The sequence below is a fragment of the Myotis myotis genome, unplaced genomic scaffold (assembly GCF_014108235.1).
Source record: "Myotis myotis isolate mMyoMyo1 unplaced genomic scaffold, mMyoMyo1.p scaffold_m19_p_1, whole genome shotgun sequence".
Classification (NCBI taxonomy): Eukaryota; Metazoa; Chordata; class Mammalia; order Chiroptera; family Vespertilionidae; genus Myotis; species Myotis myotis.
Genome location: NW_023416313.1, coordinates 630,240 through 696,011, shown reverse-complemented (window position 1 = coordinate 696,011; position 65,772 = coordinate 630,240). Strand labels below are relative to the sequence as shown.

At 66.7% G+C, this 65,772-nt stretch overlaps 4 protein-coding genes across 16 annotated transcripts in view; 3 read left to right on the top strand and 1 right to left on the bottom strand.

Annotated features, from left to right (window-relative positions):
* Window positions 1–32,247: 32,247 nt before the first annotated feature.
* TACC3 (transforming acidic coiled-coil containing protein 3) lies at window positions 32,248–41,906 on the bottom strand. 3 transcript variants are annotated; one of them, XM_036326722.1, is made up of 15 exons: window positions 40,774–41,449; window positions 40,543–40,685; window positions 38,453–39,340; window positions 37,777–37,852; window positions 37,395–37,548; window positions 35,770–35,822; window positions 35,368–35,471; window positions 35,095–35,182; window positions 34,824–34,907; window positions 34,401–34,477; window positions 34,251–34,294; window positions 33,514–33,674; window positions 32,827–32,933; window positions 32,637–32,757; window positions 32,248–32,450 (listed from the first exon to the last, which is right to left on the bottom strand). In XM_036326722.1, exons 1-15 carry the CDS (start codon window positions 40,933–40,935, stop codon window positions 32,385–32,387), a joined length of 2,328 nt encoding a protein of 775 aa, XP_036182615.1. In that variant the 5' UTR covers window positions 40,936–41,449; the 3' UTR covers window positions 32,248–32,384. The 3 variants fall into 3 exon arrangements, 1 of the variants encoding a protein (XP_036182615.1); XR_004970625.1 differs by lacking the exon at window positions 32,248–32,450 and adding an exon at window positions 41,806–41,906 and having other exon boundaries at window positions 32,715–32,757; window positions 32,827–33,674; window positions 40,774–40,936; XR_004970626.1 differs by lacking the exon at window positions 32,248–32,450 and adding an exon at window positions 41,806–41,871 and having other exon boundaries at window positions 32,715–32,757; window positions 32,827–33,674; window positions 40,774–40,970.
* A 444-nt stretch (window positions 41,907–42,350) lies between these two features.
* TMEM129 (transmembrane protein 129, E3 ubiquitin ligase) lies at window positions 42,351–50,462 on the top strand. Of its 3 annotated transcripts, none has more exons than XR_004970628.1 (5): window positions 42,351–42,674; window positions 44,411–44,885; window positions 45,436–45,595; window positions 45,686–46,019; window positions 50,354–50,462. XR_004970628.1 is itself a non-coding variant. In XM_036326735.1 (4 exons), the coding sequence occupies exons 1-4, from the start codon at window positions 42,470–42,472 to the stop codon at window positions 45,932–45,934; spliced, it is 1,089 nt and encodes a 362-aa protein (XP_036182628.1). In that variant the 5' UTR covers window positions 42,351–42,469; the 3' UTR covers window positions 45,935–47,102. The 3 variants fall into 3 exon arrangements, 1 of the variants encoding a protein (XP_036182628.1); XR_004970627.1 differs by lacking the exon at window positions 50,354–50,462 and adding an exon at window positions 46,550–47,102; XM_036326735.1 differs by lacking the exon at window positions 50,354–50,462 and having other exon boundaries at window positions 45,686–47,102.
* Window positions 48,176–58,508, top strand: LOC118665348 (stem-loop binding protein). 3 transcript variants are annotated; one of them, XM_036326766.1, is made up of 8 exons: window positions 48,176–48,321; window positions 48,409–48,525; window positions 50,354–50,458; window positions 52,746–52,805; window positions 53,088–53,219; window positions 53,730–53,879; window positions 54,725–54,809; window positions 57,617–58,508. In XM_036326766.1, exons 1-8 carry the CDS (start codon window positions 48,263–48,265, stop codon window positions 57,731–57,733), a joined length of 825 nt encoding a protein of 274 aa, XP_036182659.1. In that variant the 5' UTR covers window positions 48,176–48,262; the 3' UTR covers window positions 57,734–58,508. The 3 variants fall into 3 exon arrangements, with proteins under 3 accessions (XP_036182659.1, XP_036182649.1, XP_036182670.1); XM_036326756.1 differs by having other exon boundaries at window positions 53,085–53,219; XM_036326777.1 differs by lacking the exon at window positions 48,409–48,525 and having other exon boundaries at window positions 48,210–48,321; window positions 53,085–53,219.
* Window positions 58,509–64,905: 6,397 nt separating this feature from the next.
* FAM53A (family with sequence similarity 53 member A) overlaps window positions 64,906–65,772 on the top strand; it is a 14,936-nt gene continuing 14,069 nt past the window's right edge. The window contains exons 1-2 of one of the 7 annotated variants that reach the window (XM_036326663.1): window positions 65,002–65,020; window positions 65,468–65,591. The gene's annotated coding sequence lies outside the window, so the exon portion shown is untranslated. The other 6 variants (XM_036326673.1, XM_036326654.1, XM_036326703.1 and 3 more) reach the window with 6 other exon arrangements.

Sequence of the window (65,772 nt, the reverse complement as noted above, 5' to 3'; positions counted from 1 at the left end):
TGGGTCTGACACAGACGCCTCTGGACCGTGGGCTGCGCTGGGCCCATCACCCCTCCTGACACCCCTGTTCTCAGCTCACTCCCCGTTTGAATTGGGAGTCATTCATTCATTCATTCATTCACTTCACAGCTCCCGTGGGGGTGGGGGTGAGCCTCACAGGCCAAGGCCGCCCTGCAGACGCTGACAGGCTGGGGGCCAGGTGCTGGGGCTCTGTCAGCACAGGGAAGCAGCCACCCTGTGTGACCACTGATGCCCCGAGGTGGGGGCTCCAGGTAGAGGGGCCAGCCGGGCAGGGCAGTGGGTGGCAGGATAGTGGGGGGCAGGACAGTGGGGGGGCAGAGCTGTGGGGGGCAGGGCAGTGGGTGGCAGGATAGTCGGGGGGCAGGACAGTGGGGGGCAGAGCTGTGGGGGGCAGGGCAGTGGGTGGCAGGATAGTGGGGGGCAGGACAGTGGGGGGCAGGGCTGTGGGGGGCAGGGCTGTGACCCAGGCGGCCTGCGTGGCTGGCTTCTCAGTGACCGGCCCTGGGGGTCTGGAGCTGGGCAGGGGCTGATCTGATGGGGGTTCGGGGCCAGGGCAGGGGCTGGAGGCCTGAGAGGGTTTCTGGGGTGTGGGCAGTGCAGGTGATGAGGAGGCTGGACTCTAGCCTGTGGGGTGGGGGTGACGTGGTGCGGGGCCCCTGTCTTCAGCTGTGCGGCTCTGGTCAGGCCCCTCCGGGGCGCCCCAGGGTGGTGTCCTTGTCGTCCACGCGGACCCTGTGGCCAGGGCCTGAGGCGTGCCTGTGGGGGCTCCCCTTGCGCGTCCCCAGAGGCCTTACCAGGCCCCATCACCCCTTCTCGTCTGGGCTCCCTGACACCTGTCTGGGCCGCCGTGCTCACTGGGGATGTGCCAGAGCTGGCGGGATGCCACCCCAGCCAGGGCTGCCCGCACCCTCGCCCCCCCAGCTCGCTCCCCCCACCCCGTGCACCCAGGAGACGGCCGGGAGCTCATCTTCCCACGCAGGGCGGAAGGAGGTGTCTGCACAGGGACACCCTGCCCGCGGGCGCCGCGCCAGCCCCCGAGTTCTCTCCCCGGCGGGCCTGGCGGCCAGGGCTTTGTCCCTCCCGGTCACCCACTGTCTCCTGGGACCCCCCTCCCCCTGGGCTCAGGTTCCCGGCATCCTGTCTGATGCCCCCATCCTGGCCTGGGGGTGCTGTGCCCAGCACAGAGGCAGCAGAGCCCCGTCTGTCCGGGTGCCCCTCTGGTGGGAACAGATACTGAAGGGCACACCCAGGCTGCCGGGAGGAGAGGGGCCCGGCTCCTGGCGCACCTGGGGCTGCCTCCGTCGCGGTGTCCTTGCTGGTCCCCATGTGGGGCCAGGATAAGGGCTGCGCCTGCCCCCGGGCCCTCCCAGCAGGGCTGCCACCCGGGAGCAGGGCCAGAGGTCCCGGCCTAGCCGCGCTGTGAGCATCGAAGCTCAATTCCTCTCGCCCCGTGGGCACCCTGGGTGCCAGCTCAGACGGGCAGGACGTGGCCTCGGGCTGCAGGGTGGGGTGAGGGCAGGAAGCGGAACTCAGGCCCGGCCAGCGCGGCTCAGTGGCTGAGCATCGACCTGTGAACCAGGAGGTCAGGGTTCGATTCCCCGTCAGGGCACAGGCCCAGGTTGTGGGCTCGACCCCCAGTGAGGGGCGTGCAGGAGGCGGCCGATCCATGATTCTCTCTCATCACTGATGTTTCTCTCTCTCCCTCCCTCTCCCTTCCTCTGGGAGATCAATAATATGTATGTATATATATATATATATATATATATATATATATATATGAACTTAGGAAAATTCTGGCAGGATGCGAGCAGGTGGGGGCAGTCAGGGAAGGCCTCCTGGGGGCACAGGGCAGGTGAGAGGCGGGGACCAGGGGTGGCCGGAGGCAGCGGTCAGCGCCCGGTGAGGCAGGGGCGTGACATGATCCGATTAAGATGCGGCCAGGAGGGGTGAGGGCGGCGGGCCCTTGGTCAGTCGGTCAGTCCGTCGGGGACCCAGGCCCGCTCAGGGTCCGGGAGGGTGTGAGCAGCTGATGTTGGGAACGCCGGGAGGGGTGGGATGGGGGATCCAGAGTGGAGGGCCTGACGGCTCAATCGCGCCCGTCACCGTTCAATGGGCCCTTGTCCCTGGCCATTGAGCACCACATTCCCGGCCCCCTGGCAACGGGCTGGCCGTGGCCATCTCCGGGGAGGCAGGAATGCGGCAGGCGGGGCTGGGGCTGGGGGTGGGGGCTCCCGTTCTCACGCCCGCTGGCCACTCTGGCCGACTCGATTGGAATTTAAATGCCGACCATTGTTGTCCCCAGAATGGCCAGGAGTCAGGGCTGCCCTGGAGGCTGGACCAGGCCTGGACTAGAGCAGGGGCCAGGGGAGCAGGCCAGCCCCTTCTCCCCTGCCAGCCTTTCCCCCAGCTCCCTTCTCCAGGCAGCCCTCCTGGATCTCCCCAGCCCACTCTATTGGTTGCCTTGCTCTGGTTCTGTCTGTCCTGAGGGGTCCCCGCCAGGGCTGGGCCCGATCACACACCTACTTTCAGGTGGGGAACCTAATGTCTCAGGAGACTGGCTGGACCAGGCCCCTCTGTGCAAAGAAGCCCTGACCGTCCTGGGACCACATTCCAGGGGCGCCAGGGGCCAGGGCAGGAGGCGAAGGGCCAGGGCCATGCTGCTATTTTGTGCACCTGGAGCCCAGAGGCTGGAGTGGGGACCAGGCTGAGCTGGGAGGGGCCTCTGCCAGGCGGGGGGCAGCACAGGGTTGTGGGACGCCTGGCTCCGGTGGAGCGGGCATGAGGGCAGCCCACGGGTCTCCAACAGGCCGGCACCCTGGGCACAGTGTCCCCCGAGCTCCGGGTTCACAGAGGGGGGCCCAGGACCAGGGGCCCGGCTCCAGCCTCCCACCCGGAAGCTGCAGAGGGCACCTCCCAGTCCCGCCGGGCCTGGCCCACCCAGAGGGCCACTCCTCCAGGTTAAGGCGTGTCTCCAGGGCCGAGCGAGGACCCCAGGAGGGGAACCGGGCAAGGGTGGCATCTGGCTTGTGGGAATACACGGGGGACCATCACCCGGGCCCGGGCCTTCCATCCATCCTCCCCAGAGTGCCCGGGGCATCTCCGACACACCGAGCCCCAGCCCGAGCCTTCGTGGGAGCCCACTGTGTGACCCCCGACCCCCAGGCCTCACGCCCCCAATCCCTCCCCAACGCAGCTCAAGGCCCCAGGCTGCTCACAGGGGACACTGGCCGGCCCTGCCCGTCCCACCTCCTCTTCCTCCCCGAGTTCATCCATTCATTTATTTGCTGAACTTCTGACGCTGAAAGGGGCCTTTGTCCAGGCAGACAATCGGTGGCAGGAATGGGCTGGAGTTGTGTTTGAGGAAAGTCGAGTGTGTGTGTTGAGTGTGTGTGTTTGTGGGGGTGGGGACAGTGGTCCAGGCGGAGGTGGGGCGCCCAGCCAGCACCGAGCCCCTGGGGGGCCTCGAACACTCTCACCCCAGGCCCAGGCGCCAGCCCTAGGGAGCAGGGAACATGGGCCATGCCCGGCCCTCTAAGGCCCGAGGGGAGCGATTCACAGCAGAATCCTCGGCGGCCACTGTGCTGGACGGAGCCAGCCAGGCTCCCGGCTTCGCCTTCACAGGCAGAGCGAGGGCGGGGTGGGGACTCTGGGTAAATGACCAGAGGCCTGGACCTTGACCCAGAGCCCGATGACCCTGCTGTGCAGGGAACAGCGCTCAGGCCCAGGGAACAGCCCCTGCGAGGACCCTGAGGCTGGGCCCACAGGCAAGTCTGCAGAGCAGTGAGCAGAGGCTGGCGGTGGAGGAAGGGAGAGGGAAGGGGGTGCCCACTTCTATTTAAGGTTGTCAGAAAGGGTATGGGGAGGAGGGGCTGCGAGGCCCGGGAGAAGGTGAGGGACGGAGTGTGAGATGTGTTAGATTCTGGTTGGCTAACGGCTCGACTGCGGTGCAAGAGAAGTGGGGGCCTGACTAGGGGGCGGTGAGGGATCTGGGTTCAGGCTGGCTGGCCCCTCATGGCTACCTCCCCAACCACCCCATGGCACGGGGTCCCTGGAGGTCAGGGCCGGCCCACCCCACTGTGCCTGCTCCCATTTGGGGCTGGTGTTGAATGAGGCCTTGGAGATCACCCACCGGACAAGCTGGACCCAGAGGGCCTTCTGCCCCGAGGGCTTCCTGGTGGAGGTGTCTGTGCCTGGAGGGAGAAGCACGGCGGATAGGCTGTGTCCCGGCGCGTCCCCTCCTGGACGTGGCCTGGCCCCTGGCCCAGAGGGGGAAGGGCCGGGAGCGCCCGCCTGGCCCGGGGCTGTGAGCAGCGCTGACCCAGCACTGGCCTCCTCGTCCTGGGCGCTGCCCCGCGCCTGCCCCAGACACAACACGACCCGTTCCCGGCAGGAGAGGCCAGGAGTCAGGAGGCATCAGCGTCAGCCGCCGGCCAGTGGAGTGTGAGGCCGCCCGCACGGCCTGGCTGGCTGTCGGTGTCCACTGGTCACTCGGGCCTGCATCAGGCTGGCTGAGCCCCCTGGATCGGGCGGCTGGACCCAGCTGCGGCCTCGGCCACTGGGATGGGAGGGTGCGGGGGGGGGGGGGGGCCTGAGGACAGGGAGAGAGCCGGCTCCCAGACCCCAGGTCCCAGGCAGGGCTGCCCTGTGGAGGGGCTGTCTCTCACGGGCGCTGACACCGGGGCTGGCCTGCTGGTGGCCCGGAGCCCACACCGAGTCCCCAAGGCCTGCGCCCTCTGGGGTGCTGCCTGATGCCGAGGCCGGTCGGCCTGTCCGAGGGCCTCGGGGGGCCCTGGGGCTGGCGTCTCATTGGCCCTCGAGCACCAGTGTCCCCGAACCCGGGCACAGTCGTGTGTGAGCCCCGCGTCTGCCTGGCTCCTGGCGGCCGGCGGTGGGCTGCAGGGCTGGGGAGGTGGGCGCACCCCCACGCTGCGTGACCTCCACCCTCCGCACCCCCAGCCCCCAGGCCCCTCGGGCTGCAGCCTCCTCTGCCTGGGACTTGCCCGGAGGCGCCGTCGTGAGCTAAGCAGTCGAGGTGCTCAGGCGGCAACGGGAACAGGACCCAGACACACGGGGCAAAGGCACGGAGAGGCCCACGGGGCCGTGGCTGCAGGGAGGCGGCGGACACGCCCGTGAGGCTTCCACACAGGCGGGCGGCAGCGGCAGCGTGGGTGCAGCAAAGCCGCGGGGAGGTGGGGGCACAGAGGCAGGGCCTCGGGGAGACGCACGCACCTGCTGGCCAGGTGACGGCCAGGTGGCTGGACTGGGGCCAGGGCAGGGTCGGGACGCAGGGCGAGCTGAGAGCCTCGCTGCCCGGCCCGGGTGGGGGCTGCTCCGAAGGATGGAGAATGGGCCGCCCCCACCCCCCCAGGTTCTAAGGTCCCTCCTCGTGGACCACCTCACCCCTTCACGGTGCCACGGGGGTCAGAACCCAGGCACCCCCTGCAGGGAGCCCCTGGGAACCCGTCAGAGGCAGTGAGGATGGGGGAGGGTGTGGGGCAGGGGCTCAGAAGGGGCCACCATGGGGCTGGGGGCTGGGAACAAGGACCTGTGGCCGGGGAAAGGGCACTGCCTGGGTGGGCAGCAGGGGTGCCCCAGGTGGAGGCCACAGCTGGGCAGAGGCCAGCAGGCCCAGCGTGGTCACCCAGGTCCGCAGGGCCCCGGGGCCCAGGGAGGAGGCGAGAGCAGGAAGCTGCTGCTCCCGCCACATCCTGACCCAGATCTTGCTGCCATCTGAGCAGGAAGGGACCTGAGATTGGGTCCCCTGGTGCCCCCGCCCAGCACTGGGAGTGTGGTCCCCGAGAGCCCCCTCTCCCCCCGCCCCCCCTCCGGCCCAGCTCCCCCAGGCCTGGCCCCTGCTCCTATCTGGGGCAGATCAAACTGGGAGGGGCCGGGACAAGGGTCTGGCTAATCTCTCATCTCCGGGGACGGCTGACCAGGTTTGCAGGGGGTGGGGGTGGGGGTGGGGTTGGGTTTCGGGTTGGCCCCGTCCCAGGCGCCGACACCTGCCCTGGTGCTGCGGCCCATTCTGCGGCTGTCACAGATAGCACCTCCGGCGCTCACCGGCTGTCCCGGGAACAAGGGCTGGCACCGGCTCTGGCCGCTGGGGAGGCGGGTGCAGGGGGCCAGGACCCCAGGGAGGGACAGTGGAAGCGAGAAGCCTGCCCCTTCCCATCCGCTTCTCTCAGGGCTCCAACGGCTCCCGGCTCCCGAGTGGCCCCAGCACCGAAACCCAGGGCCCCGGGGGACCGCAGGGAGGGCGGGCGACTTCCCAGGGGGCATGGCATGGGGGCGGGGGGAGGACTTGGGGGCCCTCCTCCCTAGAACACAGACATGTGCTCTGCATCCAACTGGCCCCAAACCCCCATCAGGTGAGGCGGCCAGAGAAGAGGAGGTGGGGGAAGGCTGGGGTGGCCCAGGCCAGCAGACGGCACCCAGTGGGCGCAGGTCGGCCCTGCCCACAGCCCGGCCTGCTCCTGTCGGCCCTGGAGCCGGGGACCAGGGGCACTCTCCCACAGCCTCCGTGTCCGCCTGCCAGGCGGGCTGGCCTGGCCCAGGGTCCCCAGCCCTCACTGGGTCCGTGCTGAGTCTCATGTCCACGCCTCCAGGGCCTCATGCCCCAGCCCATCGGGCTCTCTGCCTGGCTCTGCCGCCCCAGGAAACTGGGTCATCGTGCGGCTGCAGATCCCTCGCAAGGCTCTCAGCCCCTCCACGCCGCACACCACAAATATCCACTGAGCCCGACCTGCGGCGGGCCGGCCGGGACCCTCCCAGGGCCGTGCGCTCCCCAATGCACCGCATGTCCCTGCGCACGGAGGGGTCAGGCTCCGTAGAGTCCCTGGCCGGGCTTGCTGACCAGGCCTGAGCCCCTGGCCCCTGTGGTCGGCTCGGCCAAGTCAGGGTCCCACAGGCGTGGTCAGACCGGGAAGCCAAGGCCTGCGCTCCCAGCCACCCCCTCCCGGCCGGCGGCTCCCCTCCCGGCCTCTGTCTGCCAAGACCCCTTCACCCGCCTTCAGAGTCTGTGCCCCAGAGCCAGGTCCATGCTGGAGGGGGTGGCAGTGGGGGCCCGGCCCTGAGAGCCCCCATCCGATGGCTGGAGGGGGAGCTCCAAGCCTGCAGTCCCAGCCCCCAGATCCCCACATCCCAGCCCTGCCTCCTCCAAAGTCACAGCACACCAGGCTGGGCAGATGGAATGGGGGCGCTCCCAGGGGTGATACCCCAACCACAGCCACCCAGCCATCCATCCGGGCCCCCAGCACCCAGTCTGGGCGGGACCCTCCAGTCTCTCCCACACGGTGAGTCCTGTGTGCGGTTCCAGCCCCGTCACCCTGGGGGCCCCAGCTCTGAGCCAGGGACCTGCTGGGGGCCATGGCGCCGGAGCCCCGAAGCCCTGGGTTAGGGGCGTGTGCACAACCCTAAGGCCCCCCTCCCCCCGGGACCTCCTAGGGCCGCCCCTCCCGGTCTGAGCTGGCACCCAGGACAGCCTCAGAAGCTTCTGGCAAATCCCCTTGGCCCTGCCATCCGGCCCCTCTAGCTCCCCAGAGCTCCCGAGCCGGGCGCCAGGGGGGTCCCCTCCCTCCGGCCCCTCACCCCTGAGCCCCAGCCCCAAGCTGCTCCTTTGAGTGAAATGCAGAGGACACCCCTCATGTCTGAGCCCCTCAAGGTGTCACACACCAGCCAGACACCATCCACGCACCCCCTTCCCCCCCCCGGGGGCCCAGTCGGGGTGCTGCCCTGGGCGGGACGCTCCCCACAGTCAGGTGGGTCACAGAGCCCCACCCAGCAGCTGGGCACAGATTGGGGGAGTCCCTTGGGCATCCCCTCGGGAGTAGTCCCACGTCATCCCACCCAAGCCAACTCCATCCCCACTCCCCCGCCTGCACCCCCGGCCTGGAGGCCTGGAGCCCAGCCCCGTGAGCTCATTAGCAGCAGCCCGGGAGCTCTCGCTTTAATTGGGGCCTTGGGGACGTGAGAACCTGGGGACCCGGTGCCCGGGCGCGGGGGAGGGGGCGCCCGCCGGAGCCTCCCGCGGTGGCAGCCCCGGATTAGCCGGCTCAATGGGCCCAGCAAGCGGTCATTAAAACTGCCCGCTGCCTGCAGCCAGGAGGGAGGCTCTGGCCCGCCCACCGCCCACCCGCCCGCGGTCACACGGCCCGTCCTGCCCCCACCCCGCCCCCGCGTCCCCGCCGGCCCTGCTGGAGTGACCAGGCCGTGGAGTCAGACACGCGGCCCGCGGGTCACAGGTGTTTCAGGGGAAGCTCACGAGTGGATCTGGCCTGAGTGGGGGGGGCGTGGCCAGCCACTCCAGGACCCTCCCAGACCCCTGCGGCCGCCTCTGCCTCAGGCCCCCCCAGCTCCCCGAGGCCTGGCTGGGCAGCTGGACCGCAGGCCCACGGGGGTCCAGCCTGGATCCCAGACTCTCCCGGAGGCAGCCCAGGGGCTACGGGGCGTGTTCCCGTGTGGGTCCGGGCTGGGAGGGCCGTGGGGCTGGCGGCTGCAGACTGGAGCTCTTGTTTCTCTTGCTTCAGTGAGTTCCCTCCGAGGGCCCTTCCCTCGGGGCTGGGACGGGAGGGGCGGGGGGCAATGCAGGGCCACGGCTTCCCCGCCTGACACCCCTCCTGGGGTTGATTGCAGAAGAGCCTCCCAGAAGCTCCAGAAGGTTCTGGGAGGGGCCCTGGAGTGGGCGGGCGGGCGGGGAGGGGGGGTAGGTGTCCAGGCTGCGTGAGGGGCTGGGGGCTGGCGAGGGAAAAGGCAGCGGGTGGGGGTGGTGAGCAGGCCTCGGCCCAGCAGTTGTGGGGGGGTTCCCACTGCTGAGAGGCCAGCGGGGAGCTCCCTCGCTGGTCGCCCCCACACCAACCCTGTCATTACTCGATCGGGTTTCCCGCTGCAAACCCCAGGCTCCGCGTGGCTTCTCCAGCGTCACAGGATCGGGCCAGGTCTGCCCGGTCCTGCCAGGGGGGCCCGCGGGCTGCCTCTCCCCTGCCTTCCCAAGGTCACAGCCGGTCACCCGACCCCCCCGCAGCGGCAGGGCTCCCAGGCCCAGGGGGCCTCCCCCAGCCAGGTGCCCCCCAAGCCCCATGGGTCCCATGCCGGCCTGCCCGCCCGCAGCTGGACCTGAGCCATCTGGGCACAGGGTGGGGCGCGAGGAGATGCTAGCGGCTGGACAGGGGCAGCCTGGTTTTCTCTCAGGCAAGATCCTAGGAACAGAGGGGCCGCCCTGGGGACCAAACAGGCCTTGGGGTGACTCCTGGAGGGGGTGGGGACTCAGCGGCCACCCCCAGGTGCCTGCTCGGACACCGGCAGCTGCAGGGAGGGCCCGGGGGTCCCCTGGTGTCCGGCCTGGGGTGGCGGTCAGTGTTTCGCCGCTGATGGAGAGGCCGTGGTGACGGAGGGGAGCCCACAGCCGCCTGGGTCTGGTTTGGCCACATTTTTTCTCTCCGGAGACGGCCTGTAGCTTCGTCTGCAGATGTTTACTCTTCTCAAGCCGGGCCCTGGCTGTGGTGCGTGTGCATGTGTGTGCATGTGAGTGGGGACACGTGTGCGCCCCTGTGCCTGGGTCCCAGGCAGCGGGTGGGTTTGAACCCCACCAGCACTGAGTGGGAGGAGGGCTCAGGCCATCAGCTGCCCCCAACAGGCAGGTGGTGGGTGGGGGTGAGAAAGGAGGCCCTGAGGGTGGAAGTTGAGGGCAGATCTCTGCTCCACACCCCCTGGCAGGCTGACCGGGGCTGCCTCCCTGAGCGGCACCTCAGTTTACCCATCAGGTCAATGGGGCAATAGTTAGACCTTCTTGGCTTGGTCCGGGTCAGTGTCGGGGCAGGGACCGTGGGCTCTGAGGCCCACTGGGACAGGACCCTCCCGGCCCCTGGCAGTCCGTGGCCCGGGGCCCAGGAAGTATTTGGAGAGAAGGCGAAGGTGCTCGCCCCTCTCTGGGCGCTGGGGAGGGGTGCTACCCGCCGGGGTGCCCTGAGAGCCAGGGGTTCCGGGAGGAAGAGGGTGATTTCAGGGTCACGGGCCTGGCGCTCCGCTGGGAAGACCCAGACAGGCAGGCTCCGGGGGTTGGTGGGCGAGGCTGGAGGCCGGAGCCTGAGGGTGGGGCAGCCCCTAGGGCTGTGGGACGGGGCCCTGAGCAGCCGGCCGCCCAGCAGCAGCGGGTGCTCGCCCAGCTGAGCCCTGGAGGCGGCGGGGGACACGGGCCTCCCCATCCGCAGGGCCCGCCTGGGGCGCGCACCTTGCACGACGGGCCTCCCGCCTGCCCCCACCCCTTCCCGGCTCCCTGGGCTCCAAACCCGGGCACCGGGCGAGCGGGTCCGGCCGGGGGAGTCCGACACGGCGGAGCGGGCGGCGGGGCCAGTCCCAGGCGGCAGGCGGGGCGGCCGCAGAAGGGGCGCCGGGAGGCTCAAAGGGCCGCTAATGTTCGCTAATCCCAGCCTTTCAGGCGGCCCAGCCGGGCTGTTGGCCCAACAACAGGCTGTGAGAGGAGGCCGGCCGCTGCCCCGCCGCCCGCCCCGCCCGACCCCGCGGCCTCCCGCCCGGACCGCGCTGAGCCGCGAGGGCGCAGGTGCCCGGGCCTGGCTGCTGCCCCTGGGGCGGAGGCGAGCTGAGCGCACGGTCTGTCCGCTCGGGGCGGGGCCGGGGCGGGGGCCGGGTGGTCTGCACCCCTCGGCTGGCTGGCGGCGCTTCCCAGGCCGGAGGGGCGCCGGGCTCACGGTGCAGACGGGCCAGGCCCCTCCGGAGCAGAGTGACCCCCGCCCGCGGCCCCAGCGCCTCGTTAGGCCTTTAATTAGGGAGCCGGGATTTGCATAATCTGCCGGCCGGCAGCGGGGGTGGGGCGGCTCCGCATTGGGGAGGGGTCTCGGGTCCAGGGGCCCTGGAATGGCCCAGCCCAGCGGGGTCCCCCCCCAGCAGCTCAGAGCTGTGGACTCAGCTGGGCCTGGGCCCCCAGGTGTGGGGAGGGCTCCCCAGGAGGGCGGGGCGCCCCCTTGGGCAAACAGTGAGCGCAAACATTCCAGCCCCAAGCCCAGCCGGGAGCCACGGGCCCTGCCCTCCCTGCAGGTCCTCCCGCGGCTGCCCATCCCAGGTGGCAGCAGAGGGCCACGGGGTCCCCACCAGAGCGGAGCGAGGGGCGCCCACCCTCCCCGGGCAGGGCACCGCTCCCCTCACAGGGCCTGGCTTGGGGAGGGCGGGAGGCTCCGGTCCGTGCCGGCTCCGGTTCCGGCTGGAGCTGACCCCCGTGGTGTTGGCGCAGAGGCCTTGGAGTGGAGTGGAGGCTGTGAGAGGCCTGTGGGCTGCTGCTCTGGTCCCAGCGAGACTGGCGCTGGGGGTGGGGCTGGGGGCGGGGAGGCCTGGTCATAGGGCTTGTTCTGTGCAGCGGGTCTGGGAAGGGGGCCCCTCGGGGCAAGGGCGTGGGGGGGGAGGGGGCCCGGCTCCCCTAGGAGGCCCTTTGGGTCAAGTCACAGCAGAGCAGCTCCTCGCATTCCGGGCGCCTGGGGGCAGGGTCTGGCCATGGCCTGGGTGGGGAGCTGGGGCTGGGTGACCCCTGGCCGGCCACCTCCCAGGCTCTTCCCGCAGCAGCCTGGGGGGACCTGGCACCGCGGCCCAGCCTGGCTCTTCCTACCCCACCAGGGAGCCGTGCTGGGCAGGGTAGGAGCCAGCAGTGCCGTGGCCAGGGCCATGTGCGGGGCCTGCACCCCCCACCCCCAGGGGTGACCCAGGCCCCCCCCCCCCCACGCGGCCCTGCCTGGGTCCTGCCCCTCATCCAGGTGCAGCTCTACCTGCAGTGGCTCCTGGGGCCTCGGAGTGGAAGTCTCTGCAGCGGCCAGGAGGCCACAGGGCAGCGGTTCTCACCCTTCCTAACGCCGCGGCCCTTTCATACAGTTCCTCACGTTGTGGTGACCCCCAACCATAAAGTTATTTTCGTTGCTACTTCATAGCTGTAACGTTGCTACTGTTATGAATCGTAACGTAAATATCTGATATGCAGGATGTATTTTCATTGTTACACATTGAACATAATGAAAGCACAGTGATTGATCACAAAAACAATGTGTAATTATATGTGTGTTTTCCGATGGTCTTAGGCGACCCCTGTGAAAAGGGTTGTTCGACCCCCAAAGGAGTCACGACCCACAGGTGGAGAACCGCTGCCATAGGGCCTGTGCCTGCGGCCCCACCACCTCCCTCCACCATCCCAGCCCTCCCTCCCCCATCCCAGCCCTCCCTCCCCCATCCCAGCCCTCCCTCCCCATCCCAGCTCCCCCTGCTCCAGCCCTCCCTCCCCCATCCCAGCTCCCTCTGCTCTGGCCGCCAGGAGTCCCACAGGTCAGGGCCACGCAGGCCTCCTGCCTCCTCCTTACTCAGGGGTCGGCCAGAGTGTCCTCCTCACTCCACCCCCCGCCCAGCTCATCGCCTGAGGCCAGTGGGGTCTTGTTCACAGGCGGTGGGCTGTCCCCCTGGGAGGTGGCCCCCCTCCGCCGGCCTTGATCAGGACACCCACCCCCACCCCAAGTGGGAGGGCAGGTGTGAGTCACTGGTGCCCCTCAGGGTTGGCTCAGCAGATGCCGTGTGACCCCTGGGTGCCCCAGTCTTCACTGGAGCCCGGTTCTGAGTGTCCACAGGGAATAAGTGGGGTTTAGTCCAGCAAGCGGGGCGCCCGGCATGTGCACAGACAGGGCCGGACACCCCACACCATCCAGCCCTGTGCACACACACACCCAGCCCTGTGCAGTGGGGACAGACCCAGGCCCTGTGCACACACACACCCAGCCCTGTGCAGTGGGGACAGACCCAGGCCCTGTGCACACACACACCCAGGCCCTGTGCACACACACACACCCAGGCCCTGTGCAGTGGGGACAGACCCAGGCCCTGTGCACACACACACCCAGGCCCTGTGCACACACACACACCCAGCCCTGTGCAGTGGGGACAGACCCAGGCCCTGTGCACACACACACCCAGGCCCTGTGCACACACACACACCCAGGCCCTGTGCACACACACACGCCCAGGCCTGTGCAGTGGGGACACACCCAGCCCTGTGCACACACACACCAGGGCCTGTGCAGTGGTGACACACCCAGTCCCTGTGCAGTGGGGACAGACCCAGGCCCCCAGTGGGGACACACCCAGCCCTGTGCAGTGGGGACTCACCCAGTCCCTGTGCAGTGGGGACACACCTAGGCCTGTGCAGTGGGGACAGACCCAGGCCCCCAGTGGGGACACACCCAGCCCTGTGCAGTGGGGACAGACCCAGGCCCTGTGCAGTGGGGACAGACCCAGGCCCTGTGCAGTGGGGGCACACCCAGTCCCTGTGCAGTGGGGACACACCCAGGCCCTGTGCAGTGGGGACACATGCAGGCCCCCAGTGGGGACACACCCAGCCCTGTGCAGTGGGGACAGACCCAGCCCTGTGCAGTGGGGACAGACCCAGTCCCTGTGCAGTGGGGACAGACCCAGGCCCTGTGCAGTGGGGACACACCCAGCCCTGTGCAGTGGGGACAGACCCAGTCCCTGTGCAGTGGGGACACACCCAGGCCCTGTGCAGTGGGGACTCACCCAGTCCCTGTGCAGTGGGGACTCACCCAGTCCCTGTGCAGTGGGGACACACCCAGGCCTGTGCAGTGGGGACTCACCCAGTCCCTGTGCAGTGGGGACTCACCCAGTCCCTGTGCAGTGGGGACACACCCAGGCCTGTTCAGTGGGGACACACCTAGGCCTGTGCAGTGGGGACTCACCCAGTCCCTGTGCAGTGGGGACACACCCAGCCCTGTGCAGTGGGGACTCACCCAGTCCCTGTGCAGTGGGGACACACCCAGCCCTGTGCAGTGGGGACTCACCCAGTCCCTGTGCAGTGGGGACAGACCCAGGCCCCCAGTGGGGACACACCCAGTCCCTGTGCAGTGGGGACAGACCCAGGCCCTGTGCAGTGGGGACAGACCCAGGCCTGTGCAGTGGGGACAGACCCAGGCCTCTGCAGTAGGGACACACCCAGCCCTGTGCGATGGGGACTCACCCAGCCCTGTGCGATGGGGACTCACCCAGGCCCTGTGCAGTGGGGACAGGCCCAGGCCCTGTGCAGTGGGTACAGACCCAGGCCTGTGCAGTGGGGACACACCCAGTCCTGTGCAGTGGGGACTCACCCAGCCCTGTGCAGTGGGGACTCACCCAGCCCTGTGCAGTGGGTACAGACCCAAGCCCCTAGTGGGGTTGACCTGCATGGCACCTTCCCTCTGCCATCTCTCAGGACAGGGGCTGGGGTGAGACACAGGGGCTGTGGTTAGCAGGAGCCACACGCCCACGCTGGCCTGGCACATCGGGAAGGAGTGAGGGGTGACCGTGGGGGGTGGCAGCGTGGACGAGGCGAGCAGGCGGGCCTGGGCTTTGGGATTCTCTGTTGTCCCTGGAGCTTGGCCTGGCCCAGGGCCCTGGGGACCAGCTGCTGCCCGGGCACATCCAGTTTGGTCCTGGCAGCCCCTCGGGTCCCTGGGCTGCACTCCGTCCGGCTCTGTGCCCCCGGAACCTGCCCTCACCTGAGACCTGGAGCTGGGGCGCAGGAGGAGCAGGCGAGGGAGCCAGACAGGACCAGGACCAGGACAGCCAGGCCTGGGGGGAGACATGTGGGGGCTCTGAGGTGGGTGTGCTCCAGAGTGAACCCCCACCCTGACTGCCTCACCCTGTTCTCACCTGGGGTGTCTGCAGAGCCCAGAGCGCATGGCCCTCGGACAGACAGGAGCCCGGAACCCGACGCCCCTCTGCCCAGGCCTGGTGTCCCCCGGGCACCCGTCCTTCCAGGCCTGGGGTGTAGGAGGAGCTGGGCCCACTGTGGCTTGCGGGGCTGGGGGTGCTTTGAGGGAGGCTCTGGGGGAGGCAGAGGACCAGGACCAGGAGGGCGCCCACAAGGGCAGGCACATGGGGTCAGGGCTGCAGACCCCAGGGGCCTCCTCCAGGGGGTGACGGGTGGCAGGAGGAGCCCCTATCACAGCCCCTGGGTCCCCAGCACCTGCCGCCCGGGGTCTGAGACCCAGAGCCCTCCCGGCCAGGGAGGAGTGGAGATCGTCTCCTAGTCCCCATTTATTTCCACTAAGTTCCCGAAACATTCCCGCAGGCCTGCCTCCCAGGGCCCGGAGCTGGGACAGCCAGGAGTGGGCAGGAGCCTGCGTGTGGCCCCATGGCCGGCTGGCCCTCCCTCCTTCCTCCCCCGACCCCAGGGCCCGTCCAAGTCCAAGTCCAGCCGCTGAAGGGAGGACAGCTCTTGGCGGCGGAGGTGGCTCACCCAGGGCCCCGCAGCCACTGTGTGCTCAGGCCCCACGATGCCTGGGGACCTGGGGGGCGAGGGTGGGCCTGCCCTGCCGGAGGGAGCGAGCCCAGCCCCCTGGTTGGAGCCGCCTCTCCTGAAGGGGCCTGTTCTCCAGGGCGGCCGGGGGAGGGGGTGCGGGCGCGGGAACCCCTGCCTGCCGGTGCCCAGCCGCTGCTGGCGCCTCCGGCCGGGCGGCCACAACCCTGAAGTTGCTTTAATAAAACAAAGTTTTCCTTTCGTGCACGGCCTCCAGCGGTGAAAGGGCCGATTTACGGAGCCGAGCCCCCGGCCGCCCCGCCCACCCTGCGGTGGCGCTGGCCGCGGCCGGTAATTTATAGCTTCAACTTAGCGCGCACTCGGCTGGGCCAGGAGGATGACTGGGGCCCTTCATCCCTGCCCGGCCACGGCCCGCCTCTCCCGCTCACAGGCGCCATTCACAGCCCGGCCCTCCCGCCCGCCCGGCCGGCCACCTTCCCTATTAAGACGTTGGAACCCGGGGGCGAAAACAAGCCACTGTTTGTGCCTTGGCAGCGCTCGGCCACCCCCAGCCAGGCGCCCGCCCGCCCGCCCGCCCGCCCGCCCGCCCGCCGGCCGCAGGTGAGTGACCTGGCGGCCACTGCTGGGCAGTTTCATTTCTTTTTTTTAAATTTAAATATATTTTTATTGATCTCAGAGAGGAAGGGAGAGGGAGAGAGAGACATCGATGAGGACAGAGAATCGCCGACCGGCTGCCTCCTGCCCGCCCCGCACTGAGGACCCAGCCTATAGCCCGGCGCGGGACCTCCTGGTTCACAGGTGGACGCTCAAGCACTGAGCCACGCCGGCCGCGCTCATCTCCCGTCTGTCCAGCGGACTTCCCTTTGCTCCCAGACTCCATCGCAGCCCCAGTCCCACCAGGAGCCTGTCCCTTTAGGAGCCCGCTGGCGGCCCGCCCGAGGCCAGGAGGCGCTCCATTCACACGGCCAGCGTGCGGGGCCCCATCCCAGCACCCCTCCCCGAGGAGGAAGGGTGGGGTGCCCCGGCCGGGACTGAGGGCCTCAGAGACGGCTGAAGCTCGGGTCCCTGAAGGAGGGGCAGCCCTCAGGGCCCTCAAGGAGGACTGTTGCTGGTGACTCACGCCACATGACGGAGACCCCGATGTCAGCCCTGCCACGCACGCCCACCCAGACGGCAGTGCGGGCCCAGACCAGCTCCGGGTGGGCACACACAGGCTCGTGGGCACGCACAGAGGGACACGCAGACACGTACACGCAAGCACATGCGTGGATGTGGCGAATGTGTCCCCTACGCGGTGTTGGCACTTGGACCAGCGAATGGGCATCGCGAGGGGGCACCCGCTTGAGTCTGACCACCCTCTAAACCCAGGGCACCCGCCAGACCTGGCCCCTCCCCCAGCAGGCCTGGTCCACACTCTCCTGGGCCTGAGGTGATGGGGGTGGGCCACCCTGTCCTTGCAGACAGCTTGGTTCTGGGGTTCTGAGAACGGGGAACCCCCAACCTGAGCCCGCCTCCAGAAGTCAGCCTGCGTCCCCCCAGCGGGGGCAGGGGCCCAGCCCAGGTGGGCTCAGGCCCAGGAAGGGGTTCTGCACGGGGACCTGGCCTCTGGGAGGGGTGTGGTCCACCTTGACCTCGGGCTCCTCCTCTGTGCCGAGCCCAGGGAGCTGCTGGGCCCAGTGCTCCCGAGGGGCCTCCCCCGCCGCTGCCGCAGGAGCAGCCTGGCCTGCCCACCTCAAGGGCTCACTTCCGGCTCCAGGCTTGTCCGCAGTGGCTTGGACTGGAAACTGCCGTTTGTGTGTCACCTTGGCCCTGGGTCCCCGGACACCTACCTTCCCCTCCAGGAAAATGGGGCTCAGGGCACCCAGGTGCCTGCCCAGGGCGCGAGGCCAGTCCACGCCCGGCCGGTGGCGACCCAGGTCCAGGGCTGCCCTCACCGCAGGGGTGGGTGGTGTGGGGGGAGCGCGCGATGGGGGCAGTGCCTCTGAAAAGGACTGGCTGTGGGGGGTGTTGGGAGGCCCCCTGGGTCTCCTTCCACCAGGACCCCCCTGGACCTGGGGTGGACACTCCCATCACTCAGGCAGCCGCCACACCCCGCCTTCTCACCACGGGCCCAGGTTAGAGGCCGGGAGGCAGGTGGGAGGGGCAGGGAGAGCCCTGGACGGGGCGGCCCCTGGACGGGGCACAAGCAGGGAGCTGGTGTCTCCCGTCTCCTTCCCCAGCTCTGTGTCCCCCGGCTCCAGGCCGCCCGGCCTGTGACCAGACTGTGCAGGGGCTGGGGGGGGCAGGCCCTCGGGGGAGGGCAGGCCCCCCGGCGTGGACGACACTGGGCTGGAGCGGGCGGGTCACAGGAGCAGAGGGCACAGTGTCAGCGTCTGGGCCCTCATCGCACTCAGCGCCTGGGGCGGGGACGGGCACGGGCCCTGGTGGGGGCGTCGGGGACTCTGTTAGGAGAGGAGGTTTTCGCTTGGTTCCCACTCCCCCGGGGCCAGGGTTGGGGGCCCGGCCGGCGGGGCCTCCCCGTGCGAGGGCCCGACAGGGTTAAGGAGCCTCCTGGCTGTTACGTTGGAGTTGGGTCATTAAAACCCCATCTCCCCCGCGTCCCGGCCTCCGGGGCCTCCGGCCTTTGTCTCGCTTTCTAAGGCTCTGACAGGATCGCCGGGTGGGGCCCAGGAAGAGAGAGGGGCCGGCACACAAAGCCCCCCGCCCGGCCCCGCACCGCCTCTGCCAGGCTGCCAGCCCGCGCCCCTCCCAGGGTGCCCTCCTCGGGGGGCCAGCCCGGCCCCGCTGGGCAGGCGTCCCCCGAGTCCAGGCTGGGCGGTGCGCCGGCCGCGCCCCACGGCCACCCTGCGGGTTCCCAGGCCCGGTGAGCCGGCCTCCTGATTTGCCCACGCTTGGCTGCCGGTTGCTAGGAGCCGGGGCGGGGGGGTGGGGGTGGGGGGGGGGGCGTGTGGTCGCGGCGGGGCTGGCAGCAGATCTGGCAGGCGGGCGGGGGGACAAAGCCCGCCTGTGATTAAGTCATCTGCCCGCCGGCACCTCGAGAGCCCCCCAGCCAGCCGCGGCCGCTGCGGCGCACGCCCTCAGCCCGGCACCCCGCTCTGGCCGGCACCAGGCCCCACATGCTCGGGGGTCCTCCTCCTCGGCCCCCACTCCGCCCTGTGGCCTCCGCTGCTCAGGTGCCCAGCTCTGACCGGCAGGTGCCCACAGCCCCGCCCTTCCGCGTCCCAGCGGCTGGACGCGGCCTGAGGACCAGGGTCAGGGCCGCCTTGTCCCCGCACACCGGGGTCTGACCCTGACACCAGAGCTCCAGTCTGAGCTGGGGTGCTGAACCGGCCAGGTGGGTGTGGGGGTCACCCTCCCCAACGGGAGGCAGGGGACCCCTGTGCCCCCAGCGGCCTTTCCTGATGTTCCCAGTGCCCCCCCGCCCCCTCCCCTGGGGCCTCTGGGTGCTGGTGCACAGTCCACCTCCCACAGCACCGAGGCCTAGGACAGGACAGGCCCCCCCCACTTCAAAGGAAGAGTCCGCTGGGGGCCCAGGGCGGCGTGTTTGGGCACAAGAAACACACCTTCCTCACTGACCCCTCCCACGGGACCTGCTGGCTCCACTGGGCACGTAGGGGGCCTGGCACAGCAAGACCGGGGTGCCCTCGGCCTCTGGAGAGTGGGTGCCCCTCCGGGCTCAGAGCAGATACCGAAGGGGGGCCGTGGGGGCAGGCCAGCTCACCCTCAGTCTTGCCATCCCTGAGGTGGACGTGCGGCCCTCCCGAGGCCGGGGCGGGAGGGGAGGGGGCGGAGGGGGGCCGGGCTGGCCTGCGGGCGGGCGGGCCGGATCACTGCCCCCTCAGCCTGGCTCCTGGATGGGGTTTCCGGATGGGGCGGGGACTTCCTGGGATTGCGGCAGCTAGGGCTGGAGCCGGGAAGGAGTTTATCTCTGACTCTCCCACTTATCTCCGCCTGGGGAAGGAGAGGGGCCTGGCTGGGGCTGGGGGAGGGGACCCAGGAGCCTCTGGGGGGCAGGTAGCCAGGATCCCAGCGCCCCCTCCGGGACTGCTCTGATGGCGGGGGGCAAACGGCAGGACGAGCTGCCCTCGGCGTGCAGGTGGGCGGCCCCTCCTGGCCTCTGTGTGCTCATTCCCTCCAAGGGGTGGAGGGTGGGACTCGGACCCCAGCCTCTCGACAGGACCCCACGCCCCCTCCCCGGGACCTGGGCCATGCCCCAGTCTGTACTCCCTCCACCTCCCACCTCCCCGCACCAATCATTTCCCAGCCACCATGGGCGCATCTGGGCTCTAGCCAGCCAACACCCAGTCACCCCTCAGCCCTGCTCAGGGCCCCTGATTCGGGGGCCCCTCCTTCACCTGGGCTCCCCCCACGCCGGGGGCAGCTCTGAGGGTGGCTGTGGGTCAGGGCCATTGGCCCCAGGACGGAGCGGGTGGAGGCCTGGCCTTTGTGTTCTTACACCCACCTGCGTGGCCAGGCACCGTGCAGCCTGGGGGACGTGGAAGGGACGCGGCAGACCACCGCGGGCCTGGCTAGGGCCACAGCGACCCCACCCCCCATCAGCGGAGTGGGGCTGTCCTCAGGCGCGGCGGCCACAGGCCCTGCCCGCCACCCTGGTCCAGGAGGCCGGCTGGCGGCGGATGGGCCCAGTGGACACAGACTCTGCGGCCAGCTTGGCCTCTGCTGACCCTGCAGCCTCGTGGACTGGTCCCACTAGGCCTGGGCCAGGGCCTGGGAGGACCCCACAGGCAGGCTGACGCCAAGGGGTGTGGGTCTCCCGCAAACAGTCTCTCCGGCACCCCAGGCGCGAAAGGCAGCTCTGGGGTGGGTGCGGCTGGGCTGGAGGGGACCCTCTGGCCACGCCCTGAGGCTGGATTCTGGTCGGGCAGTGAGGCGGAGCGGGCAGAGGAGGGAGGCACGCGGTCACCGGCAGGGGAGCAGCAAGGGTGCCCATGCACATGTCAGCTCCGGCCCTGTCCCCGGGGCAGAGCAGGCGGGGAGCTTCGCCCGTCCGGGGGGTCGTCGGCCTGCCTGCTCCCCACCGGCCCAGGCCTGGCCGCGGGCTGAGGGGGGAGGGGCTCGCCTCCTGGCATCACACCCACTGGCATCTGTCAGAGTCGTGGCCTTGCCCCTCAGTCACGCAGCCTGGCCAGGGCGGGAGCTGGGAGAGAATGGCCTTGCCCAGCACCACCGGGCCACTCGCACCGGTCAGTCCTCGCGGGGGACTGAGGGATGGGGCGTGGTCCAGGGGAGGGGGAGGGTGCAGTGCAGAGAGGTGGGCAGAGGAGTGGACAGCGGTGCCTGGTGAGTCAGTAGGTCTGTCGATGGCCGAGTGACCGCTGCAGGGTGAGAGGTGGGGACGGCCGATGGCACATGGGGCTCACACAGTGGGGGGTGGTGGAGGGCTGAGTCCATGGAGGACTGGAGGTGGGGTGGGGAGGAGGGAGTCTGGAGGAGGGACAGCAGATGGAAGTCGCAGCCCCGTGTCCTGGGAGTGGCGCGCAGTGGGTGCTTTGAGATGCCAGGAAGGCGGTGAAAGTCCCAAGGGAAAGTGGGCGTGGCCTGTCCCAGCTCTGGTGTCAGGGTGGCCTCGGGCCGGGAGGCGCTGCTGGCTGAACAGTGTGGGCCCCGGGAGCACCCGGAGGCCGCTGTGGGTCTGGCCTGGGCGGCCGGCCCTGCCTCCCACCTGGAGTGGAGCTGGGGGCCCAGGTGGGCGGGGAGAGGGTGAGTCACCGGCTGGGGTGCCCGACGGGAACCAGCACCCACACCTGCCTCGGTGGGCCCCGTGGATGACGTCACGTCTGCTGTGGGTGCCCTGGGGCCTGGCACAGAGCCCGGGGGTTCTTGGGGCCGGGTGCCCTGCCCAGGCTGGGCCAGGCCCCGCTTGACCCCGCAGCCTCAGCTCACCCAGGGTCACCCTGGGGTCACCAGGTGGGCGGGCCTCCACCACCTCCTTGCACTGCTTGCCTCTGCGCTGACCGCCTGGTGGCCCCACAGGCCCCTGATTGGTGCTTTTGAGGTGTCAGGCCAGGCCAGGCGGGGGCCAGGGCGGGGCCTCCCCCAGGAGCAGGGCCAGGAGGGGCGAGCACCCGCCCTGGGTGCCTGGGTCCCACAGGGCACGGCCAGTGCCATTTAAAAATACACGTTTTTATTGATTCAGAGAAAGGGAGAGGGAGAGGGAGAGAACTATCCATGAGGAGAGGGAATCATGGACCAGCTGCTTCCTGCACGCCTCACGCTGGGGATCGAGCCTGCAACCCAGGCACGTGCCCTGACTGGGAATCGACCCCTGACCTCCTGGTTCATAGGTCGACCTCAACCACTGAGCCACGCCGGGGGGGCCCCCTGTGCCATTTTACAGGTGGGACACTGAGGCCAAGTAGCGGGGAGGGGAGGCCCAGCCAACCACGGTCCCCCTGGAGGGTGAGGGGTTCCTCCATCAGACCTTCGCAGCTGCCCCCACACCTCCTGCCATCACGTCCACCCACCTCCCGCGGCCGTGGGGGGAGGGTGCCCGGCCAGTGCACCCACAGAAATGGAGCTCAGCCCTCGAAGTCCCTGCCACCCCTCCCCGCCTCCGGATCCCCGAGCAGAGAGCCGGGGCCTGTCTGCCCTGCACTGGCTGAGCTGGGGCGGGGGGCGCAGTGGGCAGCGGAGAGGGCTGGGCCTGGCAGACGCCAGGGCCAGGGAAGCTGACGGGCAAATCTCATTAGCTGGCCGACTTCCGAAGCCCCGTCGCTGACCGCCTGGCGACCTTCTCACCGCCCGCCTGTGCGTGCAGCCCCGGGGCTGGGGCTTCCCAGCAGGGAGCACCCTGGCCTCCGGCTCCCGGTGGGGGGTGCAGCCACCCTCGTCTTCAGGGGCCCCCAGCTCTCACTTGGGGGCGGGAGGCTGGGGGTCTCCGGAGCTCCCCTGCCTGGAGGGAGCCAAGGGCCTGCAGGAGGCGGTCCCTCTGGGTCCCCTGCAGCGGCCTGGACGCCTCTGGACCAGCCCTGACCGAGCCAGGGAGCGGGCACTCGGCAGCCAGCGCTGGCCGGGCTCTTCCTGAAGGAGACACTTTCGGGTGCACGGGGTGCAGCCCTTTCCCAACCTGGGGCCGGGATGCGGGGCCCCATGCCCGACTCGCTGGGCCCCGCTGGCCCTGGCTCCGGGCTCCACCCCCTGTGCTTCAGGCTTCACAGACCCGCAGGACTGACCCTGTCTCCTGTCTGTAAAATGGGAATGAGGGCCAATCACAGCCACTCTGGTCCCGGCACGAGCTGGGCCGTGAGCTCTGGGCCCGAGGTCCCGACACCCTCCCGGGGGCCTGGCCCCTGCCCCCTCCCCAGGCCCAGCACAGAGCGGCCGTCAACAGGGTCCCATCTGGAAACGATTGTGCTTGTGGCCCTCAAAGATATAATTAAAATATATTGGGTTTTATGCTCCTTCCTCAGCTGGGCGGGACCCAGGCTGGTTATGAAACCGGATCGCGCTGACGTTGGCATGGGGAGCATCCGACCCCCACCGCCTGCTTCACGCTGCAGCGGGGGCCCCGGGGTCCAGCGGGACTGGACGGCCTCCTGTGCCCGCTGCCTGCTCCCCACGACCTGCTCACGAGGGGGGCCTGCTTGGCCCCAGCTGCTCCCAGGCCTCGGGCACTGTCTGTCCTCCTCCCTGCCGGCGTCCCTGCCTGAGGGGTGGGCATGAGCCGTCCCGGCCTCGGCTGCCCTCCCCCCTCCCCCCTCCCGGGGGCACCCTTTCCTCCCCTGGCCTCCCCTCCCCCAGGAAACCTCCGTTACCAGATGGGGTCTCGCCCCCAGAGGCCCCAATGGTGAGATCTGGGGTCTTCCTGGGCCCCTAAGCAGTGTGTGGGCCCAGGACAGACTTGGGGTGTGAGGGCCTCAGAGGGGTGGCTGCCTGGCTAGGCCAGCCCCTCCCCCAGCCCAGGAGCCTTCGCCAAACCGCGGGCTCTGGGCCCGGAGCTAGAGGCCCAAGGCGAAGGCATGGGGTGGGCTCTGGGCTGCTGCCTCCTCCTCCAGGGAGCCCTCCTGCCCCTTGCTCAGCCTGCAGTGCTGGGCCCCTCATCCCACCTGAGTTCAAGGTCCCCTGAGGGGCTTCAGGGAGCCACAAGCCCTGCCCCCACCCTCCAGCCTCCAGCAGCCGCCACGGCCCCCAGCAGGGACCGCAGGCTCTCCCGTGGGGAAGAGGCCAGCACGTTCCACTGTCGCCCAGGGAGAGCCGGCTGGACACGGCCTGGACACCAGGTTCCTGGGGGGCAGCACGCCCAGCCCCTTGGCCAAACCTCCTGCCCCCGCTCAGTGGGTGGGGGCTCAGGTCCCTTAGTCACTGTGATCACCACACCCAGGGTCCTGGTCCCTGGGCCCTGGGGCTCCCACCATGGCCCCAGCCCGGCTCTGGTGCCCACACCCCAGGCCCAGTGCCCCAGACCCGGGCAGCACTCTCCAGATCGGCCCTCCTCACCCCACTGTCCGCCTCCCTGAGGCCTCCTGGGTCCCAGGCCTGGTTCCCACCCAGGATGTGCTGCCTCCCCTCCCGGCCTCCCGTGAGTCCCAGCTGCAGGGCCATCCCGAGCCTTGGTCCTTGGTCTGGACAGTGGGATGGGCGGCCCAGGAGGAGGAGGGCAGGAACAGGGGTCCCATGGCCTGGCCCGCAGGTGGGCTGCCCCATCGTTGCAGTCCTATCACCTCTGTCCCATCACGACGGTCCCATCACCTCGGTCCCATCACCTCTGTCCCATCGCGACGGTCCCATCACCTCTGTCCCATCACGACTGTCCCATCACCTCTGTCCCATCGCGACGGTCCCATCACCTCTGTCCCATCACGACTGTCCCATCACCTCTGTCCCATCGCGACGGTCCCATCACCTCTGTCCCATCACGACTGTCCCATCACCTCTGTCCCATCGCGACTGTCCCATCACCTCGGTCCCATCACCTCTGTCCCATCACGACTGTCCCATCGCGACGGTCCCATCACCTCTGTCCCATCACGACTGTCCCATCACCTCTGTCCCATCACGACTGTCCCATCGCGACGGTCCCATCACGACTGTCCCATCACCTCTGTCCCATCACGACTGTCCCATCGCGACGGTCCCATCACCTCTGTCCATCGTGGCTCTGGTGGAGTTTAGGATCTTGTCTGGGGGTCGGGGATGTCAGCGTGAAGACGGGCCTTGCCCTGGCTGTTGCCTCATTTGGTTGGAGCATCAGCCCTTGGACCAGAAAGGTTGTGTGTTCGATCCCCGGTCAGGGCTCATGCAGGAGGCAGCCAATTAGTGTCTCTCTCACATTGATGTCTCCCCCCCCCCCCTTCCTCTCTCTAAAATCAATAAACATATCCTTGCGAGAGGATTAAAAAAAAAAAGATGGGGTCCAGAGTCTGGCCATGAGGGGGAGCAGCTGGAGAGAGGCCCGGCTTGGGGTCCAGAGTCCTGGCGTCGCCCCCGTCTCCCTCCACCCCCTCCGCTGCCTGAAGGAAGCCCCTGCTCAGGGTCCTGGCCCACCAGCCCGCCCCCCTTTCTGCTCGGGCCTCCTGGAGGCCCAGGCACCTCCTCCGGGAAGTCAGCCTCGCCCGCTGTGGGGGGAGGGGTGCGTCAGGCGGGGCTGGTGGGGCACCTGGGGCCAGGCAAGCCTGGGCTGGGGCACAGGCACATTCCTGCTTCCTTAGCAGGTGGGGAGGGGGTTCCCAGAAGCCGAGGAGGCTGGCTGGCCAGCTGCCCGCAGGGACAGCCCCGCACTTCCTGCTCGGAGAGGAGGCTCTGAGTGCAGGACACGGTCCTGACCACACCAGGCCCGGCCCGCCCCCCGCCCCTGGCACAGCTGCACCATCAGCACCTGCTCCCCTCGGGGCCCCCAGCCTGCGCGGGGCCCTTCCCACCAGGCCTGCCACCTTGATGCCCCTGCTCCCAGCCACCCCGGCTGCCACATCCAGGCCAGGACGGCAGGTTGGGAGCCCGGCTGTTCCAGGAAGCAGAGGGAGGCGGTGAGGAGGCCGAGGCCGGGTGGGGAGCCGCAGAGATGCTTCGGGACCTCGAGTCACATCGCCTTGGGCCGGGGTGTCACCACGACCCCCCTGCGGTGGGGGAATGAGATCACGCTGCTGGCAGGCGAGCTGGCACCTGGAGCAGGGAGCGCCCGAGGGGAGTGGCACGGGGCACGTCGGGGCGGCAAGGATCTGGCCCACACTCGCCTGGCCCGCGGCCTCCGCAGGGCGGGGCCTTCCCCCGGGGCCCGGCCAGCCCTGGGACGCTCCAGCACCCACAGCCTTTCAGCCCCCTGAGAGAGAGGCCCTGGCCTGCCGACCCCCTCAGGGAAGCCCCTCAAAGCTGGGCTGGCGGCAGGGTGTCCTCCACTGAGCGCAGGGGAGCCGCGGGGCCTGGGCTGGCGGCCTGGGCTCGGCAGCCGCGTGGGCCACCAGGGTCTGGCGCTGGGTGTTCTCAGAGGGAACGGAAGCCGGGCCGGGCGCCCCCGGCTGGAGCGCAGCCAAGCTGGTGACGAGAGGCCAGGAGAGGCTGGGCTCCCAGGGGCTGGGGGGCTGGGGGGCTGCGTGTCTTTGATTCATTCCCTGGACGCTGGAGGCCAGGTCCCCCGGGTGCCAGGTCCCGGAGCAGGAGGAGCAGCCCTGTGAGCAGCCCTGACCCCGGCCTGAGGCCGCCCTCACCGGCATGGCCGGGCCTGGGGCGTCATGAGCCTCCCGGGGGAGGAAGCAGGCCGGCCCTCGGGGAGGAGGGGCTGAGCCAGATGGCGCGTCCCTGGAGGACAGGTGCGTGGGGGCGGGAAGACCGTGGACGCGCACTGGCCCACCCCGGCTCTGCTCTGGGAGCTGCCTGAGGTGAGGGCTGGGCGCTGGGACGCGGGAACACAGGGACGCGGGTGGCCTGCCATGTGTTTCTGATTCCTCGAGGCCTCCAGGCGGCACTTGTGCAAGAGGCCCCCTGCCTCGGGCCCGCCCTCTGTCCAGCGGCCCAGGCTGCCTGGCCTGGGGCAGGAGGCCCTGCCTGAGCCCTGGCCCCTGCTGTCTGCGGGTGTGTGTGTGCATGCGCGTGTGTGCATGTGTGCGCGCGTGTGTGTACGTGTGTGCGCGCGTGCACATGTGTGTGTGCCAGGCTCTGGTGGGAGGCCGCCTTCTAGGTCCAGAGGTGCCTGAGGTCGGCAGCCCCCAACCTCTGCGCGGCACAGACAGGATGAGGCCTCCTGGGTCCCAGCGCCGGGCGGAGCCGGTCAGCTGGGCGGGGGCTGCCTGCACCCCCTGCCAGGGGCGGGGTCTGGCCTCTCCCTGGGTGGGGGTGAGACCACCCTGGGCCAAACCCTGTGCTCCCTGCAGCTCTAGCCCTGGACACGTCAGGCTCCCGGGGCCTCGCCTGGCTGGCACGGGTGGGGGGTGACCCTCCCTCTGTGGTGGGGGGCTGGGCAGGGGATGCTGGAGGTGCCCGGAGCCTCCCCAAGATGCACCTACACCAACTTCCTCCCCACTTCCTGCCCCCGAAGGTCGCCTCCCCATGTGCTCTGTTCGCTCCCCAGCAGGGGCGGGCTGGCTGTGCCCGGCTGGGACAGCGCGACTCCCGCACATGTGCGTGTGCGTGCGTGCGTGTGTGCGTGCGCGTGCATATATGTGTGTGTGCGTGTGTGCGCATGTGCGTGTGCGTGTGTGCACATGTGTGTGTGCGCGCGTGTGTGTGTCCGTGTGCGTGCGCGTGTGTGTGCGAGTGAACAGGCGCAGGACCAAGCGAGAAGCAGTGTCAGTCTCAGGGCCCCCCCGGCTGCCTGATGGGCTGGAGGCGGCCAGGTGGGGTCTGCCCAGAGCCAAAGCCCCTCCCAGCCACCCCTGCACCACCACCGACTTCTGGAGCTGGCCCCACTGATGAGACAGCCGGGGGCAAGCCCGGCCCAGGAGGCTCCCCTCAGCCTCTTTGCAGGCCCAGGGGAGAACCCCCCCCGCTTGTGGGGTGCTCCTGGACTGGCGTGCACCCTCCTTGGCTGGCTCCACGCACCGCCCTGGAGCCCCCTGCCCGCAGGGCACACGGGGAACCAGTGCCCCCTGGTGGCCCTCGGCTGGCTGTGACCTCCACCCCCCACTGCACAGGCCCCACGTCCATCCCACAGAGCGCCCTGGGGTTCAGGCCGCACAGCAGCTCCTGCCAGGACAGCCTGCCTGGCCCTGGAGGGACACCCCATGTCTTTGGAGACCTGGCAGGCAGGCCCAGGGAGGGTCACCCCCCCCCGCCCCGCCCGCCCATCAGTGCCCGGGCAGCCCTCTGCCCACACGGGAGCCTTTCTGCCGAGGCTCTGCTGCCGTCTCGCACGCTCTCCTATCAGAAACACACAGGAGCCTCTCCAGGCCGCCCGCCCCCCTGCCCCCCGCCCCCCTGCCCCCTGCCCCCTGCCCCCCTGCCCCCTGCCCCCTGCCCCCTGCCCCCCTGCTCCCCTGCCCCCTGCCTCCCGTCCCCCTGCCCCCCGCCCCCCGCCCCCCTTCCCTCCTGCCCCCCTGCCCCCCTGCCCCCCGAGTGTGCCTGGCCCCGGGGAGCCCAGCCCAGGGCCGCCCCGCCCAGCCTGCGGGGCTAAGGAGGGTGCGGGGGACAAGGAAGGGGACACGGGAGAGGGGACGTGGCCACCCCTCGCTGGGCACAGCCTCGCTCGCACGTCCCGAACGCACCGCTGTCTGCGTTCCCAGAGCCGCACCTCTGTTCCTCGTTCAGCCGCTCGGTGGACACCTGTGGTCCGCCCAGCGCTGCGCCCGGGGCCAGGCTGGGGCAGGGTGTTCTCTGGGGCCTCCCACTCCTGAGGAACTAGGAGGGGCGCCCTGAGCCCTCACACCTGAGCCTCGTTGGAGCTTCAAGGATGTGGTGTCCACTCATGGGGGGCCCAGGACATTGCTGGACAGGACTGGGCCTGGGCGGGAGAGGCCCGGACCTGGCCATAGACCTTCTGTGGGCGATGGGGTGCTGCTGGGGCCTGGGAACCCCAGAAGCACCCCCTCCTCCGCCCCAGGAGCCTGGCTGGACCTCTGGCCAGCTTATTGGTGCCCCCTGCAGGCCTCCCAGCTCAAGGAAGCCAGCTGGGCCCCAGCCGCTGGGCTCAGAATTTGGGGGTGGGCATGTGGGTGGGTAGAGCTAGGGCCAGGGGGGCACAGAATTCCTGGGGTCTGGGGACAGGAGGCCGTGAGGAGCCAATGCATGCCTGTCCCCAGCCAGCCCAGCTGCTCTGCGGATGGCAGCTGCTCCTCCACCGCTCGCTTCCGCGTGCCCGGCGGCCTGCTGGGCCCGCCCTCCGGGACATCCGGCACAGGGACACGGGGACACGCGCCCGTGCTCCAGGGCACACCCGGCACCTGCCACCCGCGGGTCAGCCACGTGGCTGGCAGCCCCTGGCCACGGAGGGCCTGGCTGAGGGGCAGAAGGAGGTGCCCGCGGGCACTCAGCCCCGGACGGACCCACTCAGAGGGGTGGCGATGGCCGTGATGCCCACACCTGGCGTCTCCACGGGGCTGGAGGCCTCCTGGGCCAGCGCTCAGGGAGCACAGACGGGCAATGGGTGGCCTCGGGCTTGGCGGCCACTGTCATTGGGGCTTAGCCAGCACCTGCCGCTGTGACAAACACGACAGCAGGCGCTGATCCTCCGTCCTGGAGGCTGGGCGTCTGCGACCAGGTGGCGGTCAAGTCGTCTCGCTGGCCGCAGCCTGTCACCGTCCTCACAGCGGAGAGCGGGCGCTGGTCTCTGCCCACCAGGGCCCCGAGCCCATCACGGCCCCATCGCGGCCTCATCCAGCCCCACTCCCCTCTCCCCACCTGTCGGCCCAGGGCTTCCACACACGAATTGGGGGTCACACAGTCAATCAAGGCTGACGGAGTCTGGGCCCAGGACCCCCGCCCCAGGGGCAGGGGCAGCCACCCTCCCCTCCCGTGCCAGGGGAAGGGGCGGCCCGGGCCTGGGGTCTCGCTGCCCAGTGCTGGACCCAGAAGGGCCGCCTGGGACAGCTCAGCTTCCCCTCCGGTCTCCCACGTTCCCATCCTGGCGGGAGGCCCGTGACGCCAGGGTGTCGAGGCGCAGGAAACGCCGGGGGCGGGAGGCCAGGCCGCGCTGATTGCCGGCTCTGGTCATGTTTACCTGCGGAGCCCGCGCCAGGCCCCCGCCCGCCTCGCGCCCGAGCTCACACGGCTCCAGGATAAACACCCATTCAGCGCACAAGGCCCCTTTGTCCCAGAGCGGCTCCCGGCCCAGGACGCTGCCCCCCGGCCTGCGACCGTAGCGCGGCCAGCCACCCCGCATGCCTTCTCCAGGCCGAGGCCGGGCCTGGCTCAGAGGCGCCGGGACAGGGACCGGGCAGTTCTCAGAGTGGCCGGAGGGACCCTCCGCAGCAGCCCTGCCTCTGCAACAGGAGGCCGCCTGCCCCTCAGCCAGGAGCCGGGGCAGCTGCGAGCCCCCCAGCCCCTCACCCACCCACCCCAGCCCCAGGCACCCGCCTCTCCCCACCACAGTCGCTGACCCTTGTTGTGAGGGGGCCTCACAGGCTCTGAAGGCTCCTCAGCGTCTCAGCTCCATCCCTGTCTAGGGGTGGGTGAGATCAGGGGTCCCTGTGCAGAGGGGGTAGGTTGGGGGGTACTTGTCCAGGGGCCTATGGGAGGGTGCCAGGGGTGCAGTGGGCTGGGAATGGGTTACCACCTTATGGTGGGTGGGGGCTGCATGTTGAGGGCAGGAGCCTGGGTCATTCCAGGGAAGGGGCCCAGGGCGCTGCTTTGAGTAGCAGGACTTTCGGGGGTGCTGGCCTGGCTTGGAGGGCCCCACGCCCACCACCCACACCCCTGCAGCCCGCACCCTGGGGTTTGGTCAGGTTGAAGACACACAAACCCTGACATCACATCTGCTCTTGGGGTGCCTCCCAGGGTCTGAGTCCCCCTAAACCAGCCACTCCGCACAGAACGGGACAGAGCCCTGAGCAAGGCCCGGAGGGGGGCGCTCTGCATGGGAGGAACACGTGCTTGGGCCCCAGGTCCAGCCACAGCGGGTGTGGTTTGGGGGTGTCAGGGAGGCCTCCTGAGAAGCGGCTGCTGAGCACAGAGGTGACAGCTTCGGGCCGGCCGGCCGGCCCCGCCCAAGGGCTGGGAGCACTGCAGGCTGGCCCTCGGCCTCAGGAGGGACATGTGTGACTGTTTACAAAAGGACCTCCGGCCCCGGCCGGTGTTGCTCAGTGGGTAGAGCGTCGGCCTGAGGACTGAAGGGTCCCGGGTTCGATTCCAGTCAGGACACAAGCCTGGGTTGCGGGCTCGATCCCCAGTAGGGGGCGTGCAGGAGGCAGCCGATCAATGGTTCTCTCATCACTGAAGTGTCTCTCTCTCCCTCTCCCTCTCTGAAATCAATACAAAATGAAAAACCAAAAAGCACCTCCTGTGCGGCAGTGGAGCAGGAGGGCCCAGGAGGGGGCCTGGGATGCCACGGGGTGAGGGGAGGACAGGGCTGCGCACGGGGCCATGGGGAGCGGGGGGCAGAGTGGCCTCGGTCCCTGCCCCGGTGTCCCTGTACCAGACAGTCTCCCCCAAGCCCTCCACCGGTGGGGTCCTGACGCCCCAGCCAGCCAGAGCCCCAAGTGCAGGTCCCCAGCCAGGACGTCACCTCCAGGCCCTGACCCTGCACCTTGGCCCACGGCCGGCAGCGCCCCCTGGTGGCAGCCAGGCACATCGCCGCCGCCCACCCTCCGGCCAGTCACAGCCAGGCTGTGGCCCTCACAGGTCTGACGGCTCTTCTTGGTCCCCATCCATGATGACGAGGGGGGAAAATACCCCTTCTGTGGTTTCCCCCAGGCCTGAGCGTGGGCACCGCCTTAGCCGGGCCAGGTGGCGGCCGCTCCCCTGCACTGGGCCTGTTCCTGGGACCCAGCGGGCTCCAGGCCCAGCAGCACCAGCTCACCTGGGAGCCGTCACACACACAGACCGGGGCCTGCCCTGCCACTGGTCAGCACCCAGGAGCCCATGCCTCCCGCTGGCTCTGGGGGCTCCGGCGGGGACATGGCTCCCGGGCACAGGGCGTCTCAGTCCGTGACAAGTGTCCGGCCAGCTTCGTGCCATGTGTCTCGGGACTGGGCCGTGATGCCCTGCAGGCTGAGCGTCTGCCTGGGCCTGCCCCCCTCCCGCCGGGGCCTCTCCAGGGCCTCACCTGCCTGCAGTGCACCCTCCGGGCCCCCACACCTCACTCGGCCAGAGAGAAAGGGGCCCAGGGCCCAGGGTCAGCGAGCTGACAGGCTCCGTGGAGCAGGTGTCCACGTGCTGAGCCACGGCCGGGAGCTGGAGGTCTGTGCTGGCTGGGGTGCCCCCAGACCTCACCTCAGCTGCTGGAAGGCCTGGCTCAGCAGGTGGGGGCCCAGCTGGGAGCCTGAGGTCTGGGGCACAGACCTGCTTCCTCCGGGTGTTCCCCTTGTCAGCCCACGGGGCTGGACGAGGCCACCGCAGCCAGGACACCGGTGCCACGTGTGAGTCAGCCTCAGGCGCCAATCCCGCAGCCCCTCCTCAGTGCGGGCTCATTCACAGGCCCACCACCCCCTTGCCCGTTTGTTTTTACATTAAAATTGCAGTGGCCCCAGCCGGTTTGAGTCAATGGATAGAGCGCTGGCCTGCAGACTGAAGGGTCCCAGGTTCGATTCTGGTCAGGGCACAGCCTGGGTTGCGGGCTCGATCCCCAGTAGGGGGCCTGCAGGAGGCAGCTGATCAATGGTTCTCTCTCATCATTGATGCTTCTCTCTCTCTTCCTTCCTCTCTGAAATCAATAAAAATATCTTAAAAAATAAATAAACTTTGGTCCATTGGACTCTGACCTGTGGTTGGAGGCAGACCCAGCAGGCTGTGTGCCCGCCTGGCAGCCTGAGGTGCGAGCAGAGGGGCCGGAGGCACAGGGGCCGTGGAGGGTCCGGCCAAAGCTGGAAACCTTGCTTTAATCAAGATAGAGCAACTTCAGTGCTAAACTCACATTTTATTTAGTCTTGCTCCTAAAATAGTCATAGTTTAAACACGAGCTGAGGTTAGGAGAGGAGAAAGAACATGAAACCTGACAGACAGACAGGCAGGCAGGAGGGCGGGGACCCCCAGGTCAGATCTTCTCCATCTTGGAAATGAGGTCGTCACAGATCCTGGTCAGCTCGTCGTTCTCTTTCGTCTGAAAGAGGAAGGCCAAGCCCTCCATCTCCCAGTGCTCAGAGGTGGCAGCGGGGCCCACCAGGCGAAGAGGAGTTCGGGAAGAGGACAATGGCCCAGCGTGGGAGCCAGCAGGCCACGGGGCGGGAGGGCAGGTCCCAACCACGGGGCTCGTCCCTCCCGCTCCCGGGCCGCAGGCCTGGCCCACCTTCTGCTCCACGGCCTTCTCCAGCGACTGGACTCGCATCTGCTCCTTCCTCAGGCTCGCCTGGAAGGCCAGCGCCTCCGCCTGGGCCTTGCTCCGGACCTGGGCGATCTCCTCGCTGGCCCTGCACATGGAGAGCGGGCTCAGCCTCCCGCCTCCCCCATCACCCACGGCCCGGGCGTCCCGGACTCACAGCCGGAGCTTCTCCTCCGCGTGGGCCTTCAGCGCCTGGTACCGCTGGCCTTCCTTCTGGACCCGGACGATGTAGTCCTCCACGCACTTCTTCAGCGACTCCTCATTCTGTGAGGGGGAGGGGCGTTGCTGCTGCCCGTTGGCTGCTCTGGGTCAGGTGTACGAGGCCCCGGCCAGGCCCCCGGAAGTCCACCTGGCGGCAGCTCGGACGAGAAAGGGCGTGGAGCCGCGCCAGGCCCCCTCTCCCTGGACGCCAGGCCTGTGCTGACCCCTGTGGCCGTCGTTGCCTCCCGGCCCCGAGCCTGTCCAGCACCAGCGCTTCCCTCGCCCGCAGCTCTGTGCCCCCGACTCCTGCACGTGCCCAGCTGGGGGCCGAGGTGGACCTGGCCAGGCCTCCTCCGAAGGCAGTGCTGGCTCCTTGGTGCCCAGTCACCAGGGCATCCGCTGGCCCGCATGGTCCTGCCCAGGCTGTGCCTCCAGCTCCTCTGCTCACCTGCCCAGGCCCCCCAGGCCGACAGCACCCCCACCCTAGCCCGACCCACTGGTGAGACTGGCCGCACCGCCCAGCGCACAGCAAGGCTGAGCCAGGTGCCGCGTTCAAGGGACCAGGACGCGTGGGCGGCAGCTCCTGCCCGACGGGCTGGGGACCGAGCAGGACAAGGCGGCTCACAGGGCAGAGCCCACCTACCGTCCGGTAGCCCTCGATCACCTCCTTCTGCTTCTCAAACCGCTTGAAGAGGTCGGAGAAGGACTTCTCCATGGAGCTCAGATCTGAGCTCAGCTGCTCCTTTTCTTTCAGAACCTTCTGGATCTCGGCTTTGGCAAGTTCCTGCTGTTTCTGAGCCTCCTCTTGGAAAGGGAAAAGCACACGGGGTGGGGGGGAGTCTCCACATGAGCGACAGAACAGGGATGGTGGGACGGAGGCGAGGGGCAGCGTCAGCCGCAGCACGCGGAGGTCCTGCCGGAGGAAGGTGACCAGCCCCCCCACCCCCCGGACCTGGGGCCCAAGTGCCCCGAGCACAGCACTTCTCAATACCAGTCCCGGAACCCAAGGGGCGGACAGGAACCCAGGGCCCGACAGCAGAGCCGCGGTGACACCTGTCCCCACAGTTGGGGCCTCTGGAACCTGAGTCCCTGGCCTGGGGAGAGGCAGGGTGCTCCCACCCCCAGCCCAGACACACCCAGAGCCGATGCCCAGAGAGTGAAGCTGGACACGCCGTGGGAGGACCCTACCCGTTCCCTGTGGTCCCAGCTGCTGGCTCGGGTTCTGGCCAATTTGGGAACCGTGAGCACCAGCGCTACAGCCTGACCCGGTCGCCTGGACCCCAGCTGCTTCCGCACTGGCCTTGGCTGCTCTCCGCTGGGGCTGCGGCACCGAGGGGGGAACTGCTGCTAGAAAGGGGAGCTTGGGGGCCGCACACTTACCCATCGCCTGGTACATGAAGCTCTCGTACCCGTCCATGACCTTCCTGTGGGAGGAGCAGATGCATGAGTGCCGTGGCGGGCCACGCCCCCACTCCAGCTTCGCCAGCCCCGCAGGCCTCACCCCACCCCAGGTCCCCCCGCAGGCCTCACCCCATCTCCAGGTTTTTCTGGCGCAGCTCCTCACACTGGCTCCTCAGCTGCAGGACCTCCTTCTGCGCCGCCTCCACCTGCACAGGAGGCGGGAACATCACCAGGTGGCCAGCAGGTGCCCACTGAGAGCCCAGGTCCCCCTGGGGTGTGAGCCCATCAAGCTCCCCTTCGTGGGCAGGTGTGTTCCGGGGGTCCCACGCCTGTGTGTGGGGTGTGGGCTGGGGACGCCTCTTGCTAAAGGCCAGGCTGGGGAGCAGCTTGGGAGGGGGAGGGGTGGTGGCAGACAACACCACACTAGAGGCAGCTCAGAGCAGGGCAGGGGCTGTGGGCAGTGAGGCGCAGCCTGGAGCGTGTGCCAGCTGGGCGGTGGCCGGCTGAGTGAGTGGACACCTGGGGTCCCACCCTCCCAGGCCTCGCCCTCACCGCTGCGTCCAGGTCCCTCTGGCTGTACTGCAGCACGTCCACCAGGGGGCCGCCGGGCCTGAGCACACAGGGAGGTGGGGGCACCTGTGGGCGACAGAGACCGGCTGGGCCCAAGCTCCTCTCCCATCCAGCTGCCCTGTGGTCAGGAGGCTCCAGGACCGCAGAGACCAGAGACAAGCAGGGGCCCGTGGCCCCCCTGCCCACTGACCTCTGACCCTTCAGATCCCCGACCTAAACGCACCCTTTACACGACCAAGAGAGAAGCACTCACAGGCAGGGCCGGCGCTGCCGGGAAGTCCAGGTCCACCAGCGGGGCCTCGGGTGGGGCCCCCGGGGAAGGTGCCTCGGCGCCCTGCACACTGAAAGCAGAGGCACACGCGGGTCACACCTCCCGACGCTGCCTTTCAAAGCCACTCTCGGGGGGCACCGCCCTCCTGCAGCCGGGGGCGCCAGCTCAGAGCCAGACGCTCAGGAGCCGAGTCGTGAAGCCTCCGCCTGAGGTCTCTGATCACCGCGCACTGAGCCCCCGCAGAGGCCGGCCTACCTGCTGGGCTCGGGGGCCGCAGGCGCAGGCCGCTCAGGGCTGCCCTTCAGGAGCGGGTCGAACTTGAGGTACAAGGACTGCTTCCTCAGGGCGGACTCCTTAAACTGAAGGGGGGGGCGTCAACAGGGCCCCCTCATCCTGACAGACAGCAACCCCCAGGGTGAGGCGACCAAAGGGCCCGAGTGCTCTCTGCACAGACGCCTCCTGGGGGCTGACCCCCGTGCGTGGTCTTGAGCGGCTCTGGGGACCGGGATAGGACTCAGCGGGGACCACGGGCGTGGCTAAGAAAAGCGCTGCAGGAAGAGGCCCAGACAGCACCGTCCAGGCGGCCGAGGGGTGGCAGCTGCTCTAGGGAAGCCCCCCCTGAGCCTCACCCTCAGGAAAGGCAGGTGCGGGGCTCACCTGGGATGTCCCGAACTGCTCCAGGTAGTCCACGTCGACCCCCATGCCTAGAACTGAGGGAGCAGTCAGTGCCGCCGCTGCCAGCGCCCCGCACGGCGGACTGTGCTTCCCCCTCCAAGCAAAGCCAGCCGGCAGCTCCCGCACTGCAGGGGCGTCCCCGGAGCCCCCACTCACACTGCCAGCACCCAGCTGCACCGCCCCCCCCCCCCCGTCCCCCAGCCAGACTGCCGGTGGGGCCGTGCTGTGCATACTGGGTGTTGGGAAGCGACCCCAGGGGTGACAACCAAAAGGTCCCCCGGGCGAAACGGTCCAGCTGAGAACCACGGTTTAAACTACCCCAGACGAGTCCTCTGGTCCCTAATAACATAACATTTGCTTAAAAAACGAAGGGTGCCTCATGCCACACATACAAGTAACTGGAAACGAGGCAGAGACCTACATACACGAGCTAAACTATAAAACCCCCAGAAGGAAGCGTGAGGGTCCGTCTTCACGACCGGCTTTGGCAATGAGTTCGTCGGCCGGACACCAACGACACAAGAGCAAAAGGAAACACGGAAACGGACTCAAAGTTCCTGCCGGTGCGTCCACGCGCCGTCCAGACGTGGGAAGAGCCCCAGGAGGGCATTTCTGCACGCCAGTGTCTGGCCGGGACCCTCTCAGAAAACCCCAGAACCTCAGAGCCAGGCACTGAGCAGGCGGAGGGTCTGACCAGCACCAGGGGAAGGCGCGCACCATCGTCACCAGGAGCGCAGGCCCCACCCCCAGACCTGCTGCCCGCCCCCCCCGCCGGGAGGCGAGACCACGCAGCCAGACAGGGGGACCCGCCGCCCCTGGGGAGGAGACGGTTCAGACCCTGTGGGAAAGCCCAGTCCCTCAGGGCGTTAGACAGGTACGTGGGAGCAGTACTTACACCTGAAAGACAGGGAACCCGGACGCACACCCCCACGCGTGCACGCACTCACGCAGCTGAAGGGGAACCACACGGAAGCCCACCCACCGGGAGCGAATAACGAGCTCTGTCCACACGCAGGTCATTCACGCTGCAACACAGCCAACCTGACGACGTGCTCAGCGAGAAGCTAAACTCACCCCCCCCCCCCAGACGGGCTGGGCTCCCCTGGGGTGGCGGGCCTGCCCCAGCAGTCCCTCCCAGGCTCCCGGCGCCCCTGCAGAGCACGCATGCTCGTCCCCCCACTTCCTATCTCCTTTGCGCCTACGGTTTTTAAGGAGCTGGAAGGGGTCGAGCAGCCTCACGTCTTTTAAAGCAACTCAGTGGTGCGGTCTCGCTGGGGCACCTCCGCTCAGACCACCCACCCCTGTGGGACGGGCAGCTTAGCCGCACGCGCACCACGTCCGAGGCTTGGGCTCTTCCTCTCATCCCCGTGGGGTCTCGGGCCCAACCGTTTCTCCAGGGGCCTCGAGGCCCAGGTGTCCACACTGGGACGGTCACGGCGCGTGCGCACCTGTGCTGCTGCGCTCAGTGAGGCTGCAGCCCATCTCCTGCCTCAAGGAACCTCCCGGGAGGCCCTGAGGACCTGGCTCAGCGAGGGACCAGCTGCCTGCAAACGCCTCTCCACACGCGCTCAGAGGCAAACCCACAGTGATGCCCGGGGACTACGCACCCTCAGCTGCGTCCTGGAAGTGCTCCTCCCTCGGGTCCCAGGCAGGCTCGGGCCGCTGCAGAGCGGGGGCCGCTGGGTCGGCAGCAGAGGCTGTGGGCTCAGGGCCCGGACGGCTGGGGGCAGCCACCGGCTCTGGAGGAGGCGCGGTTCCCTCCTGGACGGAAGAGCAAGGTCACCTGGGGGCTCAGTTCGAGCACCTCGAGAAGTCGCGGGTCCTGGGTGGGGCCTCGCCTCCCCCGTCTTGTCAAGAAGAGGGGGTGGGGGTAGGGGCGGGGCAGTGGTGTGTCCGCCTGGTCCCCACGGGCTCCCTCTGCTCTGCGAGGACGTGGGAACACCGGTGACCGTGGGAAGGCGTGCTCCCGCCTGGGCACACCCTCCGTACCTCGCCCACTGGTCCCGAGGTCCCCGCTGTGGTCTGCATCACAGGCGTGCCATCTGTGGGGGCCGGAGGCACCTGCCTGGAGAGACGGGTCAACAGGGCCTGCACCCCTCACCCCCGGTCCTGCCCTGCGCACCCTCACCCAGAAAGCCAGGCCCAGGGCTAAGGTGGCGGCCGACGGGGCCCACCCACCCTCCCGAGAGAACTGAGCTTCGCAGGAGGACTGGGAAGCAGGTGGGAGCTCCGAGGGCTTCTCGACTCAGTGGCGGTGACCCCGAGATTCATTCGTCCCTTTTACCAGAAAACCGGTCAAGAGGCTGAGCGGCAGGAGGGCGGCCTCACGGGGAAGTACCAGGACTGGGGCAGCGGGGGTGGTCAGGGCTCTGCGTGCATGTGAGCACCGGGCCCAGCTAAGCTAGGACCTGACACTGGGGGCCACTGAGCAGCCCCCCCAGAGCAGCCCGCAGCATGAGGACCCACAGGCACAGGGGCCGGGGGACCGCATCTTCTCTAGCATCTTCCACGGAGGGGAGCTCACATGGCCTGGCCCTGCCCTTCCAGCTCCTCCACACCAGCCCCCTGCCAAGGCCCCTCTTTGGGCAAGCAAGTGCCTTTCTGGCCCCAGGTCCTCCCGCACGTATCACTGAGCAGCCACCCCGACTCCACCACCCTCACTTACTGGCTCAGGGGTGAGTCCCCTGCAGCCCCCGGCCCCGCTGGCCTGCCCTGGGGGCGTTCTGGCGGACAGGGCTCTCCCTGGCCTGCGAACGGGTTGAAGTTGGGGTCTTCCAGCTTGTCCCAGTCCAGGCTGTAAGACCCCCGGGGAGGAGGAACAGGACCCTCGCCTGCCTCCTCAGAGGGCGCTTCCGGCCTCGCCGCGGGTCTCCTCCCCAGTTTCCTTGGTGGGCGTGGCCTTTTGCTGGGAGCCTCATCCGAAAAGTCAAACTCTAGCCTGACAGGCCCCTTGCCCCCAGAGCCGGCCATGTGGCCACTGGTCTCCTCGTCCTGAGGACCAGGGGCCGTTGCCCCTCCAGTCTCCGGAGGACGGGCCGGAGCCGTGCTCTCAGGACCAGCAGTGTCCTCAGGGCTGGCCCGGGCCCCAGGCAGGTCTGTGGCAGGGTCTTCTCCGAGGGCGACTGGGGGGTGAGCAGCAGAGGGCGAGGGGGTCTCGACTGAGGAGGCAGGGGGTCCGTTGGAGCTCTCTCCTGGGGCTCTGTGAGGGTCCTCTGTTCTGTCTGGGGATGCGATCCTGGGAGGATCTTCTAGAACTTCAGAGGTGGGTGCAAGGGTTTTCTCCAGGGAGTAAGAACTATCGTTTTCCTCCAAGCCTTGCCCAGGGCCATCAGACGTTCCTTGTGGAGATGGGAACTGGTTTTCAAGACTCGCAGGGGCCTGGGGACAGCTTGAGGGATCCGGGGGAGCCTGGGGCGTGGAGGCAGGCCGGCAGGGATGCCCATCTTCAGAGGCTGGCCTCGCATCTTCCGGAGCGGGGTGGGCGGCAGCCACTGCAGGTTTCTGTAGAATCTCATCAGTGGGTTTGGCGTCCACTTCCTTGGTGAGCTGTTGGCTTTTAAAAACAGACTCGGTCAACACTACTGAGCCCGCTGGCTTTTTAAGGAGGTTTTTGTCTACATTGAAAGTATCAGCTAAAGACAGAAAAAAAGGACGTTCTGGGAACCCCGTCCTCAGGCTAAACTTCCACAGCATGTGTCCCCGTAGGTCACTCGGTGCCGGGGGCGGCGTCTGAGCAGCGGGCTTCCCTTCCTTCTCGGCGTGGCTGTAACCCAGCGATGGCGAACCTGTGACACGCTGTCAGAGGTGACACGTGAACTCATTTCTTTGGTTGATTTTTCTTTGTTAAATGGCATTTAAATATATAAAATAAATATCAAAAATATAAGTCTTTGTTTTACTATGGTTGCAAATATCAAAATGTTTCTGTACGTGACACGGCACCAGGGTTAAGTTAGGGTTTTTCAAACGCTGGCACGCCGCGTTCAGCAGGTTCGCCGTCACTGCGCTAACAGAACAGCATCCGAGTCCCTCTAGTCTGTTCCAGTTAAATTTCAAAAAGAAAATACAAAGTGACTTTGCAAAGTAACAAGGAAACCTGGGGAGAGAAAGATTCAGGTTCCAGAAGCTTCCACAGGGAACGGGCACACGGCCTAAGGATGCTTTGAGCAAGGTGGCGGAAGGGTCTAGCGGGGACATTTTGCTGGAACCCTTTCTCTGTACCTCTGAAACTGCTTAAGGGAAAGAGCAAGTTTTAAACAGCTTAAGTCAGCAAAAGTCAGAAGCAAAACGTGCCTGAGGCCCCTGCCCACTCTGGAGTCGGAGGGTCCCTGGCGGCCCAGGTGGGTCAGTTCAGCCAAATTCGGGAGAAGGGCCGCCAGCGGGGTCCTCGGGTTCAAACAGGCAGACCACCAGCCACGCCCAACACCCACCACCTGCGAGGCCGCGGCGCTCCGGGGGCAGGCGGGGCTTACCCCGATCGGACCAGGCCCCAGACAAGCCTCTGAACCGGCCATCTGCCTGCGCCTCCACGGCTTGGCTGAAGAACCCGGCCGACTGCCCGCAAGGGGAGGCCCGTGGATGCAGGAAAAGCAGGCGAAGCCGCAGAGGCGTGGGCAGGCACTCCACGGAGGCAGAGGACCGGCAAGGGCTCTGGGCACTGCCCAGCTCAGCGCAGACCCAGAGAGGCCCAACGAGGCGACGGGCAGCACACGGCCTCCTGCCGCGGCCACCAGACTCTCCGAGCGCCGCACTTACTTCTCTTTCCGGGCCCAGCCGCCAGGGGAGCTTTCTCCGCCCGCCCCGCCGCCGGGAGCACAGCCAGCCTCCAGCCGGCCGCTCATGCTGGGCGTCAGGATCCTGTGCGTGTGCGGGTCCCGCAGGGGCGTCTGGAAGGTCACCTGGGGGGAGGGCGGAGGGAGAGGCCTGCTCAGGCTTGTCTCGGGGCAGGAGGGACAGGGACGGGGCGGGCAGCGGGCAGGCACTCGCCTTCGTGGCCCTGGCTGTGCTCCTGGGCGGCACATTCTCCTTCTGGGACGGGCGGAGGACCGGGGACCTGCCGCTGAGGTCGGGGGGTGCCGACAGGAAGCCGCAGCTTTCTGCCCGGCTGTCAGCGGCGGCGTTCTCGTCACCGGGGAGCAGCAGACTCATCCTGCACAGGCGGGCGGTGGTGTCGGAGGCGCCTCCTGCGGGGACCGCCCGGGGGCTGGGGCCGCGCGCCGGAAGGGCCTTCACCACAGGGAGGAACCAGGCTCTCCCCGGACTGGGGGGGGGGGGGGGCAGTCAGGGGCCTGAGCGCCGGCCTGGGAGGAACCTGGGGAGACAGAGCCCTGCCCGCAGGAAACAGCAGGAGGCGGGGCTGCCAGGCCTTCCCGGGGAGCCCGGAGCTTCCCCATCCGGGCGCAGTCCGCCCTCCCTCCCGCGGCCCCGCGATGGTCACCGACGTGACACCCGAGGAGCAGCCGCGCTGGGCGGGGGCGTGTGGCTGAAGGGCAAGGCCAGGGCGGCCGGCGGGCACCGGAAGCGGGGAAGATGAGCCCGGGTGACTCGCGGGTTTGGCCTTGGCAACCGGGTGCGACCGGGCAGGGCCCGGCCGGGGCAGGGGCAGCACGGCCGCCGTCGGGCTCAGCCCGGCTTCTCTTGCCCGCGGGCGCAGGTGTGGCTGCGGGTGCAGGTGGAGCCGGCGGGTGGGGGGTGCGCTCCCACTGAGGCCGCCCAGGAGGGGCGGGAGTCGGAGGGGGGTGGGCTGCGGGGACGCGACCTCGCAGGCGGCAGCGCGGGGCGGGGGTGGGGGCCGGACGAGGTCCCGGGGAGCGAGGGGGCTGTTCGACGGACGAACCGCCCGGGACGACGACCGAGGAGCCGGGGAGGCAGGGAGGCCGGCTCCGGGGGAGGGGCCTGGCGGGCGGAGGAGCCGCGGGAGGGCGGCTCGCGGGAGGGCTGGGCTCGGCCGGCGCCCACCTGGTGCCGGAGGGGCCGAGGCTGGCGCGGAGCCCGCCCCGCCGTGGGCAGACGCCTTACCTGCCGGCCGACGCGCAGAGCCGAGGACGGAACAGGAGGCGCCAGTCCCGGAGCCCGGCCGCCCGCCGCCGATTCAAATACCGACGGTTGTTGAGTGCAGCCAATCAGCGCGAGGTCGGGGAGGACGCCCGAGCACCAGCGACCAATAGGAGGGCGCGCCGTCCAGCCACGCCCTCAACGCGCTGCGGGTGTGCTTCCGGGGCGAGGGGCCGGCGCTTGGAAGCCGGCGCTCGCCGGACACGGGAAGCGGGCAGGGCTGCTCGCGGACTGGCGGTGGCTGTGGGCCCTCCGCCCACCCGGGACCGCGGGCGCAGAAAGGCTAGGGACTGAGGGCCGCTCGCGGGCCTCCGTTTCCCCAGCTGTGAAACGGGACTAGGCGCAGCGCCGCCCTCCGGCGGGTCTTGAGGAGCCCAACCCTCGCGATGACTGGGGGCAGTTCACGGCTTCTGGCCGGGCGCGGGGCTCCGCGGAGACTCCATCTCCCAGAGCACCCCGCGCCGTCGTGGTGGACTCCATCTCCCAGAGCACCCCGCGCCGCCGTGGTGGACTCCATCTCCCAGACCACCCCGCGCCGCCCGGCCCCTACGGACCCGGACGCTCGGCCTTTCCAGTGCGGTGGGGTGGGGGGTGCCTCGCCGCGGGTCTGGGCGGCGGCGGCGGCGCGATGGACAGCCCCGAGGTCACCTTCACGCTGGCCTACCTGGTGCTGGCCGTGTGCTTCGTGTTCACGCCCACCGAGTTCCACTCGGCCGGGCTCACGGTGCAGAACCTGCTGTCCGGCTGGCTGGGCAGCGAAGACGCCGCCTTCGTGCGCTACCATCAGCGCCGCACGGCCGCCACGCTGCTGTGCCACTCGCTGCTGCCGCTGGGTGAGGCCCGCGCCCCGCCCCTCCCCTCCCCAGCTCCGGGCCCATCGGTGCGGGGCCGCGGGGACATCTCCCTCTGAGAAAGAGCCGAGGGGGGGCGGTTCCGGGAGCCCCGGTTGCCCCGAGGCCCGCGGCGGTGGGCCAACCGCCCGTGCGTTCCGCGCTGGCGGCAGCTGGTCGGTTGCAGGCGGCAGAACGCGGGCTGCGAGCCCTGGGGAGGATGCTCACCCCGCTGGGGAGGGTGCTCGACCGCTGGGGCGGGTGGGGAGCGGTCCTTGGACGGCAGTTCCAGGAGAGGAGCCCGAGTTAGCGGATTCCAACGGGGGACGAGGGGTCTTGGCCCAGGCCTCGGGCAGTGGGTGTGGGACGGGCCGGCGGAGATGGGTGACATCATGGCGGGTGGGGGGGGGGGTGGACACAGGTGCAGAGATGGAAAGCCTGTGTGTGGCCGGGACACTCGGGCTGTGCTGGGCCGCCACCCAGGTGCCAGCTGGTCTCTGGGAGCGAGTCTGCCAGCCCCTGGGTCCGGCCGGCTGAAGGGTGGGGTTCTGAGTAGAGGGTCTCTGAAGGGTAGGGGGGGCGGGCAGACCCAGGGCTGGGGCCGCAGGGGCTGGACCACCGCGCCTGCAGCCTGGACCAGGGAGGGGTTGCCAACTCGCAGCTGGAAGCAGCGGCCTGGTGGGCGTGGGCGTGGGCGTGCAGGGGGCTGCCTGTGGGAGCCAGAGCTCAGGGTCAGAGTGACCCCAGGAGGCCACGCCTGGGGGACTTGGTGGAGCCTGTCTTCATAGCCTTTCATCTTTCAATTGCAGTTGGTTTACAAGATTAGCCCCAAGGGTACAGCCTATGGCAAGACGTTTATGTAACTTAGGAAGTGTTTTCCCCGTAAGCCCACCCGCCTGGCGCCATACCCAGTGAAGACACTATGGATATTATCCGCTGGGCTGCGTACTTCCTACCCCGCCTCTTCACCTTTTCACCCAAACCCCTCTCCTGCTTGGCAACTTACCAATGTGGGGAAGCCTATCTTGTGGCCAGACACAGGGCTTTGTTTTCATTTTATTCGTTTTCAAAAGCTTTGAAACTTTATTGACATGATATCTATTGCAACACAACAGATTGTCCTGAGATGTAGTGACTTGACCAACAGCCAGTCTTTACTGTTAATTTTGCAATCTCAGACCAGCCACTGCACACCTTCGCCGCCTACTTCATTCATTTCAACCTGCAGGTTGGCCCCAGTCGGGCCCGCCTGAGCGGGGCACTGGCTCCCAGGTTGTGGCGTGCCCCCATCCTTTGCTTACTGTCTGGCACGTGAGAGTCCAGCTAGGGTGGGCCATGCTCTGATCTGCTCCTCGGGGGTCAGGAGGCCCAGGGGCGGGCCGGTGGGCAGCTCCATGTTGGGGGACACCAGATCCTTGTATGTGTTTCTGCCTTTCTGGGTTTTGCTAGTTTTCTTCATGACTCACGCACGTAAAGCTACAGTGACAAGTTAAAAACACTTGTCTCTTGCCCATGGTGTCACTGCCGTGGGCAAGGGCTGAGCTGGGCCAGCTGTGGGTGGGAGAGACCCACTCAGCCTGGGGCACTGACCAGGGCAGAGGGCCAGGCCCAGGGCTGGGACGAGAGGAGTGGCCCCCTGGGAGGTGAAGGGACAGCACTGTGACCCTCAGTGGGCACCGCCAGGGGAGGATGAGGGCCTGGCAGTCCGACCTCTACTGAGGCCGCTCCGTCCCCTGCAGGCTACTACGTGGGCATGTGCTTTGCAGCCTCGGAAAAGCGGCTCTACTCCCCAAGCCAGGCCCCCGAGGCCTGGCGGCTCTTCCTCCTCCTGGCCGTGACCCTGCCCACCATCTCCTGGACCCTGATCTACTACTGGTCCCGCGACCGGTGGGCCCGCCACCCGCTGGCCCGCACCCTGGCCCTCTATGCCCTCCCACAGTCGGGCTGGCAGGCTGTCGCTTCCTCTGTCAACACTGAGTTCCGGCGGATCGACAAGTTCGCCACAGGGGCCCCGGGTGCCCGTGTGATCGTGACAGACACGTGGGTGATGAAGGTGACCACGTACCGTGTGCACGTGGCCCAGCAGCAGGACGTGCACCTGACCGTGACGGAGTCGCAGCAGCACGAGCTCTCGCCGGACTCGAACCTGCCCGTGCAGCTCCTCACCATCCGCGTGGCCAGCACCATTCCTGCCGTGCAGGCCTTCGACATCCGGTAGGGTGCGGGGCGGGGCTGGGTCCACCGAGGCCTGTGCCCAGCTGGCACCGGGTCTCGTCTTTGGGTCCTGGGAGGCGATGAGTGTGACTCGATTGAGGCCCCGCAACCCACCCTGGCCCCGTTCCCCTTGTTTCCCCACAGTACCCCCACTTCCTTTGTCCGTGCTGTCCTCTGAGCTGCCTTCTGCCACTTCTCGGGGAGCCCTCTGGGCTGTTTGGGATGGGACAGGACAGAAGCGTGGTGGCCGCACCTCTGAAGCTGAGGCCATGGCCAGCCTGCTGGGACCCTCCCTCAGCTGCGATCCTCCCTGTGTCCTGTGGGGGCTCGGGGCTCAGGGCTGTCTTTGCTCGTTTTCATCGGCAGCTGGCCTAGGCCCGAGCCTCCATGTTCTGTTTGGTTGTGAGCGCCCCGGTTGCCCTCAGGGTGCAGCCTGGGCCTCCCTGATGCCTGCCCCAGGGTTCTGGCCAGGCTGCCTGGGCATAGGGTCCTGCCCTACAGAGGGGCCTGTGTCCAGTGGCCTTAGCCCAGCAGCCCCCTCCTCGTGCAGGCTGAACTCCACAGAGTATGGCGAGCTGTGTGAGAAGCTCCGGGCGCCCATCCGCAGCGCGGCCAACGTGGTCATCCGCCAGAGCCTGGGCGACCTGTTCCTGGAGACCTTTGCCTCCCTGGTGGAGGTGAACCCAGCCTACTCGGTCCCCAGCAGCCAGGTGGGTCCCCAGGGGCCAGTCCTGTGGTGGGGGTGGGTAGCCCCGCTGGGAGTCCGCCGGGCTCCTGTAACCGCCTGGCACCTCCCGCAGGAGCTGGAGGCATGCATCGGCTGCATGCAGACACGCGCCAGCGTGAAGCTGGTGAAGACCTGCCAGGAGGCGGCGGAGGGCGAGTGCCAGCAGTGCTACTGCCGCCCCATGTGGTGTCTCACCTGCATGGGCAAGTGGTTCGCCAGCCGCCAGGACCCGCAGCGCCCCGACACCTGGCTGGCCAGCCGCGTGCCCTGCCCCACCTGCCGGGCGCGCTTCTGCATCCTGGACGTGTGCGCCGTGCGCTGAGCGGGCCGGGCCAGGGCGAGGGCGCAGCCGGGGGCTGCTTTCCCAGCTGCACGAGGACGGGGCTTGTGTAGAGCTGCTCTGTGAGGTGCGGGCAGGGCTGTGGGACGGGTCTCGGGGCTCTGCCTGCATTCCCCACTCCTCTGGGTACGGGTGGGCAAGGTCACAGAACACGGCCTGGGCCCATCTCCTGAGTATTCTGGGCCCCTGAGCCGTCTGGGAGACCCTGGAGTGTCCCAGGTGGCCTCAGCTGGGCCACTTGCCTTAATTCTGTGGAGCCCACCTGCCCCGTGGTTACACACCAGACCCAGATTCATCCGGACAGGCTGTGGTTAGTCCTGCTGCTGGCCCCATGGAGGCTGCTCAGAGGACCTGGGGCAGAGCCTGACAGTGGAGGGGAGACCTAGCTGCCACCCCAGGTGAGGCACCACCTGGGGCTTTCTGGTGGCTGCCCCTGGATGCCACCAGGAAGTACCACTCCTGCCCACGTTGACCCTGGACTTCCCATGAGGAGCTGGGCACCAGACTGGCTGCTCTGTCACCTTTCCCTCAGCTGTGTGCTCCTGGCGCCACTCCCCCCCGGAGGGTCATTACCTATGTGCCTTCTGCTGCCCCCAGGTCCAGGGAAGAGCCACACCTTAGCTTCCTGGAGGGAGGCATTGAGCTGAAGACCAAGCACCACAGTGGCATCCCACATCCACACAGACTTGTCAGAACGCAAGCACAGGACTGGGCCCAGCCCCACAGGCCCACCTGGCTCAGAAGGGGACATGCCCGTGGGCAAGGCACTGAGGGTGTCTTACCAGTTCCTGGTGGGGTGGCAAAAGGGCAGTGCCAGGACCCAGCTCTGGGAGGCATGGCTGCTGGAGCCTCAGACTCGTGACCCGAAACCCCCTAAAATTGGTCATCTAGCAGGGATAATGGACCCAGCTGGCCCACCTCACCCAAGGCCACGCCGAACCCAGGGGACTGGGGAGCAGAGAACTTGTGGGCCTTGGGGTGCTCAGCAGGTGAAGGTAGAGGAGGCAGCCAGGACCACGCCCAGCCTTGGCCTGGAATTTCAGATGCTGCCCAGGGAGGGTTTTACTACAAAAGAAAGTTAATTTCATAAAGATGAGTCTATTGTAGCCAAGTGATACAGTGCTTAATAAAATATTAGCCTGAAGTTAAACGCACTTTCTCTAAGGGAAGTATTTACCCCCGATATTCAAGCCTTGGGAGCAGGTGGAGAAGCCATCTTAAAAACAGCAGCAGGTGCTGTAAGAACCTCCCCCTGACTCCCCAGCTGGGTGCGGGTTTCAGAGGCCCATTCCCGGGGGTCCCGGGCGCGTTGTGGTCGAGGGGGCTGCGGCCGGCGCCCCAGGGGCCGAGGTCGGCAGGCAGGGCCTCTCCATCCCGTGCTTCCGCCGCCCGTGACCCGTGGGGCTGCGGCCCCGGCTCCCGGGGGCCAAGCGCCATGTTGCTGCTGCACCCAGAACGCTTTTAGGGAAATGGTCCGTACGAGCCCCTGTAAAGCACGGGAGCCGGGCCGGGCTGCCGGCTGGTTAGAGCCGCGCCCGCCACCCAGGCTGCCGGGCGGATCCCCAGCCCGGGCACCAGCCACCGGGGGGCGCATCGGCCAGGGGCACACATCGGGGTCCTCTCGCCCTCTCCCTCCTTAAAATCAGTCAGTGGAAAAGCCAAACACGAGAGGCGGGCCCGGCTCCCGCGTCCTGAACGGCTGCTTCTCGTCCGCCCGGGCCCTGCTGGCGGGTGGGCGGGGCTGGCGCGGAAGGAGCGAGCCCGGCGGCGGCGGAACCGGGGGAAGCGGGCGGCGGTCGTGGCTCCGCGGCTTCCGCAAACCCAGCCGACGACGGGGAGAACGGGCGGTGCGCCGTGGCCGCGGCCGCCGCTTCCGGGTTCGGTTCCCGCCAGCGCGGAGAACGCGGCCGGGCGCGGCCAATCGGGGACGGCCCCGCCCAGGCGGGGACCAATGGGAGGGCCGAGCCCCGGTCCCTGCGCGCACCGCGTCCGAATCTCCCGCCCCGCCCCTCCCCCGCCAGGCGCGTCCAATCAGCGTCGAGGGCCCGGGCACCAGCGCGCGGGGGGGAACGGTGCCGGGCGCGCTCCCGCCCCGCGGCGTCCGGGCGGCGGTTCGGCGGCTCCCGCGGTCCTGGGCCGCCTGCGCGGCGCGCGTCCGGGCGGGCTCCCCCCGCGGCCCGATGGTTTCGCCCGCCGGCGGGACGGCGCGGGCGGGGCGGGGCGGGGCGCGCGGGCGAATAAAGGCGGTTGGGGGCGGGGCGCGCCATCGGTCTGCGCCGCGGGACACGACGCGCTGGTCGCCGCCTCGCCATGGCCTGCAGCCCACGAACCCCCCCCACGTACCGGAGCCGCCGCGACCGCGACGCCAGGTGAGGCCGGGCGGGGGTGCGAGGCGGGGGTGCGGGCGCGGGAGTCGCGGCCCGGCCCGCCCGCCTGACGCGGCCTCTCGCCCGCAGCCCGCCTCCCCCCGCGAGATGGAGCCTGGGGCGCAAGCGCAGAGCCGACGGCCGGCACCGGGCGGCGGAGGACGCCGAGGGCCCCGTGAAGCCGGCGGAGCCCCGCCGACCCGACAGGTGGGCCCTGCGCGCGGGGCGGGGGACGGGGCGGGCCCCCACGGGCTCCTCGGATCCGTGCAGCTGGCTCCGTCCCCATGGGGACCCCGCCCGCCCGGGCTCCTGCAGGGTCCGCCGTCCTCTCCGGGGGACCAGGGCCCGGAGGCGAGGCCTGGCTGCCCGGGGCCCCGTGGGAAGGCGGCGGCAGGGGGCTGGGGCCGTCGCTGTGGTCCGGGGTGGGGGCTGCGCTGGGCGCGGGGGAGGCGGTGCTGGGAGACGGAGCGGAGGGGTTCGGGGGCTGGGCTCCCACTGCCCGCTCATGAGCGGGGCAGAGGCGTCGGTCCTAGCGGGTCCGGCTCTCTGCCGACATGGAGAGGATGGGAGCGCCCGGCCCGGGCAGGCGTCGGGCCCCGGAAGCTCCCGGCGGGCTGGGAGCTGTGGGGAGGCGATGGGGTCGGGGGCGCAAGGCCGGCAGTAGCCCGTGTGGACGACCAGGAGGCCGGGACCGCCGCCGGCGCGGGGAGGGGGGAGTGAGTGCAGAGCGGCTCCCGCCGCCGGGGCTGGAGGCAGAGACGGACCGAGCCGCACCACGGAGATCCCGCTCCCAGCTCCCAGCCCCAGGGGCCCGCTCAGCCGGGAGACGGGCTCTGCCCCCCGGGGCGCCCCCTAGCTCAGCCACACGGCGCCTTACCGGCTCCCCGCCCCGGGGCACCTGGGCGGGCCGCTGCGCCTCGGGAGCCGCCGGTGGGTGGGTGTCTGAGTGGCACAGGCTGTATCCTCGGGCCCTTTCCCCACCGGTGCTCGTCCCAGGGCGGGAGGAGGCTGGGCGGAACCTGCCGAGTCTAGGAAGGGCTCAGGCCCGAGAGGAAGTCTCTGCCCCCCACCCTCCCCTCCACGAGCCGCAGGAGCCTGCGGGGCCGCAGCCCGGACCTGCCCGCCTCTGGGCTGCGGGCTCCGTCCAGCCTCAGCCGCGCCTGCGTTTGGTTCTGTCGGTGGCTCGGCGCGCACTCGGCTTAGCTTTTGGGCCGTGGGTTTGCGTTCGCGCCCCGCCAGCCTCTCAGACTCTGGAGTTCGCTCTGGAAACCCGGTCTGATGGGGTGAAGGGGCGACCGCGTTACTGCGTCTTCAGAGCGTGGGACTGGCTGGCGTCTGAGGGGGGGGCGGGGGGGGGGGACGCCTTTGCTGAGCCTGGTTTTGGCACCAGAGGAGGGGCCGCATCTAATCTGTGGGGACCAGCGCCTCCCACCGCCAGGGCTGCTGGCAGCGAGCCTGGTGGCTCCGTATCGCCGACCCGACAGAAGCTTCCCCGAGTCCCGCTGAGCTGAGCTCCTCCCCGGCTCTGGGGAGCCTCTGCCCTCGACTCCCCGGAGCAGCAAGGGCCCCAGTGCCGTCCTCACCCCCTCCCCCGCCTTCAGCGAGGGTGTGACTTCGCCTGAGCCGTTGTGCGCCTGGAAGTGAGCAGCAGCCGCTGTCTGCTGAGGAGCTTTATGGTGCTGGCCACTCCACTCAGCGTTCAGTGTGTTGTTTGAAAAAAATTAGCTCGGTTTGCAAGTAAAAGAGTGGGTGTATTAGGCCCCCTTCTCTGCTGATGGACCCTCGCTGACCTGGTCTGCCTCCCGCCCCCCCCCCGCCCCCCCCAGCCTCTGTCCTCAGGGTTTAGCCAGCCTGGCACGTGGTGGGTGCACAGGAACGTTACTGAGCCAATGGCCCAGGCCCAGGGAGCTAGGGAATGTCAGGCAGATTCCCAGAAGCCCTTCCCTTGGGTCTCCACATACCCGGCCGTTTCCTGTGCCGATCGGAAAGGAAACGGAAAGTGTCGGGTTCCAACGTGCATGTCCATCTCCTGCAGCTTCACCACCCCCGAGGCCCCGAGGCCCCGGCCTCGGTGTGCAGACTGGGCCAGCGCCGTGGAGGAGGATGAGATGAGGACCAGGGTGAACAAAGAAATCGCAAGGTACGTGCTCGGGCCACTGTGGAGGGCCAGCCGGGGTTCGGGGTTCGGTTAGAGCCGCGGTACTTAAAAGGCTGGTCTCTGGCCAGCTGGTGAGCAGCTGCTGGGAGCCCGGTAGAAATGCCGATTCTCAGCCCCCCCTCCCCCCCGCCCCCCGCCCCCCGCCGGCTGTCGGCAGGGACTCCGGGTGGGGCCTCGGGTGACTCTGCTCACTGAGGGGTGAGGACCCCTGTCTTAGTGGCTGTCCCCCGACCTCGGCTGGACTGCAGAGGGCCACCGTGATGTGCCCGGCCTGTCCCGCCCAGCCCCAGGCAGGAGGGGTGCTCTTGACTGACACCTGTCAGGCAACAGCCATGAATGGCCAGAGCTCAGAGAGGACCCCTGACTTGGAGCCTGAACCCCTTGCAGTTGCACCCCAAATGGTTGTATGTCCAGGTTCTCTCAAACTCCAAGCCGTGTCCTCTTCCGGGACTCACGATGGTTCAGGTGGTGCCGCCGGAACCACTGCTTCTCCCTCGCTGCCACGCTCACCAGTGTCTGGGGGCCTCTCCTCCCTGCGGTCTGACCCACTGAACGCCCAAGTTAAACCGGCTCCTGGGTGGTTGAAGGAGGGCTGTGGCTCTGGGTGCCGATGAGAACTGTGGCCCTGGTGCCAGCAGGGGCAGGGCTGGTGGGTTGCAGCTGCTCGCAGGAAAGGCATTGGCACGGCGGGGGGGGGAGGGGGGGGGTCGTCCATTCAGGGGGGCGTGAACGTGTGTGGGGTGTTGACAGGTGGGCCCAGTGTTCTGAGTGACTTGCTTTCTGTGTGTGGGTCTTGGTGTGTCGGCTGTGGCGTGAGGCTGGTTGACTTGGTCGGTGTGTCCTCTTGCCCTGCACCCAGGCTCACAGCGCGCCCTCGCCGCTGCCCTCGCCAGGGACAGTCTGCAGCCCCGTGCTGGCAGGGGTTGCCTCTTTGTTCCTCGGTGGCCTCACAGGCCTGTCGCTGAGAGCTGTCCTGCTCTGTTGGGGGCCACCCTGTGATGGCCGTGACAGTGCTGCTGTGGTAGTGCCCAGGCTGGCCCCGCTGGTGACGCAGCCCGTCTCACTCTGGGGGGTGGGCGCTGTGAGAGGTCCGCTCGCTGTGCTCCGTGGAGGATGGCACAGCTCACACCAGCAGCCTGAGAATTTGACAAGGGTTTGCCATCCCTCCAGCCAGTCTTTCCGGGGCCCTGAGGGAATGGAGCCTGGGAAGTGGGAGGGACGTCTCATTCCCGGGGTGCTGTGTGCTCAGTGCAGCTGTGGATACACGGGTGCCCGGGGCGGGTGATGCTCCGCTCCTGTGCCTGGGCTGCAGAGGGGCGAGAGCTTACCTGGTGGAAGGGGCAGGGACTGGGGACATCGCTTAGGCACTTGCAGGACCTGTAGCTCGAGGGGGTGGTTGGTTTCAGTGCCAGGCGGCACTGGGCCCCCCTCTCTCCCCCAGGATGGTCTGCAAAGCTGGGAGTCGGTGGGTGGGCGCTGTGATGGAGGGCGCTGTGATGGAGGGCGCTGTGATGGAGGGCGCTGGGATGGAGGGCGCTGGGATGGAGGGCGCTGGGATGGTGGGCGCTGCGATGGAGGGTGCTGCCTTGGGAGCCGAGGAGCAGGAGGGGCTGTTTGGCCTCTTTCCAAGTCCGAGAAGGCAGGGGAGGAGCGGGCACGCAGGTCCCCCAGCAGGGAAGGTGGTGGCAGAGAGAAAACTTCTTATTTCAACCTCTTTCCTCAGACCACAGGGTTTGGGGGTGTCAGTCTCTATGGTGCTTGGATCTCGCGACTTAGTCTGAACCGTAGCGTCTGTTTGGCCTCCGGCTTGCGTTCTGGGCTGAGGCCTTGAGGCCGCAGGTGTCTCTGGCAGCTGCAAACACTTCCTCTCCGGTGGAGCCTTTTCCTGCCAAGGGCCGTGTGGACATTAATGACATCACTCTGGCCACATGACATCATCAGCTTAAAGCCAGCCTCTCTGTGTTCACTAACTCACCCCTATTGCCTGGGCAGGGCCAGACCAAGTGGTTCATGGATCTTATGCAGCCTGTGGGCCACACATTCGCCAGCCATGACTTGTATGATCTGACATGCTTTATCATAACCTTTATCTTATAGAAAGAGTGTGTGTGGGGGGGAGCAAGGGGGGCCAATGATGAAAGACACCTGCTCTCACCGGCTTCACCACTGACCGCACCTCTCGGGGGCGGAGTCCTGTGTCGCTCTGGAAGCTTTAGGTGTTAGGTCCATCTTTGCCTTTTTAAAACAGCAGCGTTTATTCTGCTCCCAGATACAAAAGAAAACTCCTCATCAATGATTTCGGAAGAGAAAGGAAGTCACCATTGGGAAGGTAAGCGCCATTCGTGTTTCTTTCCTGAGTTGACCTGCCATTGGCTACGAAGAAGAGAGCGAGCAGGCGGGGCTGCCGTGTCGGGCATTCCCCGAGCAGCCCGTCTTCACCGCGAGTCGGGATGGGGATGTGGTGTCTGATGTGCTCACTCCCGTGGGGACAGAGGCCCTGGGGCGCATGGGGTTGGGAGCCCGAGGCCAGAGGCCTCCGTCCGTGGCCTGTGCTGTCTGCGCGGGGAGGGATGGGAGGCTTGTTCCGGACCGGCGTCCTCCTCTCCAGCAGTGACTCAGAGGCGCCGTGCCCAGTGCCCGCCGACCTGGAGACGGACGAGAGCGTCCTGATGCGGAGGCAGAAGCAGATCAACTATGGGAAGAACACCATGGCCTACGACCGCTACATCAGAGAGGTCCCGAGGTAGGCCGCGGGCGTGGGCGCGGGCCGGCCACGCGGGCACTGCAGGCCACGGAGATGCGCAGGTAGCAAATCTGGTTCATGTAAAGCAGGGGCTGGTGCCCACAGAGAGGTTTAAAACCACGTGTTCACCGTCAGAATGTGGTAAACATCTCAGTTCCCCAGACCCACAGCAGTCTCAGGACGCAGTCGTTAAGGACGGTGGGGACGGGAAGCTCACACTAAAGGTCTTCCTGAACACAGAGCAGTGCCGTGGGGACGGGCAGCCCACGGCCTGCTCCCGTGGACATGCTCTGGACAGGGTGCCCCGCAGGACCAGGATTCGGGCGCACTTTGGGGCGTGGGTTGGGGAGGCACGGCAGAGGCAGAGGTGGTGGTGGTACAGCCACCCCTGTGCTCCTGTGGCAGCTCAGTGGGTCTGTAATTCACAGCAGTCCTAACCTTAGAGTCGGGGTAACCGAAGGGCTGTGCCAGGGTGAGTGCTGAGTGCCAGGATCCTGTCCCTCCCCGCAGGCACCTTCGCCAGCCCGGTATTCACCCCAAGACCCCCAACAAGTTCAAGAAGTACAGCCGGCGCTCCTGGGACCAGCAGATCAAACTCTGGAAGGTGGCCCTGCATTTCTGGGATCCTCCAACCGAAGAAGGGTGTGATTTTCAAGAAATGTAGGTGCATTGCCTTCTCGTCCTCCATTGCCGCTTGCTCGTGCCCTGAGTGGAACAGCTGTCACCTGCGAGGCAGGAGGTGGTCGTGGCAGCCAGCTGTCCCCCTTCACACCCGCTTCCATCCGCACAGCTTAAAGCGTGGGGGGGGGGGGGGGGGCTCTGGGGGTGGAGTCTGCTTCCTGGATTGAATTTACATTTTGTAGCCAGAAAGACAGAGTTTAGAAAACCCGAAAATATGGGGGTTTTCGTTTGTTTTTAGGATAAACATTCTAAAAATTATTTGGGTAATTTATTCCAAACTATGAAAGTAGGTCTTTTTTTTTTTTTTTTTAAACTCAGAAATGTTTTCCCTTTTCCCGGTTGGTTTTAAGCTTGTGCTTCGTCAGGAGGGGCTCAGGCCCGGCCGCGCTGCCCCCTCCGGCAGGCCCTCGGTGGCTGCAGGTGCTGGGGACTCGCTAGGAGCTGCCGTGTGGGAGGTGGTTTCCGGCGAGCTTTACGTTTGGCCTCACAGACGTCACACAGGTCTTTCCTGGCAACACTGTTGTCCCGTTCTCTACGAGTACAAAGCTAGCGACGAGGCGGCGTCCGGTCTGCCAGGTGTTCGCTGCCCCCGCCCCCGATTGGGCTCCTTCGTGCTTGCACGGGTGCTCGGGGTGTGCCCAGCTCCGCCGGGGCAGCCGCAGCCGCACCCCGGACTGGCTCAGCGGCACGTGGGGTCCCTGACAGCAGCGCTCAGGGCAGCGAGACGGTGGCCTTTGGTTTCAGCGAACAGCCTGGAGGACGTTCCTGCGTCTCGGGCCTCCTGGCTTTGCTAAGCGGTGGCTGATGCCTGTTTGGTTCCACAGACAACCCGTGGACCTCGGGGAAATGGAGACGGAATCCACAGAAAGCAGCTCCGAGTCCCAGGCCAGCTCCCAGGATAACAGCTTCGTAAGTAGCTTTCCTCGTGTGTCTCGGCGGGGGGCTCGGGCTACTCGTTGACCATAGGTGCCCCTTGTAAACTGAGGTTCGGGTCTGATGTCTGGAGAGGGGCGCCTCACCCTCCCCTTTCTCTGATAACCGGCAGACGATCTGACGGCGTTCCTAGGTAATGGCCGCAATTTAGGTTTTTGGTTCAGTCTGACTAATCCCGTTTCCATTGGAAAGTAAAGGCCTGTTCCCTCTGGTCTGGCTTCGGCACAGCTGCTGCCCGTGCTCATGGCTGTGAGTGTGGGTGTGGACGGCTGACTGTCACTGCGGCAGGGCCCGTGCCTGGGGATTCCCCCACGTTTGCTAGTGTTTTTTTGTTTGTTTTTTTTTTTAAATATATTTTATTGATTTTTTGCAGAGAGAGAGATAGAGAGTTAGAAACATCGATGAGAGAGAAACATCGATCAGCTGCCTCCTGCACATCCCCCACTGGGGATGTGCCCACAACCCAGGCACATGCCCTTGACCGGAATCGAACCTGGGACCTTTCAGTCCACAGGCCGACGCTCTATCCACTGAGCCAAACCGGTTTTGGCACGTTTGCTAGTTTAAAAAAAATCCCATGTTTTTGAAAAAGGAAAATTCCAAGATGAAAAGAAACTTCCAGTATCCGATTCTGGTTACCGGTTGGGTGCATGTTCTTGCTGACTTTTTTTTTTTTAATTGATTTTAGAGAGAGAGGAAGGGAGAGAGAGAGGAACAGCAATTTTTTTGTTTTTCTTCTGGTTTTGTTGGTTGATTCTTGAATGTGTCTTGACTGGGGATCAAACCTGCAACCTTAGTGTATCAGGGCGACGCTCCAACCAACTGAGCCGCCCGGCCAGGGCTCGTGCAGACGCCCTGCCTTGGCCCAGCACACCCGGCCAGCTGCCCAGTGACAGGCCCCTCTGTCACCTCCGGAACGCCTGGCCGAGTGAGTGTGAGAAGAGGGGGACACCAGGACACACAGGTGTGTGGTGTGGAACGGGCGTGCTTCCCCTGAGGTCACCCTGTCCTCGGGCCGGCCAGTTCCAAGGCCTGTGCACTAGGGTTGCCCTTCCTGCCTCCTTCCCTGTCACCCCTGTGAGCAGGTCCCTGCCCTCCCGGCTCCATGGCCGCGGGCACCACACGCTCTCTGAGGCTAGAAGTGGCGCCAGGGCCCAGATTCCCACCATGAGGAATCCCGCTGTTAGAGGTGGTTTTGAAGCTTAGACGTGGGGATTGTCCAGGGAGAGAAGCACGGCCGGTCAGGCAGGGCGACCCAGAGGGCAGAGGGCTCGCAGGCGGCGTCCTTCCTAGGGAGCCACAGAGCAGCCTCGTCCCAGTTCAGGGTCTGGACGAGCTGTGAACTTGCCACTGACGGTCTCAGAACAGAGCGGTGCGCAGGCCTGGGGGCCAGGGAGGGAAGAGGCAGGTGCGCGCGGGAGTCGGCCCGGGGAGACGAGAGCAGGGGTCCCGGCGGAGATCAGGGAGGGGTGGCTCTGAGACGGTGGACTTAGTGCGATGAGCAACGGGACCGCCTGCCTGTGGCTGCAGGGCGGGGCTTTGCCGCTGGGCACGGCATCTCCCAGCACAGACTGGTCAGGACACGTGACCGCGGCGCTGCCGCCTGATCCAGGCCGTGTGCAGGCCCCTCGGCTGCCCCAGTGCCCCTCTCACTGCAGGTCTTTCTTTTCTGATTCAGAATTTCATCAAGGGGACACGTGTGCAGGACACATGTACAGGCCGCGTTGAAACTTCACCTGCCTGTCCACCTGTGACGGTGACTTTTTTAAAAAACATGCATTTAAAATTTTGGGTTTAGTTGGAATAAACATTAGGCTTCAAATGGTTTAAACCCCCTAAATTGTAAACTCTTAACAATTTTAATTCATATGAACACACGACCTTTCAATTATACTTTTTTTTTAAAGGGAAGTTTTTAAAAAATATATTTTCAGACAGGAAGGGAGAGGGAGAGATAAGAAACATTGATGATGAGAGAGCATCATTGATCGGCTGCCTCCTGCATGCCCCCACCAGGTAGGGATCAAGCCCGAATCCCGGGCCTGTGCCCTCACTGGAAATTGAACCGTGACCTCCTGGTTCATAGGTCGTTGCCCAACCACTGAGCCATGCTGGCCGGGCCAATTAAACTTTTTTTTTTTTTATCCTCATCCGAGGGTATTTTTTCCATTGGCTTCTAGAGTGAGTGGGAGGGAGACATCAGTTGGTTGCCTCCCGCACATGCCCCTACGGGACCAGGGGACCTGCCGCCGAGGTACATGCCCTTCACCAGGAAGCGACCTGCAGTCTGCAGGCAGACGCTCCAGCCACTGGTCCGCACCGGCCAGGGCCCATTAACGTTTTAAAATGAAAAACAAAAAAGCAAAACCTCATTATGCAACCAGAACTGTATCAAACGCAGCACTCACTCCTGTGCGGGGGCCAGCGCTCAGTGCTGTCGAGCCTCCGTTCCCTCTGCGCTGTGAGGAGCGCGCCCACTCCTGAACTACACAGCGCCTGCCGAGTGCACCGGGGTGGGAAGTGCCCTGCCTTCGGGGCGAGCGGGGCTGGGGCAGGGGCTGTGTCCCCCCCAGCCAGGGGCTGGAGTGCAGGCAGCTCTCCCTGAGCTCTGAGTTTGCGGAGTGTCTGGTGTGACCGCTGTGTGAGGTGGTGAGGGCAGGTGGCTTCTGGTGCCCACACAGGGGGCCCCCCGCTCCAGGTGCGTGGCTGCGCTCAGTGGGGTGAGCTCACCCGTCGCCAGTCCCGTGGGAGGAGCTGGCGTGACACGTGCTTCTGTCTCCCAGGACATGTACTCGGGCACCCCCACCAAGGTGCCACACCTGGACTGCCACGTGGAGGACGAGTTTGACTTGGAAGCGTGTTTAACTGAGCCCTCGAAAGACTTCTCGGCCATGAGCTAACCTGCCCGCGGACCGCAGAGCCAGGGCCTCTGCCCGGCCGGGGAGGCCAGCCAAGCCTGCGTCGCCCGTTTGCCACGAGGCCCCTGTTAATAGTTATCACCTGGTGAATTGTTATTCTTGCCTTATTCTTAAAACAATCTTATGTATAGTGAGTGTATTTTGCGTGTTTTAAATCGTAAATGCAATTAAGCCCAATGACAATTGAACTTGAAGCAATCTTATGATAGACTTAATTGCTTGGTCCCCACCATCCCCCAGTTCACCCGACAAGCACACTGGAACCGGTTTCCACCGAATTTCAGATGCCAAGCTGCCGCTGGTAGGTGGTGGTGTGGGTTTCACCGTGTTCAGGGACCGGTCTCGTGTCAGCTTCCTGGACTGGTATCTGAGTGTTCTCACCTTCGGGCCCTTTAATGTCTTTATGGAAACTTAATTTTTGGCCTTTTGTCAATATGTCAGGGTGGCTTTTCCTGCACACAGAGCACTGACCAGTCAGATACTAAAGTCGTAAGTTACTAAGTCCCGTAGTCCAAGTTGGGTCTTTGTAAATAGTGCCAGGTAGGCCTCCCAGTAATACTCCAGGAGTTACGGCAGCAGAGGGATTTGGAAAGAGCATTCCACACAGTTCATTCACCATGTAAAATTGCTGTAAATGATGATGTATACAGATTTCCTGTTCAAACTTTTAATTGTAAACTTCTTGTTAAGACTGTTGTTAAGTTTTATTGCTTTTGTATGGAATGAGATTGCAAAAATAAAAGAGCCTTTAACTGATTGATTGCGTTGCCAGATGGGCTAACTGCTGAGGCGGCTCCTGGGTTTGGAGGATCTCTGTGCTCTGTCCTCAGTGCGTGGCCGGGGGGACAGCACGGGGGGGGGGGGGGGGGGACAGGGCTGTGGCCCAGGCTGTTACATCCCCCCCCCCCCCCGCCCCCAGGAGGACTACATCTGTGATGGGTTTAGAGCTGGAGCCAGAGCAGACGCATCCGTGTGGGCCAGCGTTCCCCATGGCGGCCCTGCCCCCCGAGACAGCTGTGTAGTCCCGGAGCAGAGCGAGTCCTGGGGGGCTGCCCGCCGACGCCGCCCTCCGCAGCCACACATGGACCTGGCTGCTCTGCCCTAGTCCCTGCCGCCAGCCACGCCACATGCCCGAGGACCCGGGGCGGGATGCTGCACTCACTCCCGGGTGGGCTCTGCCCAGCGTCTAGGAGGGCAGCACCGCCCGTTCCACACTGGCCGAGCGTGGACTGCCAGGCACCAGCAGGAGGCGTGGGGGACGTGCGGGGAACGGTGCCCCCATGTCTGCTCTCCTTGACGGGCACAGAGATAGTAAACGTGTCAGGTTAAAGGGTGAGGGAGTGGAGGGTGGGGCGAGGGTGACTGGGTGGTGGGCCGTTGCCATGTCTCACAGGGTGGTCGGGAGCTGCCTGATGGCGGCCTTTCAGCAGGGACCGCGGTTGGGACGGTGCAGGCTGCCAGCAGCTCATCAGGAGTGAGCCCTGGGGGGGCGGGGGGCAGAGAGCCAGCAGGTGTCTGCCAGCGTGGTGCTGGCGAATGGGCAGTGACAGGGCTGGGGGCCCAGGTGACCCAGTCTGCTCTGAAGGCACCGCTGGCTGCCGGCCCCTCACCCATAGGTGAGGGGAGAGGCTGATGGGCATGGCCTGGATGGTCTTGTTCGTCTGGGCCTTTCCAGGTAGCAAATGAGGCTGATGCTTCAGAAAGAGCCGCTGAGCCGAGCTGAGCCGAGCTGGGAGCTTGACCAGGGAGACGTGGTCTGTGGCCGAGGTTCTGGCTGGACAAAGCTTCCAGGCAACCCGAGACCTGGGCCCCACTCCCCACTCCCCACTCCCTTGGCGGGAGCCTGGGACGGAGACCTGGGCCCCAGCAGGAGCCTGGGGCAGAGAGGGCTTGTTTTGAGGAGACCAATCTGTGTGGCTTTTGTCAAAGGATCCCCAGTAAGATTCACAGACTCAGAAGCTTTTGGAAGAATTCCACTGGCAAAAACCCGACCGGTGTGGACCGAAGGCCCGGCAGGATGAAATGAGGGATGGGTCCCGCAGGCTGAGAGGAAAAGGCTCCTGAGGGCAGGGCCGGGCACAGGGTCCCGGCCTGACCCCGGGACTCCGACCGGTACTGCTGTGGCCCCTCCCTGCCCACCAGCTCCAGCAAGGAGTGTCTGCACCAGGTCCCTCGGGTGCTGGGCGTGTGGGGGGTGGGGCCAGGGCAGCCCATCTCAGCGTGAGGATCTGGACTTGGGGCCGAGGCTGTAGGAGGGAGACCGGGAGGCCTGGGGAGGAGGGACTGATCGTTGGGGGCGGGGTGGATGTGGGCCTCAAACTAGGGCAGAGGCTGGGCTGGCAGGAGCAGGTGGGTGAGAGGTCAGCGCCGGGGCTGCCGTGTGTGTGTGTGTGTGTGTGTGTGTGTGTGTGTGTGTGTGTGTGTGTGTACACACGTGTGGACTCAGGCTTCCCTCCGAGTGAGTGGGCAGCTGGGGCGGTCTTGAGCAGGGACATGATGTCTGACTGGGTTCTGGAAGAATCTGCTCTGGCTACTGGCTTTTGCTTCGCATTTAAATTCTTGGAATGCTCTGAAGCCCCAAGGAAATCAATCTCCAGGCTTTTGTGCTTGCCTTTCATGCTGTGAACGTAATCTAGGGCTTTCCGTGTGAGGCAGATACCGGCAGCCGGGATCGAGTTGTCTTTCTTCTTGACTCTTGTACATCGAACCGAGAAGTGTCAGAACTGAATTAAGTTTGTCCGGCGTGATTAATTCTCCACAACCCCAGGCTGATCGCTATCGCGGCCCCTTGGTGACTCATTTTCCTATCTTCCCGTGTCTAGATGGACGTGGTCAGCTTATCAGGGTTGTCATCCCACCCCCCCCACTTCCCCTTCTCATGCTCTGAAGCCATTGTTTCCTGCTCCCAGTTGGGTTCTGTCCTCCAGCTGCTCTCCCTCAGCCCCTCCGCCCCCAGGTTGCCGACTCCCTGTCCCTCCCTGTCCCTGTGGTGGACGGTGTCCAGCCTCCCAGGTGAGTCAGCAGCCACTGCACTTGGCTTTCTGGACCTGAGCTGGTGGCTCTTCTGAGGATGCAGTTTACAGGGTGTTTTTCTTCCATGAGGGCAACTCTGAAAAGCCTGCTGGGTAAAGTCACGTTACCGTGCTTGGCCAACTGCCAGTGCCTGCGAGTGAATGTGTGAGCTGTCTTCCCCGAACCGGGTTTAGCTTTGTGTGTGTGTGGGGGTGGGGGTGGGGGTGGAGGTGGGAGTGGATCTTTGGATCATTAGGGTGCATATGGATTTTATGTTTAAGAATCTCGAGGGGTATTTGTTCCTTTGCTGTCGTTGCTGTTTTGTTTGCTTTCTCATGTGCAGGCTCTATTTTATTTATTTAATTTTAATATATTTTATTAAATTTCTACAGAGAGGAAGGGTGAGGGATAGAGAGGTAGAAACATCGATGAGAGAGAAACATCGATCAGTTGCCTCCTGCACGCCCCCTACTGGGGATGTGCCCGCAACCAAGGTACATGCCCTTGATGGGGATCGAACCTGGGACCCTTCAGTCCACAGGCCGATGCTCTATCCACTGAGCCAAACCAGTTTGGGCACATGTGCAGGCTTTAACTGGATGTAAGTCGCTCTGTAAAACTCACACTGCAAAGATGCATAGAGCCGGCCAGCATGGCTCAGAGGTTGAGCGTTGACCTATGAACCAAGAGGTCAGGGTTCTATTCCAGGTCAGGGCACATGCCCAGGTTGCAGGCTTCATCCCCAGTAGGGGGCGTGCTGGAGGCAGCCGATCAATGATTTTTTTTTTTTTTAATTTTTATATATATTTTATTGATTTTTTACAGAGAGGAAGGGAGAGGGAGAGGGATAGAGAGTTAGAAACATCGATGAGAGAGAAACATCGGTTCAGCTGCCTCTTGCACGCCCCCCACTGGGGATGTGCCCGCAACCCAGGTACATGCCCTTGACCAGAATCGAACCTGGGACCCCTCAGTCCTCAGGCCGACGCTCCATCCGCTGAGCCAAACCGGTTAGGGCAATGATTCTCATCGTTGATGTTTCTATCTCTCTTTCTCTCCCTTCCTCTCTAAAATCAACAAAAATCTCTCTATATAAAAGCCTAAGCTATGACCCGCACTGACCACCAGGGGGCAGACACTCAATGCAGGCATGGAAACATGGAACAGACTGATGAATCTCAGAGGGAAGAGGGGTAAGGGGAGGGTGGGAAGAGATTAACCAAAGATCTTATATGCAAACTAGAGGCCTGGTGCACGGATTTGTGCACTGGTGGGGTCCCTCGGCCTGGCCTGCGGGGATTGGGCTGAAACCAGCTCTCTGACATCCCCCGAGGGGTCCTGGATTGCAAGAGGGCACAGGCCAGGCCGAGGGACCCCACACACTGGGCCTCTAGTATATTAAAAAAAAAAAAAAAAAGATACAGAGTTGCATGCCCACTGGTGGGTTCAGCAGGCTCCACGGCGAGAAGCTATGGGACCGAGGCCCTAAGGGGGCCTGCAGCGACCAGGCTTGTATGTAAAGTGTAGGGCCATGGCACTTGTGGAAGATGGGTGGGATTTGGCGAGGCAGAGGTCGTAGGCTTGACACCAAAAGCACCATCCATAAGAGAAGAAACTGAGACGGGACCTTGTGAAACGGAAAGCCTTCTGCTCCGTGAAGACCCTGGAGAGGGTGAAGACAGGCCGCCGAAGAGGAGGAGGTCCGTGCAGGGCGCGTGCGGGACGAGGGCTGGCACCCGGAGCCGATTCAGAACTCGGAACTCAACAGGAGAGCACACCCCGTTAGAACATGAGCGGAGAGGTTTGTGCGGCTGGGTGAGAACCGCCCGCCTTCCTGTCCGCAGAGGAGGCCGCTGTGGGCGAAAAGGGGCCTCGTGCTAACCTGACAAGCTCGGGGGGGGGGGGGTGCCCTGTGGTGACCCTGCAGAGTCAGAGACCCACAGCAACCCCAGAGGATGGAGTGAAGTTAACACTGTTGAGCGGGTTACGGCAGGTAGGCCTGTCCGAGGCTAGAGTCTTCCCTGACGGAAGCCAGTCTTGACCGTCACTGAGCCTGTCTGTTGCCTTTTGCATCTAAGGTGACATTCCTTTGGGATGTGGGGGTGACCCCTGTGCCAGGCCCTCAGGCACAGCCAGCGCTCCAGGGCTGAGACCATGAATCCTCTCCTTGTTATTACCACGTTAATTGTTGGTTGTGGACTACCCTGCACCCACCCACCCACCGAGGTGAGAGGTGGCTATCGTTTTACTTTCCATCCAGTCCGAGTCCCCCCCTTTGCTTTCTCCCACCTCCCTCACCTATCCTGAGACCCCTCAGTCGGAAGGGGGACACTCCAACCACCCACCCCAACCACCGGCCGAGCCAAACCATCCGGGGCTGTGCCTTCTCTTCTGATGTGATGCGCAGGCAGTCCTCCGGTTATGTCGGACCTGATGTACGTCCTTTCGTGGTTACGTCGCCATCGCCCCTTTATTTATAAAAAAAGTTCCGTCATTTCGACGTCTGTACACATGTGCTTTATGTTTTTATTATTTACTTACCACAAGTGAAGGCCAGGAATTGTTCTCTTTTAGGTTTTTTAAATGTTTTCCTTCACTACTGCTGTGTCTGTGCTCCACGTGAGTGACGTAGGTGCTTGTGTAGGTGGGTTCCGCACGCGAAAATTGCGTTACGTCGCCGTAGGAATGGATCTTCCACGCCACCCCAGGACCTGCTGTTTAAAATAAGGTGCAAAGCCGCCATTCGCTGGAGCGCTGTCTCGTACAGGGAGGTCCTGCCTCCTGCTCCGGCAGTTGTCCATAGTTTGGCTCAAACAGACTCACAGAAACCCTTTCCGGGTTGGACTGTTTCTTAGGTCGACAGGTCTCCCATGTATTCAGCTACCCCTTCAGTAACGTCCGCTCAGTGCGGGGCAGACGTGAGCAGAGCCAGGGCGACGGCCAGGTACAGAGGTCACCAGGGGCTGCCCGGGTGTCTAGCAAAGGACAACAGTAGGGGGGGCCTTCCCCCCAAGGGTGGCTTTCCTCCCGCCCCGGCTGTACCGTCACCTTCCTCACTCCCAAGCTCCAAGCGCCCTTCCTTTGCCGTCATAACTTGTTCCCTAAGCCGTTTTTTCTAGGAATTCCCTTTTCTCCCTCTGCCATTTACCCAACAAATGTCCTCTTACAGTTTAGCTCTTGGTTCCGAATTCTTTCCCAGCCAGAACCCAAGTGCCGAGGTTGCTGACTCCCGGTTTGGTCTGACCCCAGGGGTCACAGCGATAGGAACCAATAGGAGCCGGTGTTGAGAATGGCATTGCCCAGGTGCCTGCCCGGGTGGGAAGCATCATCGCCCACCGCGGTGTGCGCGTCTCGGGTCGCCCTCCCTGCACCCTGTTCCTTAGCACACGTTGTCCAGATCTGCTTGCGGTGTTTCTGTTTAGAAAACCCTATTCGGCATAAATAATGGCAGTTTGCTCGGCCGGATTGGCGGTGGACAGAGTGACCGGGAGCAGACCGAGGGTCCTGGGTTCAGTTCCCGTCGAGGGCGCACAGTTGGTGGAAGAGGCAACCCATCCCTGAGTCTCTCCCATGCGTGTCTCTCTCGGCCTCGCCCTCCCTCCACGCTCCCTAAAATAAGTAAATAAATAAAAACAATGACAGTTCCGGTTCTTCCCGCCCTTATAACTCCTGTTTCTCGTCTAGTGTTGGTGATGGTTCAGCAGGCTCTCAGGCACTTGCTCAAGGTCACACTGAGGTCACCGGCAGAGCGGGTACGCCCCGGAAAGTGGGGACCACGGGTCGCAAGGGGGGCACCCCGAACCGCCGGCGGGCCACCCGCCCTCACAGCCCGCGCGCCCTCCCTGCCCGCGCGCCCTCCGGCCGCCTCGGGTCGCCCCGCTGCCCGGCTTCGCGACTCCAGAGCACGCCCACGTCGGCGTAGGCCCCGCCCTTCCGCCGGCGTAGCCCCGCCCCCTGCTGTTTCAGGCCCCGCCCACCCGGACGCAGCTCCGTCCCCTCCGTCGGCGCTGGCCCGCCCTGCCGTCTGGGGCCCCGCCCACCCAGACGCGGCCCAATCCCCGTGCGCGCGGCGCCGCTGAGGGGCGGGCGGTGGCTGGCCGAACGGCCAATGAGCGCGGCCGGAGGGGGCGGGGTCGCGTGGTGTGCTCCCGGCCGCTGAGGCGCGTCGGCTGTTGCGGGAGGAGCGCGGCCTGCGGGGCCGGCGACTCAGTCGCTCCGCCCGGCCGGCCGTGGCCGCCGCCGCTCGGCCGCGCTCAGGTACCGGCCCAGCGTCGGCCCTCGAGGCGGCGGCCGGGCGCGCGCCCCCCGCCCGTGCGTGCGCGCCCCGCGGGGCCCTGCGTGCGCGCGCCTGCGCGGGGCCGCGCGTGAACTTGGGCCGGACGGGCCGGCTGCCGGCTGCGCGCAGACCTGGCCGCGCGGCCCGATGCGCCGCTCCCCGCGTGAGTGCCGAGCGTTTTCGCCGCTGGACCCCGGAGCGCGGCGGGCGGGTCGCGGAGGGCGCGGGGCACCGGGGGCTGGGACTCCCGCCGCGCGCAAGCCTCCTCGGACCGGCCCGGGACCGCCGCGCCGCGGAAGCCCACGTGCGCCCCGGGACCCCGCGCCCCCCGCGGCTGTGAGGGGCCGCGCTGCCACTTGTTGAACCGACTTGGGTGTCGCCGGTGCGGGTGTCGTCGCTCCTGGGCTCACGTGCTTGTCATTTCGCAGCGGGAGAAGCAGGAAGTTGGACGGGACACACGGTGCGTTAAGGAGCCTCCAAGGTGGCCCCGGACGACGTGGGAGGCCGGACCCTCCCGCGGCCGGTGCGCGGGGACCGCACGCACCGGAGGGCGTAAGTCCCGGACCCGCGGCGCGCGGCGTGAGCGCTTTATTTCCACTTTCCCCGCCTCCGCGTCCCGGCAGCTCCGGCCGCCTCGAGCCCGCGCCGCCCACCGCGGTGCCGCCACTCCCCTGCCGGGCGCCGCCGCTGCAGCCGCGCCGAGTGCGATGCCGCCGCCCCGGGCCCTGTGCGC

What these genes read in the sequence shown, in the direction of transcription:
- LOC118665348 (XM_036326756.1), top strand. Translation starts at nt 48,263, where the DNA reads ATGGCCTGCAGCCCACGAACCCCCCCCACGTACCGGAGCCGCCGCGAC. An exon ending in TACATCAGAGAGGTCCCGAG is followed by an intron (nt 53,220 to 53,729) that starts GTAGGCCGCGGG and finishes CCCTCCCCGCAG; the next exon opens with GCACCTTCGCCAGCCCGGTA. An exon ending in GGGTGTGATTTTCAAGAAAT is followed by an intron (nt 53,880 to 54,724) that starts GTAGGTGCATTG and finishes TTGGTTCCACAG; the next exon opens with ACAACCCGTGGACCTCGGGG.
- TACC3 (XM_036326722.1), bottom strand. Translation starts at nt 40,935, where the DNA reads ATGAGTCTGCTGCTCCCCGGTGACGAGAACGCCGCCGCTGACAGCCGG. An exon ending in GCGGCCCCCGAGCCCAGCAG is followed by an intron (nt 35,183 to 35,367) that starts GTAGGCCGGCCT and finishes CTCTGCTTTCAG; the next exon opens with TGTGCAGGGCGCCGAGGCAC. An exon ending in CGGCAGCGCCGGCCCTGCCT is followed by an intron (nt 34,908 to 35,094) that starts GTGAGTGCTTCT and finishes TGTCGCCCACAG; the next exon opens with GTGCCCCCACCTCCCTGTGT.
- TMEM129 (XM_036326735.1), top strand. Translation starts at nt 42,470, where the DNA reads ATGGACAGCCCCGAGGTCACCTTCACGCTGGCCTACCTGGTGCTGGCC. An exon ending in CCACTCGCTGCTGCCGCTGG is followed by an intron (nt 42,675 to 44,410) that starts GTGAGGCCCGCG and finishes CGTCCCCTGCAG; the next exon opens with GCTACTACGTGGGCATGTGC. An exon ending in GTGCAGGCCTTCGACATCCG is followed by an intron (nt 44,886 to 45,435) that starts GTAGGGTGCGGG and finishes CTCCTCGTGCAG; the next exon opens with GCTGAACTCCACAGAGTATG.